This window comes from Coregonus clupeaformis, chromosome 5, assembly GCF_020615455.1.
Source record: "Coregonus clupeaformis isolate EN_2021a chromosome 5, ASM2061545v1, whole genome shotgun sequence".
NCBI classification, from domain to species: domain Eukaryota; kingdom Metazoa; phylum Chordata; class Actinopteri; order Salmoniformes; family Salmonidae; genus Coregonus; species Coregonus clupeaformis.
The window spans coordinates 38,357,574-38,428,352 of record NC_059196.1 but is presented as its reverse complement, the minus strand read 5'-3'; the positions used below and the strand labels follow the sequence as shown (position 1 = coordinate 38,428,352).

The 70,779-nt window shown below is 44.3% G+C and overlaps 1 protein-coding gene and 1 pseudogene across 1 annotated transcript; one reads left to right on the top strand and one right to left on the bottom strand.

Annotated features, from left to right (window-relative positions):
* The window catches only part of LOC123484434, a 4,391-nt pseudogene extending 3,110 nt beyond the window's left edge, over nt 1-1,281 (bottom strand).
* An 11,111-nt stretch (nt 1,282-12,392) lies between these two features.
* LOC121566938 (protein mono-ADP-ribosyltransferase TIPARP) lies at nt 12,393-34,522 on the top strand. The gene is made up of 7 exons (XM_041876877.2): nt 12,393-12,625; nt 13,626-14,662; nt 25,739-25,925; nt 27,375-27,562; nt 31,618-31,902; nt 32,528-32,785; nt 33,705-34,522. The coding sequence occupies exons 2-7, from the start codon at nt 13,659-13,661 to the stop codon at nt 33,892-33,894; spliced, it is 2,112 nt and encodes a 703-aa protein (XP_041732811.1). The 5' UTR covers nt 12,393-12,625; nt 13,626-13,658; the 3' UTR covers nt 33,895-34,522.
* Nucleotides 34,523-70,779: the final 36,257 nt, after the last annotated feature.

Below are 70,779 nucleotides of genomic sequence, written 5' to 3'. Positions count from 1 at the left end.
ACAGGGAGTGCTCCTAATCTCAACTTGTTACCTGTATAAAAGACACCTGTCCACAGAAGCAATCAATCAATCAGATTCCAAACTCTCCACCATGGCCAAGACCAAAGAGCTCTCCAAGGATGTCAGGGACAAGATTGTAGACCTACACAAGGCTGGAATGGGCTACAAGACCATCACCAAGCAGCTTGGTGAGAAGGTGACAACAGTTGGTGCGATTATTCGCAAATGGAAGAAACACAAAATAACTGTCAATCTCCCTCGGCCTGGGGCTCCATGCAAGATCTCACCTCGTGGAGTTGCAATGATCATGAGAACGGTGAGGAATCAGCCCAGAACATCTGAATGATTCAGAGGAGAACTGGGTGAAAGTGTTGTGGTCAGATGAGACCAAAATCAAGGTCTTTGGCATCAACTCAACTCGCCTTGTTTGGAGGAGGAGGAATGCTGCCTATGACCCCAAGAACACCATCCCCACCATCAAACATGGAGGTGGAAACATTATGCTTTGGGGGTTGTTTTTCTGCTAAGGGGACAGGACAACTTCACCGCATCAAAGGGACGATGGACGGGGCCATGTACCATCAAATCTTGGGTGAGAACCTCCTTCCCTCAGCCAGGGCATTGAAAATGGGTCGTGGATGGGTATTCCAGCATGACAATGACCCAAAACACACGGCCAAGGCAAGAAAGAAGTGGCTCAAGAAGAAGCACATTAAGGTCCTGGAGTGGCCTAGCCAGTCTCCAGACCTTAATCCCATAGAAAATCTGTGGAGGGAGCTGAAGGTTCAAGTTGCCAAACGTCAGCCTCGAAACCTTAATGACTTGGAGAAGATCTGCAAAGAGGAGTGGGACAAAATCCCTCCTGAGATGTGTGCAAACCTGGTGGCCAACTACAAGAAACGTCTGACCTCTGTGATTGCCAACAAGGGTTTTGCCACCAAGTACTAAGTAATGTTTTGCAGAGGGGTCAAATACTTATTTCCCTCATTAAAATGCAAATCAATTTATAACATTTTTGACATGCATTTTTTTGGATTTTGTTGTTGTTATTCTGTCTCTCACTGTTCAAATAAACCTACCATTAAAATTATAGACTGATCATGTCTTTGTCAGTGGGCAAACGTACAAAATCAGCAGGGGATCAAATACTTTTTTCCCTCACTGTACCTTGTCCTTGAACCTCAGGAACTTGACCACTATCGGCCTGGGCCTGTCACCTGGGCCAGTGCTGGGTTTTCCAGTCCCGTGGGCGCGCTTCACCTCAATCTTCCTGTGGTCCATCTTCAATTTCTCAAAGACCATTTCCCTCACTTTGTCCTCAGATTCCGTCCAGGTCTCATGAGGAGATTCTGCAATTCCGTCCACAACCATGTTATTCCGCCTTGATTGTCCCTCGAGATAGTCTGATTTATCCGTCATTGTTATCATGGATTCACAGACAGAACTGATGTCCTCTCGCAACCAGTATTTGGACAAAATACTTGAAGGTATTTTCTTGTTGTTGTAACAAGTGCTTGTAGAACTCTTTTTGTTCGTTTTAAAAGATCCTTCACCTGTGATAGAGAGACACCACTGTCCTCAACGGTACTCCCGCCGGCTTTGGTCTTTGTCACGGTAGCTAGCAACGTAGGTTACACTGTTACTCCTCACAGTTACAGACAGGGCAGTTTACAGGGAAGATTGAAAACAACAAACAGCAGGGATCTAGACAGCCACAAACCCGGGACAATCCCCGGTCCCATCCACATTGGCTAACCGGGTCGCGGGCTGCATTCAAACCCTCAAGAAAACCCAGCTAGCTTAATAGACAGCTAGCTTGCAGCTAGGCTAGCTGCTACGCCAAATAGCTCCTCAGACCCGGCCTTGGTCGGCAGGATCACTGGACAGAGAATAGCAGTCCAAGCAACTTATGCCAACTGCGTCGCGGGATCCAAACTAAAAAGTTAGCTAGCTACTAAGAAACTTTCCAATACACTTTCAAAACAACAAACTTTTCAAAACAACAAAACAACAAACCAAGCTCTCCCTCATTCCACGTTCAACAGAAAGTGTTATATGTACAGTACCAGTCAAAAGTTTGGACACACCTACTCATTCAAGGGTTTTTCTTTATTTTTACTATTTTCTACATTGTAGAATAATAGTGAAGACATCAAAACTATGAAATAACATCGTTCTCCACACGGCTCACACACACCGTGTGGTAGTAGCAGGGAAGTTCTGGTGTGGAAATCAGGGGGCTGACGCAGGTGCCAATCCCGATGCCCCCAGCACCACACAGCCCTGCCAGCTCACCAGGGAGAGGAGAGAGAGAGAGGCCTCAGCACGTCATGCTGCACGAGACTGGGACAGAGTGGGACAGACTAGGACAGACTGGGAGGGAGAGTGGGACAGACTGTGTGTGTGTGTGTGTGTGTGTGTGTGTGTGTGTGTGTGTGTGTGTGTGTGTGTGTGTGTGTGTGTGTGTGTTTTAATAGAATAGATCATTGTGGTGGTCTGTATCACAGTGCTTTGAGTCATGGAGAATCATAGGAGACCCATTCAGAGGGGAACGAGAGAAGAACAGAGAGGTATGAAGCATGTGAATGTACAGGAAAGAGAGAAGATGGTGCCCATTAAAGAATCCTCTTGCAATATAAATCCATCAACATGACTGGATTCCAGACCAGTCCCGGAAATTCGTGGGATGACAACTGGGCTGGTGAAATCCAGGACTAGGGGTCTTAACACAGAATGAAGGGAAACGACATGCTAGTGCTCAACTTGAGGCAACCCAGAATTTAAACAAGACACGCAGTCACTCTTGCTCACACACACTCAAAAACTCTCTCTCACAGAACACACACACACACAGCTGTGCTCCAGATAGATGAGTCTCATAATAGTGGGGGAATGTGATCATTACATTTACGTCATTTATCAGACGCTCTTATCCAGAGCGACTTACAGTTACTGAGTGCATACATTTTCATTCTGCCCCCCCCGTGGGAAACGAACCCACAACCCTGGCGTTGCAAGCGCCATGCTCTACCAACTGAGCTACAGGGGACTTATCATTCACGCCAGAGTGTAAATGTTGAACAGTGTCTAACACGGCAGTAGAGCAAAACATTTTTATTACCACCTCCTCAAAGTGGTCTGAAGCTTCCCGCTTGTGTGTGTAGGCTGAGTGTGTGTTAATGTGTAATGTGTGTGTGTGTGTGTGTGTGTGTGTATGTGTGTGTGTGTGGTGTGTGTGTGTGTGCTATGTCTGCTTGTTCTAATAACAGGACAATGTGCAGCATCAGAAGCATTAACTCTGTAGGGAAGGCTAAGGAAAAACTTAGCTGTCTCTGTTGAGCTATGCTCATGTCTACAGATACATGACTGCCTGCTCTTTTCATCACTTGATGACATGATTTAATGACTTCCACATAAACAGTTCCTCTTCTCTTTTCCCTTCCTCTCTACTTTTGTATTTTTATTCCCACAATATGGTGTCACAGTGCCAAGTTACTGTAACTACATTAGACCTCTGTATTCGCTTCACAATGTCATACAGTGCCAGCAGGTGGGGCTATTGTTTGATTTTATGGACTCCTCCTAAAAAGCAAGGGGGAGATACACACTTGGCATTCATTATACATTTCACACCAATCATCCTGTTTCTCCTTGTTCTACTCATCATTATAGGGTTCTGTTTTTCACTCAGTAAATAGAAGGAGTGTTGTCCTTCTTTCTTTTGTCTACCACTCCCGCCCGCCCTCCCTCCTCCCTCCCTCCCTCCCTCCCTCCCTCCCTCCCTCCCTCCCTCCGTCCCTCCTTCCCTCCTTCCCTCCCTCCCTCCCTCCCTCCCTCCTTCCCTCCTTCTCTCCTACCCTCCGTCCCTCCCTCCTCCCTCCTTGAGAGAAATGAGAATAAAGAAACAGAGAGAAACCAAGAAATAGAAAGAGAGAAGAGTCTAACAGGTTGTCAGTCAGATAAATAGATAGATAGAGAGAGAGAGAGAGAGAGAGAGAGAGAGAGAGAGAGAGAGAGAGAGAGAGAGAGAGAGAGAGAGAGAGAGAGAGAGAGAGAGAGAGAGAGAGAGAGAGAGAGAGAAGGTCAGTTTGATGACATGACATGTAAATGCGAATTTCCTTCTCAGAGTGTGCTTCCTGGGAATCTCAATTTCCTGCTCACTAAAGGTCCTAAAACAAGGGCGGAGTCTGTCGCCATAGTGAAGACGTCATCCCGCCCTTCCCTTGGGTCATGGTTAACCCCACGGTGAACAGCCACGTATCTGTAACACACACAGAGGAAGGGTGGCAGCCTGTAGCTCTTTTCCCCATACTTGAATCAAATCCCAGAATGGGCTGTGGTACTGTAATAACCCTCTGACTCCCCTACACAAGTGCTTTTGTAAACATTGCAATGACAGGTTGGATTGAACCAGAGGAGGGTAGAGAGACTTGTCCCCTGATCAGCTGTGAGGTAACAGAGAGAGAGAGAGAGAGAGAGAGAGAGAGAGAGAGAGAGAGAGAGAGAGAGAGAGAGAGAGAGAGAGAGAGAGATAGAATCCCTTTCTTGGGCCCAGCAGAGCAGTCCAGAGAGGAGAAGTGGTATCTATGGCATTCTACTGCTTTCTGAGACCTGCTGGGCTGGTTTCTGAGGGGTCATTAAAATTCCAGCTCCCTTCTGCACCTTCACCTTCACCACAGCTACAGATCACAGCTACAGGTTGGCTCTTGTCCACCAGCCGCCTCTCTCTGCTTCTGTCTCTCTCTCTAAATCTCTCCCTCCCTATCTCAAAGCTCAGCTCACTTTCTCTCTATAGTCTCACGCTCTCACTCTCTTTCTCTCCATAGTCTCACGCTCTCACTCTCTTTCTCTCTATAGTCTCACGCTCTCACTCTCTTTCTCTCTATAGTCTCACGCTCTCACTCTCTTTCTCTCTATAGTCTCACGCTCTCACTCTCTTTCTCTCTATAGTCTCACGCTCTCACTCTCTTTCTCTCTATAGTCTCACGCTCTCACTCTCTTTCTCTCTATAGTCCCATTCTCTCACTCTTTCTCTCTGTAGTCTCACGCTCTCACTCTCTTTCTCTCTATAGTCTCACTCTCTCACTCTCTTTCTCTCAAATTAAATTGAGCTTTCTCCCTTTTTGTCTTTCACTCTCTGTCTCTCCCTTTTCTCTTTGTCTCTCTCTCTTTTCTTTTAGTCTTTTTCATTTCCTGACCCATGTCTCTCTCTGCCTCCCTCTCTCTCTCTCTGTCCTCCAACCACGTCTTTCTCTCTCTCCTTCTTTCTCCCTCTTTTCTCTCTCTCTGCTGAGGCATGCTCTCTGCTCTCTACAGAGTGTCACCTTCATTCAAATCTCTGAGAAGCAAACAAAAAAAGTCAAACCTGCCTGTACTCCTCACGACACCATTTTACTAAACAATAACAACATCCCTCTGCAGGCAGCACTGGCTACCTGATGTCACGCACTTGAGATTCTCTGTAGCTGGTAGAGTGGAGAGGAATGGTTGGTTGGCTTTGAAGAGGTCTTGCATGACCCTTACCCCCTTGAATGACCCTTTGATCAGCACATTCACCCAGTGTGTGTGTGTGTGTGTGTGTGTGTGTGTGTGTGTGTGTGTGTGTGTGTGTGTGTGTGTGTGTGTGTGTGTTTTAGCATTGTTCCTTACTTCCTGGCCTTTTGTTTAGGGTGACCCTCATCCCCCATTTCCCCCTCACTCACCCCTTTAACCTTTCTACCCCTCTCATCCCCCTCTCATCCCCCTCTACCCCCACCTCCCCCTCTCATCCCCCTCTACCCCCACCTCCCCCTCTCATCCCCCTCTACCCCCACCTCCCCCTCTCATCCCCCTCTACCCCCTCATCCCCCTCCCACTCCTCTTTCTATTCTGGTTAGAGCCTGTTTGCGCTGTTCTGTGAAGGGAGTAGTACACAGCGTTGTACGAGATCTTCAGTTTCTTGGCAATTGTTCGCCTGGAATAGCCTTCGTTTCTCAGAACAAGAATAGACTGACGAGTTTCTGAAGAAAGTTATTTGTTTCTAGCCATATTGAGCCTGTAATCGAACCCACAATTGCTGATGCTCCAGATACTCAACTAGTCTCAAGATGGCCAGTTTTATTGCTTCTTTAATCATCACAACAGTTTTCAGCTGTGCTAACATAATTGCATAAGGGTATGTTCTGGCTATCCCTAGAGGTCAGCAGGTCAGTGTCACCTTGGGGTGAAGGTGAGAGAGATCTGGCTGTCCCTAGAGGTCAGCAGGTCAGTGTCACCTTGGGGTGAAGGAGAGAGAGACATGGCTATTTCTAGAGGTCAGCAGGTCAGTGTCACCTTGAGGTGAAGGAGAGAGAGACCTGGCTACCCCTAGAGCTTCAGAGTAGGTCAGTGTCACCTTGGGGTGAAGAACAGAGAGACCTGGCTATCCCTAGAGGTCAGTAGGTCATTGTCAACTTGGGGTGAAGGTGAGAGAGATCTGTGTCACCTTGGGGGGAATGCGAGCGAGACCTGGCTATCCTATACAGGATTAAGATAAAAATGTGTAGCAATATATTTACTGTTGAGATAGTGTGCAGGGGAATTTATCATCACAAATGGAAGATGTCATATTTTATATTTCAGAGCAACACATAATTTCTCTTATGTGTGTGTGTGTGTGTGTGTGTGTGTGTGTGTGTGTGTGTGTGTGTGTGTGTGTGTGTGTGTGTGTGTGTGTGTGTGTGTGTGTGTGTGTGTGTATGTGGGGTTACTGGATGGTTCCCCTATAGCACCTTCTACTATCAATAACAGTCTCAGATGTACCTCTATCCCCCAACACACACACACACTGCCCCTCAACTCACGTTAGGCATGGTGAGCAAGGCCTCATCACGGTTCAAAGGTAAATCTAACTGTCATCTTTGATGTATAGACAGTGACACCATCGCTTTATTGCTCACAACCTGCGTGACAAAGTTTGACTTGGGTAAGATAATGTTTCCACCTGCCGTGACTGTTACTAGTGTAAACACTGTGGAAACAAACAGCAGTTAAAAATATCCACCCTTTTCCTGGGTCGGACTGGGGCACCATGATACATCCACCTAACGACTCATGGACTTTCACATGCAACTCTAGACTTCATTCTCAACTCAAATCAGATTCTTCCATTATAATTAAAATAAAAGGTAGGCTGTGAGGAGGGAAATTGACAGTACATTATAACAAAATAGTTTAATTTTAATGACAGCAAGACTTCCGTGCCAATCCAAAACACATTAACCCAATAAAAGTTTATTAGTTCTGGATAAGAGCGTCTGCTAAATGACTAAAATATACAGTGCCTTCGGAAAGTATTCAGACCCCTTGACTTTTTCCACATTTTGTTAGGTTACAGCCTTATTCTAAAATTGATTGAATTGTTTTTTTCCCTCATCAATCTACACACAATACCCCATAATGAGAAAGCAAAAAAAGGTTTTTAGACATTTTTGCTAATTTATAAACAATACAAAAATCTGAAAAATCACATTTACATAAGTATTCAGACCCTTTACTCAGTACTTTGTTGAAGCACCTTTGGCAATGATTACAGCCTTGAGTCTTCCTGGGTATGACGGTACAAGGTTGGCACACCTGTATTTGGGGAGTTTCTCCCATTCTTCTCTGCAGATCCTCTCAAGCTCCGTCAGGTTGGATGGGGAGCATTGATGCACAGCTATTTTCAGGTCTCTCTGGAGATGTCCGATCGGGTTCAAGTCCGGCCTTTGGCTGGGCCACTCAAGTACATTCAGAGACTTGTCCCGAAGCCACTCCTGCGTTGTCTTGGCTGTGTGCTTAGGGTCGTGGTCCTGTTGGAAGGTGAACCTTCGCCCCAGTCTGAGGTCCTGAGCGCTCTGGAGCAGGTTTTCATCAAGGAGCTCTCTGTACTTTGCTCACCTCCCTGACCAAGACCCTTCTCCTCCGATTGCTCAGTTTGGTCAGACGGCCAGCTCTAGGGAAGAGTCTTGGTGGTTCCAAACTTCTTCCATTTAAGAATGATGGAGGCCACTGTGTTCTTGGGGACCTTCAATGCTGCAGACATTTTTTGGTACCCTACCCCAGATCTGTACCTCGACACAATCCTGTCTCTGAGCTCTACGGACAATTCCTTCGACCTCATGGCTTGGTTTTTGCTCTGACACGCACTGTCAACTGTGGGACCTTATATAGACAGGTGTGTTCCTTTCCCAATCATGTCCAATCAATTGAATTTACCACAGGTGGACTCAAATCAAGATGTAGAAACATCTCAAGGATGATCAATGGAAACAGGATGCACCTGAGCTCAATTTCGAGTCTCATAGCAAAGGGTCTGAATACTTATGTAAATAAGGTATTTCTGTTTTTTATTTTTAATAGATTTGCAAAAATGTCTAAAAACCTGTTTTCACTTTGTAATTATGGAGTTTTGTGTGTAGATTGCTGAGGATTTTTTTAAAAATGGAATCCATTTTAGAATAAGGCTGTAACGTTACCAGTGGCGATTTTAGCATGTAAATCTTGGTGGGGTATAAAAAAAAAGTTTGTGGGATGCATGCCAGCAAAGCCACTACACAACACAACACAACACAACACAACATTAAACAATACATTAATTGCACTATAACGGTGACAAACGGTGCCCACAACCTGTTAGGTCCTACATAAAGCTGTTCCAACAGCAGAGCTTTCATTCAGCACCATGGAGTGAATCCTTACCACTGCTACACCTGGCTATCAGCGCAGCCTTGTCTGGCAGTGAAACAGTTCATTCAGCCTCATTTACTGCCTTTAAAAAAAATACATAGCTGATATGGCTGACTTGCTTAAACAAACGTGGTTTCAACTGACAATTGAGATGTACAAACTATGGTATAAGGGGACGACAAGCGGATAAGAGGCAATCCGTAATTTAGATTAAGAAAATTAATGAGCGAGCTAGGACGGACGTAGTCAATATCACTATTTGTTCAGCACTTTTGAAATGCACAGCGACAGAATTCAGAACATGGGCCGTTCTTACAGTGTTCTCCTTGTACACCAAGTCAGAACCGTAGAATAAATCAAGGGGGCATATAAGCAGACAATGAAAGCTCTTACAATATTCAATGATTACATTTCTCTAAAACAGGTTATAGGCTACATGTGCACCACCAAGCCAGAACAGTAGGCGAAATTAAGAGGGGAAAATATACCAAATTATTAGGGTGAGGCACATGGGCTACTAACAGCTTACTACACAACATACACTAAGTATTACTTTCTTAGCTACAGTATACATATCTCCCTGGCATTTTACATCATTTATGCAGCAGCATACAATAGATTTTTGGACTCACCTTGTTGTGCTGTGCTCACTTGAACAGGAAGGTGGCGCGGCGGTCCTTCGTGGGCAAATTTTGTCATCAAACTTTGTCGTCAAAGTCTGGCATTCTCTGGATTTATGCTGCTTTCAAGACAACTGGGAACTCTGAAAAAACAAGGTAGAATCAGATGACGTCATTGATCTTCAGGTCGTAGCTCTAGAAAGAAACCCGAGTTCCGGATTTACAATTCCAAGTTGGATGACCGTTCAAAACATATTTTCCCAGTTGGAGCTCGTTTTCCCTGAGTTCCCAGTTGTCTTGAACTCACTGAAGTCATATTTCGCAGTTCCGAGTTAACAGTTGTTTTGAGCACGGCACAAATCATGCTTCATTGACAGCATGGCCAATGTTGAATGTTTATCATTTTAAGCTTGGAAAAGAGACCCTTAATCCCAGACTTGGGACCACACAGCCACTCCACTGAATAGCAGGCTAGTGATTGCTTTGCAATGCTTGCAGTTAGCCACTGATTCCTTCCAAACATGGGCACTTCTAATGTAACTCTATGGGAGCACCCAAGGGGCTTGAATTTTCGAGCTCTACCCTTAGACTTGGCGGTGACCTAGTGTCCTCATGAGTGACAGAACACTGAGCCAATCACGGCGCAACTAGAGAACATTACCAACACCTATGCTCTGTATTTTCCGCTGGCTGCCCCACCACAGAAAGCACTGAGCTAGGCTGAAACACCTGCATTTTGGAGCTGCCTTAATCAATAAAGCAAAAAGGAGACCATGTTTATTTTTATTTTTTTACATTGTTTGCAAACTGATATGTGACACGTATTAATGCCAAAATAACATGCAAAACATGTGGTGCTCAAAACAGGTCCTGAATGACGGGTCGCCACTGAACGTAATAAAATGTGGAAAAAGTCAAGGGGTCTGAATACTTTCCGAAGGCACTGTATATGTAAAATGTAAAAATGCAAGTTGTGTGGAGTTAGATGATCCCAGACCTGCCCATGAAAGGGAACACCTGGTATCTCAGATATGTAGGCCGTCTATTTGGAAATCATACTTTCTTTCATAAGCCCCATATAGATACATGTCAGAACACGAACAACAGGACTTTACACATGTTGGTTTGGGTGGAATGCTGGAAACGTGCAGGCCTAGGTGTGTAACCAGCCAATCATGCACTTGCGTCAGCTCCACGCAGTTAAAAGGTGAGACAGAGCTGTAATTTATGTATTATGGAATCTGTTGAAAGCATTGAAGGCATCGTTTGTCTGGACGGTTGTTTTACACGCTCTGTTAATTGTTGCCCTGTTAAGTGCAAGGTCGATGAATTCCAGTCTGAAGTGTGTGTGTGTAGTGTTTTGTGTGTGTGTGTGAGAGAGAGAGAGAGAAAGCGAGAGAGAGAGAGAGAGAGAGAGAGAGAGAGAGAGAGAGAGAGAGAGAAAGAAAGAGAACAAGAGAGAGAGAGAGAGAGAGAGAGAGAGAGAGAGAGAGAGAGAGAGAGAGAGAGAGAGAGAGAGAGAGAGAGAGAGAGAGAGAGAGAGAGAGAGAGAGAGAGAGAGAGAGAGAGAGAGAGAGAGAGAGAGAGAGAGAGAGAGAGAGAGAGAGAGAGAGAAAGAAAGAAAGAAAGAGAACAAGAGAGAGAGAGAGAGGCAGACAGTCAGAGAGAGACAGATAGACAGACAGATGGAGACAGAGTGTGTGTCTGTAGCATGTGTGTGAAAGGGGAGAGGGAGTTAAGCTGTGGCGTGTGTGGTGCCTGGAGTAAACAAGGTTCACGTTAAAAAATCTGTCGCAAGCATCAAAGCCAGGATTGTCCTTTCGACCTTTGTCACTTATGTTTACCAGGACACTGGGGCACAAACGATCACATCCCATCATTACCACTGCACAGCCCAGGAAGTTCAGCCATCAATGGACACGAGACATCCAAATGATAAAACATTGATTGTTTAGATAAAAGGCCTACACACATCTACTTTGCGCCCTGCTTTACTGGCCTATAGGCTTACCTCTGAACGTGTGCTGCATACATAAACAACCAACGTTTTACCCAAAAACATTTGTATTAGGCTACTATTGTATTTCTGTGTAATAGTCCTATAGGTAACCTGTAGGTTTTGGTAGGATCGTGGTGACTCTGTGCAGGGGCGTCATGCACCCCAAAAATCTGAGGGGGCACTAAGTATGTGACTATGGCTCGGGGTCGGTCCAGAGGGGGGGGGGCTAGAATTTTTCATTTTTCAAGCACATGAAACAGCTTTTCCTAGAGTCATAATCATTATCCTTATTTCTATGTCAAAAAAATATGTTTACAGTTCTGCATATCTAAGCATACCTCTTGAGCTGTCTGTATCCTCCTGACTAGTGGTTCTTTTTTTAAATAAACTAATTATGCTTCTCTGCATGTCTGCATGTCTGCTAAAATCTGGGTAAAAGATTGAAAGTAATGTGTCTTATTCAGTACATTTAGTATTTGCTTGCTTTTCTAAAGTCTACCAACCTTGCCAGCAGACATGCCAGCTAAGATAGTTAGACAAGCTAGCTACTCTAACTTGATTAATAGCCTGAAATGGCTTCTTGGTAGCTAATTATGAGATTGGGAGATAGGGAACGTAGCTGGGCTAGCTAAAGCCAACTTCATAAAATTGCTAGGTGGCTAGTAGTATTACAGAAGAAAAAAAAGTATATATATATGTTTTATTTTTTAAACAGGACATATCAGGGGACACGTGCCCCTGTGTTCCCTATGGGCTTGATGCCTCTGACTGTGTCCTGTCACAGGCCTATTTATGGCATGTGTTTGTCCTCCCATAATCCTCCTATAGGCCTACTGGAAACGCTGTTTGAAAACGCAAACAACTAGAAACCGTCCCAGTCAGTCAGTATCTAAAAAACAAGGGGGGGTTGAGACCACCCAGCTCACTGTAAACGCCCTTAGTAGACCTACAGCACAACCTACAACACAACTTCCTGCTTTACCTCCTCCTATGACACACCAAGTTTCGTTTTTTCCTCCTCTCTCTCTCTCTCTCTTCTCCTTTGATGCCAAGTCCCACCCTTCGACCGAGTGAGGAGCGCTGTGAGTGGCTGAGAGGACGGAGCGTTCCCTGCAACAGCTGCGAGCTGCCTCTATCCACCACAGGAGTTGGCGGAATTGAGCCCAGTGGAGAACGACGAACAGCTGCTTTGTCACGCATTGCCCCAGCCCCGGACCAGCATCCTAAACGCAGATCAACATATCGCTACATTCATGACCGGACAGGGATTAAGTGGCGAAGGAAAGAACTTCACAGAAGAGATCGAACGGATTTTACGCAGGTAGGAATATGATATGTGTGTGTCTGGACGCTTTGTATTCTAAACTGGCTCTGTGAAAGCAACGCTATAATAAATCACCCAGCCGGGACGTCTATGCAGCAGTATGTGTTGGAGCTCGACTATATTGTAGGCTAGTCCTTTTGCGCAGCGCACCAGATCTTCATGACTGCTGGAAGGGAATTTTTACATTTTATAAACGATATAGCAGTCTGCTACGTTCTGCAACTCGGGTTTAGTGTTGTTTATCTCAAACATCCACCGTGTTTTCGCGGATAAAACCTGCTGAAATGCGGGTATTTGTGCCTAATAACATCGTAGGCTAGGACCTATAGGATTTATATAGCCGATGTAGGCTTTTTGATGTTCGTAACAACGGGAAATGCAGTGGTAGGATCGAGTCTTTGTGCTGTTCGCCGCAGTCCCCCTTTCCTCTGTGTGTGTCTGTAGGCCTACGTGCAAACTTGCTCGAGCAGCGATTTGTAACTGGCACGTATGGCGTAGACCCCGTGTATCTGCCTCCGGTGATCAAAATACTCTCTCGAGAACGTTTTGTTATCGTGCGACAATGATTGTATCGCGCTGTATTAGTAGCCTGTACGCACTGTAATTGCATCATGACGCTCGTCATTGACAGAAAATAATAAAATAAAACTGTTTCTAAGTTTGGGAGACTTTTCCCCACCTATAGGTTCTATTCAGTCTATTCAATCTTCTAGATTTAAGGGCTATCAATGGTAAACAGGATACTTTCCATTTTATCAGTTTAACATTACCCAGGAAAGTAAACGATTGGTTTCCAAAATTATGCTTATTGTTTTTCACCCAATAAAACGCAATGGTTATTGACTCTGTCAAGGGGTCTGACCAACAGTTTATCAAATGACATGCCCAGGACTTTTGAAACCTATGAGGCATATATTTTAGGTGTGTTATTTCCCGTCTATGGTTATTTCTCTCACACTCTGTCTGTCTCTCTTATCATTTATTTCCTCTCTTTCAGGACTATCAGGTTTTAGGTGTGCCCCTGGCGACCATGGATAAAGCTTTACATATCCTACAGAAACCGACAGACTCAACCGACAAGGTCCTCGACGGTGGAACGGGACTCGCTCTGGATATGAGTATGAGGGACCGGGAATTCACAGAACAATCTATTAGACTTACCGATAAAATCCCGTTAGTGAAGCCCTATTTCAAAAAGAAACACGGACAGAGGAAACTGGACGCAAAATGCCTCCGTGCACTCCAGGACCCAATCCTAACCACATTACTGAGTACGGATGCTCTTGTTACCGGAGACGGGGTGTTTGTCCCCCGGAACCCACCGCCAAGGACAGCGGGGAACCTGTGCACTGCGGCGGTGGTCAAACAGACACAGATTGGTGGGCCTGTGTGCCTGAAAGAATCGTCAGCTACCGGTGTAACGGCTATGATTACCGGCGACACGGAAATGGCGGACGACGCCGCCGAGTTGGAGGAGACAGAGAGGGGGGTAACCAAGGTGCCGGTAGATATCCAGCGCGTGACAATAGACCCTAACGAGCGCAGATTCCAACTCAAACTTCACCCCAGGGCGCGCGATGTGGCGGCAGCACCCCCCACACCAGATACCCCTCTAGTAACCCCTCCACGCCAGGGGGGCAACACGATGAGTGACCTATTTGCTTCTAAAGCCTTGCGGGGGGCAAATTGCCTCACCATTAAAGACAGTAGGAGCACCCCCAGTCTTCAGGCCGACAAAGGCGAGATATTTCAGGATAAAAGCGAAGAGGCCTCCCTGGATCTAGTTTTTGAGCTGCTAACCCAGCTCCAGTACCACACACACCAAGCCGATTCGGTTTCGATCTGCGTGGATTTCCTGCAGGGGTTGTGTGTGTACGGGAGTGACTGTGCTTACCACCATACTGTACTGCCCTACCACTGGCAGATCTGCAGGAGTGATACTCAAAGCTGGCAAAGCATTGCGGATGATTCACAGGATCAGTTGGAGAGGCTTTATTGCAATCCGGACAATGAACAAGTCAGGCTCAAGTTTCAGTAAGTGCTTTTATTTAGTTACAGTGGTTCCTCCTGTTCTATGTTCTGTATGAAAGTAGCCTAATAGAGCTGAGATTGTATTTACAGTATTAAGACAGGAGTGCTTTGATATGAGAAAGGTATGCTCATAAGGTAAGCTCCCGAGTGTTGCAGTGGTCTAAGGCACTGCATCGCAGTACTAGCTGTGCCACTAGAGTTCGAGTCCAGGCTCTGTCCGGGAGACCCATGGGCGGCGCACAATTGGTCCAGCGTCGTCCAAGTGTTTGGCTGGCAGGGATGTGGGTTCGTTTCCCACGTGTGTCAGTATGAGAAAAAAAAAAAACGTATGCATTCACTAACTGTAAGTCGCTCTGGATAAGAGCGTCTGCTAAATGACTAAAATGTAAATGTATGCTGTTTGATATATCTCAGTTTCAGTAGGTGTGTGTGTGTTGTAATGATTAACTGACTGAGTCGTTTTGGTTCCTGGATTCCCCTATCTCAGTTCTTATTTGGGTGTCATTCTTATGGCACTTAGTTCCTGCAATAGAGAGTGTGCTCTTTCTGCTCCCAAACCCAGCCTTCTCATTGGTTGAAACAGCTCAAACCAGGAAGTGCTGTACCCATGGCAGCTTAGAGCTGGGAACTTGCATGACCTACTGCTGCCTGGTGCAGTTACACAAACACGCACACACACACACACACACACACACACACACAAGCACTTGGCAACCGCTAGCAGACAGGCATACAAATTGTGCTCTGGTTCAAGCTATACACCACACATTCACACAATGAAACAGTTAGCTATTTCACCACATTCACACACACACATATCTCACAAGTTATTCGGGGCACTGAGGGACTTGTGACTGTGCGTGTGTGTGTTGTTGATTTAGGTTTTTAAATTGAAACTACATGCAAACCTTCCCACCCACAGGATATGCACCTGTCCATGAGAAGCCAAATGCAGTCAAGCTCTTATTTGAATGTGCAACACACTCACATAGGGCTAGAGAGACTGTAATAGGCTTTGGTGATAGTAACTTAAGTGTATAGTAGTGTCAGTTTCCAAACATTATAAACGACCAGTCTGTATACAGAGCCAAAATACCACAGTAACTACCAGTGTAATAACCTATATAATTACTGTGTAACAGACTAGTAAATACAGTTAAGAAACCTTTTCTTACATTCTCTTAGAAAACCAAAGTAGCCATGGTAACAATCGGTATATAGACTGTAGGACTTTTTATTTAAGTTTAAAATACTTTCCCATTAGTTTACACCTCTATTTAAAGTTTTTTTCCCTATCTTTTCTTTATTGCTTTCTGTTGTGAAGTGTTAGACCATCAAATTCTCCTGGAGAATTTCAAAAGACGGCCTCCAACACACTCCCAGCATGGTCCCGACATGCTCTGAATTTTAATTCCCATTTAAGCAAGTAAAGCAACAGTACTTAATTTTCCAGAGTCGGCCAGATGTAGATTTCCTGAAACCAGTCGCCCCACTCTTCCCACCCCAACAAACACACACACCCTGGGTGATGTTGTGTTGCCATAGTAACTGAATGCAGTTGATAACAGCTGTTATCTGAAGAGCAGCAGAGGACAAAACAAGCCAGGCCGTCAACATGGCAACAGACTTATTTGGCAGCCGCTGCTGTGTGTTTGTGTGAGTGAGAGAGAGTTAGTTAGTTAGTTAGTTAGTTAGTTAGTTAGTTGGCTGGCATGTGTCAGTATTTGTGTGTGAGGAACTAGCTCTCACAGTCTCACGTGAGAGTTAGAGGTTCATCCATGTTTCTCACACGTCACATTTCAAAGTGTTTAAGGTTAAGTTTGGGCATTAACTCCAAATTCTTAAAGTTAGGCATTAACTCTGAATGGTTAAGGTAAGGGTTAAGGTAAGGGTTAAGATTTGGGATAGAGGTAAAAACTAAAATATTAAAAAAAAACTTTCTACCACTGGATTGGAACATACAACCTTTTGAACCAGAGCCATCCGCCATCCCCGTCCACAACACCCTAGCAAAACTGAAACCTACTTGAAGGTAACAGCGCTCATTGTTGCCACTTAGTGGCCGGTTTCCACGTCATCTCCCGACGTCCTCAGACGTGGATGGACTTGTATCACGGGTGACCTGCCTGGTGTGCGAGAGGGCATGCTTTGTGGGTGACTGTGAAAATGGGAGAGCGAGTTGATAATTCCTTCTCTGTGTGTCTGTGTTTACCGTCTCAACATGTTTGGATGTCCTGTACAGTATGTATAGGACATACAAACGTGCAGCTGTCTAAGGCACTGCATCTCAGCGCTCGAGGCGTCACTACAGACCCCCTGGTTCGATTCCAGGCTGTATCACAACCGGCCGTGATTGGGAGTCCCATAGGGCGGCGCGCAATTGGCCCAGCGTCGTCCGGGTTTGGCCGGTGTAGGCCGTCATTGTAAATAAGAATTTTGTTCTTAACTGACTTGCCTAGTTAAATAAAGGTAAAATAAAAAATGATTTGAGTTTGACTGTATGTCAGTCAGTCAGTGCGTGTGATGCAGGGGCAAGAGGTTGTGCTGTAAACTGTCTACTCAGCCCCACTCAGCCCCATTCCTCTCTGGGTAGAAGTGGCCATGTCTCCCCCTCATCCCACCTCCACTCCTCCATTAGGGCTGGGCGATATATCACATTTAATTTGAATTTCATGTTTAGCGCAATGCCTGTATCGTTTTAGTATTTATGGTATTTTTGGTCTCGTCTCCTTCGCTCCTTCTGTGCTGTGTGCACGGTGCACCTTCCCACTCGTACACAGACACCAAACTCCTCCCCCTGCCACTCAACAACAACAAAGACGAAAGATCACTTCTTCCTCTCTGACATCAAGCAGTTTCAACTCGCTATTTGCATTTGAGGTTTGGTCCAACAGAATCGTAATATGGGCACCGAAAACACATTGAAACGTTATTTTACTGTAAAGGGTCAGACACACCGAGAAATCTGCCTGCCGATAGGTACTTAGCACCTCTGCCTAGAGTGTCCGCAGTTAACCTTTTGTCGTTCACATACACAGTTTTACCTCCGATTTGCTTCATTTAAATACTCCAGGCCACAAGGTCGCAGTAGCTTGTTTGGCTTGTGCCTGCTGTAGCTAATATAAGCTAACTGACCTTTTGTAGCTCAGTTGGTAGCGCGTGGAGCTTGTAATGCCAGGGTAGTGGGTTTGATTCCTGGGACCACCCATATGTAAAATGTATGCACACATGACTGTAAGTTGCTTTGGATAAAAGTGTCTGCTGAATGTCACATATAATAATATGTATATGTGTGTGTGTGTATAACTGGCAAGCTGTGCTAATGTTGTTGCTAGCTATAATTTAATTTGTAGTAAGCTCTTGTTGATACTAACCAGATGGCCATAACTAGCGTAGCTAGCAACATTATATTTAAATCACAATGGATTCATTTTTGAATGAAGTAGCTGCCTGTTAGCTGTCGAGAGTCGGTGGAGTAGCTAGTTAGCTATGTTGTACTAAACGGCGATGATAACAGTTTTTAGCTAACGTTAGCTAACAAGCAAACTGACCCTGGCAACACAGAATAATGGAGAGTGAATAGATATATTTCTTCATCTTGCTAGATAGCTAGTTTGGGAAAGCAGTTTTATTGTTTTAGTTAATACAAGTCTGATGAAAAGGGAGTGGATTACACCAGGAAAAGTGCCATCTTTTCATTGTCACTTCTGTCGGCTCCCCAACGTGGAGGTTCGTGCCCTTTTAATTGGCTCGGTCATGTTCTCAGCCATTGACAAGTATTGTGATTCTACATGCAGAAATGTCAGGTTTGTCGGTACACAGCAGGGGCGTCTTTTGTTCTAGCAAGAGAAGGAACGGCCTCGTACTGTGATAGTACCTATCAGCAGTCAGATTTCTGTGTGCGTCTGTAGTATAATAGAAGAGAACTTAAAGGGATACTGCTAAGAATGCTAGTAGCTAGACTTCCAGTCATCACGCTAACGCTAGTTAGGCATTGGCTCATTAAACTACCTTTAATTTCCTTCGTACTGGACACAAAGACATAAAAATGGTATCCAAGAGTTCATCTGACTCTGGGGAAGTAGATAAAGGGCATCATTGCCAAAATTCCGAATATCCTTTTAACCTTTCTAATGATACCCTTTTTTATGTCTCAACTCCTGCAATTTAGAGAAGAGCAGACCCTTCTAAAATGGGACTATCAATGAACACGATTGTGGAAAATTAATGCTCAGTTTCTGTCACACGCAGCATTGCTGTACCACCTACCGCTAGCATTTTAGCCACAGACTGCTAGCTGTCTTGGTCTATGTTTTATAAATGTGCAATGAGCATAAAAATACACATTTTATATAGGGAATTGTGAACTCGTTCTCATTCTGAGAAATAAGCATCTTCTTATCCAGGTAGGCCACTTGATTTCAACATCTAAACAAAGTGACACTGGATAATTTTTATTTATTTATCTGAGTTCGGACATAAACTGCAGGGATGCTTTTGATAGCAAAAATGTCCAGTTGATCTAGCAGAGTTTGAGTGTAAGTGTGGGTATGAGGGGTGGGGAGTTCCATCATGGTTGTATGAGACCGTAGATGAATCCCATCTATATGACACCTTGGAAGGAAGTCCTAATACTGATCCTCTTTTCTCAGGATTCCTCTGGCCAGCTACAGTTACATAGAGAGGAATGGAATACTCATCACTTAACATGATTCACTTTTTACCTACCCTCATCCCCGTGACAGGAATATTTTATGTAATGTGTGTTTGCGTGTGTGTGTGTGTGTGTGTGTGTGTGTGTGTGTGTGTGTGTGTGTGTGTGTGTGTGTGTGTTGTGGGCCTGCCTCCATATCCTTTTGGTGTGTCAATGAAAGCTGTGTTATCTGGTCTGTATTAGGTATTTCCCTGTGATACTCTGCCCTGTGGGGTGTAAACTGTGTGTGTGTGTGTGTGTGTGTGGTAAATGGTTCACATGTCATTAACTGACAGAGTCACTGAGACCAAGGACAGAGGGACCAGACACCAAGGTGTGTGTGATTGCTTCTGTCCATGTGCACAACTGCCAGTGTGTGTGTGTGTGCTGTGTTTGTGTCTTTGTGCCACTGTTTGTCAGAAAATATAATTTCTCAGACAATGTGTAGCCTACCATGGGTGTGATACTTGTGTGTGTGTGTGTGTGTGTGTGTGTGTGAATGTTTCTTTGTGTGTGTGAATGTTTCTTTGTGTGTGTGTGTGTTTCCGTGTGTGTGTGTGAATGTTTCCTTGTGTGTTTGTGTGTGCGTGCGTGCATGTGTGTGTGTGCTACTTGCATATGTGTGTGTGAGGAGATAACATGTCAGACTGCCAATGAAATGATTCACTGGGGCGAGATCTGGGTCGCCCTGCCTTTAATTACTCAGCCTCTACCTTTAACCCTATTCTCTCTCTCTCGCTCTCTCGCTCTCGCTCTCTCCATCTCTCTCTCTCTCTCTCTCTCTCTCTCTGTGGCCTGTGAGTGTTCGTGCCTGCAGGCTTCCGTACGTCTATTCTGAAGCAATTTCTTCTCCTTCTCCTCCCTATCCTCAACCTGCCCCTCCTCTCAAATTCTACCTCTCATCAACCTCTCCCCACTGGCTCCCTGTGTGTGTTGACTGAATAACCTGTCCCCATGCAGAACATTCTAGAAGAACGCTACGTTTATAGGAAGATTATATTAAAACTGGATGATGGAGGGAAGGGAACTAAAGTGTGTGATGATGTGAGTGTGTTGTGTTTTCTTGCCAGTTTCTAAAGCTGGGAAACAGAACCAAAACACGACAACGAACTACATTTACTCTTTCATCTCTATATGAGAAAGTGAGGAATACCCAGTGTGTACACATTGTCCTCCTCACCAAAGTGACGTCTTGTATGTGTGTCGTGGAATAACCTTTGGAACCTGCATCAACCTCCGTAGGGTCGGTTCACTGGCTTATGTGTGTGACTGCATGTGAATTTATCTGGTTCCAGTCAGTGACGCTCTCAGGAGCGTGACTGATGCGGGTGTGTGCTGCCCTAAGTTCTGCTGATGTCTGTGAGTGAGAGAGAGATTGGTGTAGGGCTGGATTTAGAGCCCACCCTCTGTCTCTTTCTCTCCTCCCACTCCCATGTCAGCACTTTTCTCACCCCTCCTCTTTATTTGAAAACACACTCATTACAGCCGTTATTTCAACTGCAGTGTCTGTCTGTGTGTGTGTGTGTGTGTGTGTGTGTGTGTGTGTGTGTGTGTGTGTGTATATCCAAACTTCAGTTGACTGTGCACTCAAGGAGGTCTGTGTATCATGTGTATGGACGTGTGTGTGTGACCTAATCGTTTCACATGACAATAATGCATCACCATCGTTGGCCAGGCGTTGCCCCTGTTGCCATGGTGATCCCAGTACTGCTCTGTGATTGGTTCGTTGGGACATCAAAGGGTGTTGTAACCATCACCTTCCTCCAAGATGACTCCAAACTCCTCCCTTACTCACTCTGTACCTACCTACCTCTATCTCTTTTTCTCACACTCCTCCTTTCCCCTGTTTATGCTCTCCCTTTCTCTCTTACCCTCTCTCTGCACTCCTCTTTTGAACCCCATCTCTCTCACGCTTTCTGTTCTTTTCTCACCCCAGGGCTAAATTACTTTTTGGTCTTCTGAAATGAACAAACAGTTCTCAGCCACTCGCACACTTTTCTCAGGGTATGACCTGAAATTAATTTGAGGTGAACTGTGTGTGTGTGTGTGTGTGTGTGTGTGCGCGTGTGTGTGTGTGTGTGCGTGCGTGACTGTGCAGTAAGGGTGTGTCTTTGCACCCCTGGAAAGCCCAAATTTTAAGCCAGGCTTTGAGTGCTGTCTCTTCCAAAAAGGGGTGTGTCTTTGGACTGTGTCTGGCATTTGATTGGCTCTCTTAATTTACTCCCAGACTCACTCTGTGCACTTAATTTAACCAGTGGAATTTTATTTTTTGAATGAAGCTACATATCTGGCCCGGAGAGAAAGAGAGAGGGGAAGGACTGGAGGGAGACAGAGGAGGCGAGGGAAAGGAGGGGAGACGATTGTCTGGCGTCACTGAAGACCTCATACGAGAAAGGGGAGGAAGTAGATTCTTAAGGACAGTTGAACTATCTTTAACTTGGTTTAATAGCTTATTGTGTGTGTGTATGTATGTATGTGTATATATATATATATATATATAGTATATTGTAATCAACTAGTTATAACCCGTAGTTTTCAGCTTGGTTGCTTGTAGCTACTCTAGGTGTGTTTTATATGATCAGAAGGAGGAGGCAATGTAGTGAAGGGTAGTGTGATGTCTGGAATGAGATGAGTGTTCTAATTGGAGGCCGTGTGTGTTTGTGGTGAGATGGAGTGTAGCGTAATTGGGGAAAATACAGTTTTGTGATCTCTGGCTGGCCGTAGTTCCATTTACACATTCCTCATGACCATGGCACTGTGTCTGTCTGTTTTGGCACACACAGTCTTGTTTTACTAACCTTGTGAGGACACACAATTGATTCCCATAAAAAAAAATATTTGACCTAACTTTAACCCCAAAACCTAACCCTAATTCTAACCCTAACACTAACCCTAAAACCCCTAGAAATAGCTTTTTTTCCTTGTGGGGACCATCAAATTGACTTCTAGTCCCCGTAGTTCAATCAAATCAAATGTTATTTGTCACACAAGCAACAGGTGTAGACTAACATGAAACTTCCCATCAATGCAGGGAGAGAAAATCAAAACACTAGCCTTGGGCGGTATACCGTATATACCGTATACCGGAGTATTTAAAAAAATGTTTTTCAAATCTGTCAAAACTATTTATTTTTTCAATAACTGTGAATATTTGTAGCAACTTTTTAAGTTAATACTTGTAAAATATGTTAGGAGATGAGGCAGATTGCGTTCTTCATTTCACCTGTCACATTATTTTACATTATGAAGCTTACCGTAGTTCCCGAGAACGTTGAGCCAGTCTGTTTGTTTGTAAATAGCACAACGACGGGAGAAAGCGAGATGGTGAGTCCATAGCGTTCTATATACGGCTCACGAGGTCATGAACTTTACACTTGTATGCAATTCACTACTAAATGTTTTGCCATCAGATATCTTATAATGGCTTTCTGCCTGAAGTCAAAGAGCGCTGGAGGAGTTGTCTGTACAGCTGCCATTTCTTCTCTGTGCTTCCTACTAGCGTGTTCTTCTCTCATCCGTTCTTCTCCTCCTCTGCTCCCGGTACACACGCTGCTCTTCCTTCAGAAAAGCATGCATCACAACTTTGTTTTTTTTTTGCACAATTTCTCTCGTTCACTTTCGCTTGTAAATGTCCACACTCACCGAAAATGACATTGGGTAGCTAATAGCTATGCTTGTATAACTTTATGAGCTGGATTTGCCTGTCTTTGCAATTTGTTTATGTTCGTTTTCGCTCGTTAGCATTTAGCGTACAGCGTCTATGTGATTTTGCTATTAGTTTGTGCAAAGTTTGTTAGCATTTCTGATAATAGAGGCCCAATGGGCTTTTCTTGTGTTTTAACGCCCCCTTCTGTGCTATGCCGGTAATACCGTAAATCCCAGGATGAGTGAAGGACGGTATGACGATATGAAAATCTGGATACCGCCACAGAGAGAAGAGAGGAGTGGAATGCACATAGGGAAGACAGAGCGAGAGAACAGAGAGAATGCAGCCTGTTCCTGTTCTCTCTGTATTTTTATTTTCTTCTCTCTACTCTCATCCTTTTTCTGTTCCTTTTCCTCCTGTCTTGATGCCTTCTCTCTCTCATAAGTCCTGTATCATCAAGTATGTCGCTGGCCCAATCAGTTTTTCCCAAAAGACCTGTGACCAAAATTGTTTGTTAACAAAATTGTTTTCTTGCGAAGTGAACAAAACAATTTATTCTTTACCAGAACCTAAAATGACTTTAGCGTGACCGATATGGTATGAATAGATATATGGCAGGACGTTGGACTCAGGCCGGTGGTTGTGGTTGTTTGTTGTGTTTTCCACATGAAGCACGAGAGAGCAGTAGCAGATCCCTATTTCAGTTCCTCACACGGACCGGTGGAATCGTAGTTTTTTTTTTTTTTTTTTTTTTTTTGTCATTTAGTATACGCTCTTATCCAGAACGACTTACGGTTAGTGAGTGCATACATTTTAATACTGGTCCCCCGTGGGTGTCGAACCCACAACCCTGGCGTTGCAAACGCCATGCTCTACCAACTGAGCTACACGGTTAGTTAGTGTAAATGGTAATCAATCTGTGTGTGTAAGAAATGTATTCAAGTCTTTGTAAAACCAATGACTATGTGTTTTCAAGAGCTGTGTGTGTGTGTGTGTGTGTGTGTGTGTGTGTGTGTGTGTGTGTGTGTGTGTGTGTGTGTGTGTGTGTGTGTGTGTGTGTGTGTGTGTGTGTGTGTGTGTGTGTGTGTGTGTGTGTGTGTGTGACCGAAACCTCTTGACGGATTATTTTATTGGGTGGAACTATGACTTGACAATTTTTGGTGTGTGTGTGACAGAAACCTCTGACTGAATATTTTATTGGATGAAACTATGACTTGACACTTTTTGGTGAAGGAAGTTCTATGAGTTTCACTTCTCTCAGCTGTCGTCAGTCAATGAATGCATAGATGTAGTGTGTAGTTGGGCTGGAGCTGGCCATAGGATGGGGTGTTTGCACTCATTTTGACAGATGATTCCTCAGCCTCTATTTGTTTATGATTTAAAACATGAGATTTTGGCTAACGTAGTTAGCTGAGCTGTGAAAGGAAAATGTCTCTTGTAAACTATATCCTAGAGTCTAGTGGGTAGCTGAGCTGTGAAAAGAAAATGTCTCTTGTAAACGACACATGCCACACAGGTCACCAAAACACACACCAAAGGCGGCAGCATGCTTCAGGTCGGCTGGCCCCTAGCAGAACTCGGCTAGACGAACCCAACGAGTGTGCTCGCATAATCCCTTAAAAGACCTTCACTTGAAAAACGAGACAAAGTGGCAATAGTACCGTTTGTCCATTTTGAGACACCATAGCCAGTATACACTTCGTCAAAATAGGCCGAATTAATCTAAGTTTTAACTCAAGAAATCTGTAATCCATTTTGACGTTTTTGCCGAGGAGGTCTTAGTCACGCAATTTTACATCTAACTAAGATGTTTGGTGCAGTATTTCTCAATGGAAAAATGTGCATGAAAACAAAGACTATTGAAGAATCCTTACTGTTGACCAATCACCGACGAAGGGGCTTAGACTTCGGCTTGCCTCCAGAATAAATGTTGTGTGCCCGACCAGCCGAGAAAAACCCTCACCGAAGTCCAAAACGAACAAAAAACGTCACAAAGTGTTGTCATAATATATGCACCAACTCTTCCGAACTGTTTCGGCTGGGAAGGTTGCGGGCGCCTTAACTGTCACACCTCTCTCCCACACAGTTTGTCACACCTTTCTCACACACTAACCTCTGCCCCCTGCGTGTCTCTGCCTGTCCAGACTCCTGCCTTTTAACCTCAAATTCCATTAGACTCCCAGCCACGATCAATCAGCCCATTAACGCAGCCACAGCACAGCTAGCCTGGTGTGTGTGTGTGTGTATGCATGACATATTTATGTGTATGCCTGCATGCATTGCTCATGCATGTGTAAGGGGCATGTCTGACCCAGAAAAGGCCTTGCCAGGGGCCCGAGGGGTGCTAGTGGGTCGGTGGTAGGGGGCGGGGTGGTAGGAGTTGACCCAGACTAGCACAAACAAAGACAGAGGTCTCTCTCTCTCTCTCGCTTTGTCTCTCTCTCTCTCTCTCTCTCTCTCTCTCTCTCTCTCTCTCTCTCTCTCTCTCTCTCTCTCTCTCTCTCTCTCTCTGGTGATCTATCATTATTATTAGCATTACATAAGGCTTATCTTGACCGAGATAGCACATTTGCAGAACTCCAATGACAGTTGACCACAGTGTGTGATATCTGGCGGTTTTGTGTGATGTTGCAAGATTAATGTGTCTGTCAAGTGATATTGACCGTCTGTGTGTGTATTGTACTATCCGTGTGTGGTACTGTGTGTGTGTGGTACTGACCATGTGTTCTCTTCTCTCCAGGGGTCGTGTGTTTTCGTTAGACTTCACTGCCATGCGTGTATGTGACCTGGAGTTCGACCGTGTCAGACGGTTGACCACACCCTCCAGCCCTGCCGCCCCGCCCCCAAACACAATCCCCACCCCTAACTGCCACACAGTGTGGAAATACTACTGCAGAGACAATTTCGGCTGGAGAGAATACTCTGAGGTGAGTGTGAGTGTGTGTGCATGCATGTGGATGAAGGGCGAGTTAGAGGCTATTAAATAACACACACAAACTGACAAAGGAGACACGTTAACCCTGGAGTCACACCGATCACGTTAACCCTGGAGTCACACCGATCACATTATCACATTAACCCTCGAGTCACCAATCACATTATCACATTTCAAGTCACACCAATCAGTTGTCTTCCCACCTTAAGAAGATCAATACATCAATGATACGGTATGCCATGTGGAATGGGTCTCTGTTGCGCGTATGCATGTGTGTTCAGAGTTCTCTCTCTGTGTGTGTTCAGAGCAGGGGTTAGAACCAAAATTATTTTCCAATAGTTTCACTCTGAACAGAACAACTATTTTTTTTCGTTCCGTTCCACTGTTCCAACCAGCAAAATAAAGTTCTGAACCGGTCGATCCCAAAACAATGTACCGGTCTTTATCATTCCTTTCTGTTTCCTCTTTTAACCTGTGAAATCAACCGTTTTTTACATTTATCTCATTCAATGACTTCACCAATCAGTGCGGATAGAGCAACTTGCTATGGAGCGGGCAAGCTAGTTGTTTACATGCGTAATGGACAAACCAGTGTATAGGGCGCGAGATGCAACTTACATTTTGCGGGTGTTGAGAGAGGATTAAGGAGGAGGCTTGGCTTGAAGCGCTGGGCATCTTGTTATGACATGCATTATCTGAATTAGGCCCACAGAATTATGCCTAGGAGCGGTTTCTATGGAAGAACTTTGAATGTCCTTTGAACTTCTGAGAGTTGGACGGACCAGAGCTAGCTAGCTAACAAGCTTATGTGTGCAGAGCGGCAGCAGAAAGAAAAAAAAACACGTCTTACCTTTTTGTAGTTAATCAAATCCAATGCGAAACGTGATAACTATAGAATTCTTAAATCCGTTTTTCTGTAATAAAAAATCTCTTCCTAATTTCTGAATCACGCTTGTGTCGTCAGTACAGTAGTCTTTGCTTCAGGGTAGCCTGCACACACACTGGCAAATATGTTCAGCTGGCAGGCTGACTCTGGAAGACGTTTCTGAGTGACTGAGTGAGGGCTTTGCATAGGCGCTTTGTGTGTGTGTTTATGTGTATATTCCCAGTGCTACAATTCAGTTTAAGATTGTTTATTAGCATGAAATGTGTAAATATTTCTAAAGAAGATTCATTCCAAAAGTGTTAGTTACACAATATTAGGTGGAACAACTTTGAATCAGATTATTCCTGATGAATGAATCACCACAATAAATAATATCTCCAATTAAACCTCGATCCTCTCTCTCTCTCTCTCTCTCTCTCTCTCTCTCTCTCTCTCTCTCTCTCTCTCTCTCTCTCTCTCTCTCTCTCTCTCTCTCTCTCTCTCTCTCTCTCTCTCTCTCTCTCTCTCTCTCTCTCTCTCTCTCTCTCTCTCTCTCTCTCTCTCTCCCCCCTCCAGCCGGTGGTTCGTCTGATAGAGGAGGCTAGTGGTCGTGGTCTGAAGGAGGTCCGTTTCATCACCCTCCAGAACCAGTACATCCTCAACATCAGAGATGGCTTCCAGCAGAACGCCGTGTTCGGCTTCAGACGCCAGATCAAGAAACGACCCCTCTTCCTCTCCTCCATGGTCCTCACTCCACATCTACAGTGAGTACTGGACTGACACTATACTAACTGTACGTTCAGCTTCAGATCTACTGGATTACTACAACACTACACCATATCGCTAATGTAGTCGATTAGCTTTAGCACACAGTCTTATCCAGAGCTCTCCCACTCGAGGGTTGAAAATGTCTGATAAAATTAGATTTTGAGGTGAACTGTCCTGTTAACATTTACATAGCATAGTACACTGGAGCCTGCTGCTACCAAAACAACTTGTCTTGTATGGATGGTACCATACCACAGCACAATGTGGTTGGACATGATGTGCCAGCACAGTGAGCACACCACACACTCTCTTCTCTTACTTAGGTAGTGTCCGTGTGAAACAGTGTTCCATAGAACCAGTCAGTCAGTCCTCCCTGGAAGTAACAGTCAGTCAGTCAGTCCCTATTGTAATGTGACAAATTGATCTAACTACCAGAACACAGTGCTGCCCTGTCCCTGCCAGTCCTATTAGTCCAGTACTACTGCTACTGGGGGAGCTAGACCGTGCTGTTCCAACCAGGCCTGGAACAAACAGATAAAGAGACGGAGAGAGGAGGAAGAGAGACATAAAAGAGAGAGAACAAGGAAGAGGGAGAGACGGAAGACAAAGGAGGAAGAGAGAGGTGTAAATGGCTTCCAGACAGGGGCAGCAGCGTGACTGAATGAGTGTGAAACGTGACTGTGGGGAGTTTGAATGCGAGCAAGGAATTTGTCCCCTGGACTTTTTCATCTGTTTCCTTCTTTCCATCTACGGCTGCTGCTTGACTGTGCTGTTCTCCTCTTCTCTAGTCACCAAGTCATGAGTCTCCTCTTCTCTAGTCACCAAGTCATGAGTCTCCTCTTCTCTAGTCACCAAGTCATGAGTCTCCTCTTCTCTAGTCACCAAGTCATGAGTCTCCTCTTCTCTAGTCACCAAGTCATGAGAGAGAGGAACTTCTGCAGATATCACATATTCTCAAGCAGTCATGCTGGTTGTGTGTGTGTGTGTGTTATCTATAAACAGTGAAACATGATATGATTAAGTACATATGCCTAGAATAACATGCAATCTTACAGTGTTCATTTTGAGTTCAGTGTGCGTGTCTGCGTGTATGCTTGTGTCCTGCTGAGCACAGGGGTGGAAGTCATTATCTTGATTGGCACTGTGGCTCTGTAGCTGCTTGCAACTTAGTTCTCACATGGGCAAACACATCCTTCTCTCTCGCTCGCTATCTCTCACTCACACACACACACACACATACACACACACCCGTACATCTGTTCACCTTGCCTTAAACACATTCACCCTTCTTCAATCTTTTACCTTGCTTTCTATCTTCTCAGAACTCATGGGGAATAAAGCATCTGATTGTGGGGGCAGATTTCAGCGTGACACTCAAACAGAGCGAGACAGAACTGAGATGAGAGACTCAGGAGCAAGAGGGAGAGAAAGAAACTGTTACTGTGCCACAGAGAATCACACACATGCATGCAGACACCGAGATAAGGCTAATACCATTAAGACGTGGAGTCTGAGCCAGAGAGAGAGAACATGACAACGATCCTACTGTTAGTGACTCAAATTAGAACATGACAACGATTCTACTGTTAGTGACTCAAATTAGAACATGACAACGATCCTACTGTTAGTGACTCAAATTAGAACATGACAACGATCCTACTGTTAGTGACTCAAATTAGAACATGACAACGATCCTACTGTTAGTGACTCAAATTAGAACATGACAACGATCCTACTGTTAGTGACTCAAATTAGAACATGACAACGATCCTACTGTTAGTGACTCAAATTAGAACATGACAACGATCCTACTGTTAGTGACTCAAATTAGAACATGACAACGATCCTACTGTTAGTGACTCAAATTAGAACATGACAACGATCCTACTGTTAGTGACTCAAATTAGAACATGACAACGATCCTACTGTTAGTGACTCAAATTAGAACATGACAACGATCTTACTGTTAGTGACTCAAATTAGAACATGACAACGATCCTACTGTTAGTGACTCAAATTAGAACATGACAACGATCTTACTGTTAGTGACTCAAATTAGAACATGACAACGATCCTACTGTTAGTGACTCAAATGCCAGACAGGCCATGGCTTTTCTTTTCTTTCTGTGTGAGTTCTCTGACAGTCTCCTGATATGCCATTGCTTTGTGTTTTCTCATCCTGTGTCTGTGCCTCATTTCTGTGAAGCTCATAGTCTTCTTCTTCGCTGTTGACGCTGCTGCTGCATTAGAGTACCGCCCACTTCTAGCGCTATGACATCGTCATGTTGTTTATTTTGCAGGATGTGGTGGAGATTCAGGTTATTGGTTATTCAACATTAGCATAGGTTATTATGAAATAAAACATAATTGGATGATTTCTGATGTGGTTTATAATTCTAGAAGGGATCCATATACAGCTGCGGAAAAAATTAAGAGACCACTGCAAAATTATCCGTTTCCACTATTTATAGGTATGTTTTGGGGTAAAAATAACATTTTTGTTTTATTCTATAAACTACTGACAACATTTCTCCCAAATTCCAAATAAAAATATTGTCATTTAGAGCATTTATTTGCAGAAAATGACAACTGGTCAAAATAACAAAAAAATGCAGTGTTCAAGTTCATTTTTAAACAACACAATAGGAATGTTTTAACTAAGGAAGAGTTCAGTAATTAATATTTGGTGGAGTAACCCTGATTTTCAATCACAGCTTTCATGCGTCTTGGCATGCTTTCCACCAGTCTTTCACATTGATGTTGGGTGATTTTATGCCACTCCTGGCACAAAATTTCAAGCAGCTCGGCTTTGTTTGATGGCTTGTGACCATCCATCTTCCTCTTGATCACATTCCAGAAGTTTCAATGGGGTTCAGGTCTGGGGATTGGGCTGGCCATGACAGGGTCTTGATCTGGTGGTCCTCCATCCACACCTTGATTGACCTGGCTGTGTGGCATGGTGCATTGTCCTGCTGGAAAAAAACAATCCTCAGAGTTGGGGAACAATGTCAGAGCAAAAGGAAGCAAGTTTTCTTCCCGGACAACCTTGTACGTGGCTTGATTCATGCGTCCTTCACAAAGACAAATCTGCCCGATTCCAGTCTTGCTGAAGCACCCCCAGATCATCACCAATCCTTCACCAAATTTCACAATGGGTGCGAGACACTGTGGCTTGTAGGCCTCTCCAGGTCTCCGTCTAACCATTAGATGACCAGGTGTTGGGCAAAGCTGAAAATTGGACTCATCTGAGAAGATGACCTTACTCCAGTCCTCTACGGTCCAATCCTTATGGTCTTTTGCAAACCTCAGCCTGGCTCTTCTTTGCTTCTCATTGATGAAGGGCTTTTTTCTAGCTTTGCACGACTTCAGCCCTGCCCCTAGGAGCCTGTTTCGAACCGTCCTCGCCGTGCACTTCACCCCAGCTGCCATTTGCCATTCTTTCTGTAGGTCACTTGATGTCATCCTACGGTTGTTGAGTGACATTCGAATGAGTTGGCGGTCATCCCGGTCAGTAAAGAGTCGTTTTCGCCCTCTGCCGGTCTGTAGCTTTGTCCCCAATGTCTGCTGCTTGACCTTGTTCTTATGAACCGCCGTCTTTGACATTTTAAGGATGGAAGCAACCTGACGCTCACTGTATCCCTCTGCCAGTAAAGCCAGAATTGAACCCTTCTTTTCCTCACTCAAAACTTTCATTTTCAACTCTTTTGGCATGGTCAATAGTTATTTTTTGATTAATATTACTTTAGAGGTACTATTAGCACTGTTTTTGCCATCCAGCTGGTCCTATTGCAAGAGGATAGTGATGACCACAGCAGTGGTTTTTATACTTTTCCTCGTTAAATAAGATTTGGTTCAGGGGATCACCTAATCAGTACCTAATTCAGTAGAATGAGGTGTGCCTGTGTTGGAATTCAACAGACACTGGAATGGAATGGCTGTCATACATGTAGAGATGCTGATTTAAGAAAAATTTGCAGTGGTCTCAATTTTTTCCACAGCTGTATATTCCCAGCTATGGTGTGTAACTCTGTTCCCCCCTTCTCTTTTCCAGGACTCTTGGTGGCCTCTCCTCCTCTTTCCCCTTCTCCTCCTCCGCTGTGGATCTGTCCATTTCTCTCCCTCTCTCTCCCAACTTCACCAACCCTCCCAGCGTATTCCCAGAGACCTGGTTACCCATGACAACCAGCCAGGACTTCCTGCAGGTTCCGGTATCCCGTGACGACCGGAGTTACCGGACTGTCTACACCCTCTTCCACAAGACAGTGTCCGAAACCAAGTTCCGCATCCTGAAGATCCTCCGCGTCCAGAACCCCTTCCTCTGGGAGAAATACAAGAGGTGAGTTATCATACCGTTATTACAGTTATTAAATGGGTATGTTATTACACAGGTTCACCTGCGTCCTCGTGGAGGTAAGGAAGTGGTTGACTTAGTAGCTACACAGTTATTAGCAGTTGTTAGTTGGTTATGACTGTCTGAATCAGAGCTCATTAGTTCCTGTGGATAGATGACTGGTGTGCCTTGGCTGCTACACTGGTCCTGCTTTAGACCAGATCTAGGGGAAGACGGATGTCTGTCTGCTGTGGCTCTGAATGTGAATGTGCTGGAATGGGTCTGTTCCAGGCTAAACGGCTCTGATGCCAGAATGCACCAGAATGCTTTCAATTGGGGCCATTGATGTTGTGGATATTGAGAGCACAGGAAGTGGTTCCAGAGTGAGGATGAGTCAGGGGGGTGGTGCTGAGTCACGGGTTGTTGGGTGGTTGGGTGTGTGTGTGGGTGGGTGTTGGGTGGTGTGTGGGTATGAGTATGTAAGTGTTTCCTACTTGGTAGAAGCGGTGAATCAAATAGACTAGACTATAGAGTAAAACCTTAAAGCTGTTTCACTGTATCCTGTTCAAAAGTGTAAACATTCAATTACTAGACTAAAGACATCCCCCTCCCCCTCCTCTCCCCCTAACAGGAAGAAGGAGTACATGTCTCGTCGTCTCTCGGAGATGGACAGGATGCTGAGCGAGCGGCACCTGTTCCACGGCACCTCCCCTGAAGTGGTGGAGGGCATCTGCAAACACAACTTTGACCCGCGTGTTAGTGGCAAACACGCCACCATGTTCGGACAAGGCTCCTACTTCGCCCGCAAGGCCGTCTACTCCCACAACTTCTCCAAGCGCTCGCCTAAAGGGGTCCACTGCATGTTCCTGGCCAAAGTCCTCACTGGCAGGTTAGTAACCTTTATGGGGATTACCATGATGTAGAGCATCATACATCAAACAGCACATAAACACATCAAACAGCACATAAACACATCAAACAACACATAAACACATCAAACAGCACATAAACACATCAAACAACACATAAACACATCAAACAACACATAAACACATCAAACAGCACATAAACACATCAAACAACACATAAACACATCAAACAACACATAAACACATCAAACAACACATAAATACATCAAACAGCACATAAACACATCAAACAGCACATAAACACACCAAACAGCACATAAACACATCAAACAACACAAACACATCAAACAACACATAAACACATCAAACAACACATAAACACATCAAACAACACATCAAACACATCAAACAGCACATAAACACATCAAACAACACATAAACACATCAAACAACACATAAACACATCAAACAGCACATAAACACATCAAACAGCACATAAACACACCAAACAGCACATAAACACATCAAACAACACAAACACATCAAACAACACATAAACACATCAAACAACACATAAACACATCAAACAACACATCAAACACATCAAACAACACATAAACACATCAAACAACACATAAACACATCAAACAGCACATAAACACATCAAACAACACAGAAACACAACACACAGAACAGAAACACATCACACAGAACAGAAACACAACACACAGAACAGAAACACAACACACAGAACAGAAACACAACATCACAGAACAGAAACGCATCACACAGCACAGAAACACGTCACACAACAGAGAAATGTGGTTGAAGAAAATACTTCCTAACCGCAATAGACCACTACTGGTCAGTCATCCATAATAGTTCCATTTAGTGAGCACTGGCAGAGCTTGACGTTGTTCCTCTCTCCTCTGTCTCCAGGTTTACAGTGGGGAACCCCTCCATGCGGCGGCCGCCCCCACTCAGCCCCCGGGACCCCTCCAGTGACCTGTACGACTCGTGTGTAGACAACTGGGTGGACCCCCAGATCTATGTTATCTTCAACGATGACCAGAGCTACCCCTACTTTATCATCCAGTACGAAGAGGTTCCCAGTACTGTGGCTATCTGACACTAGAGCAGACAGAACCAAAACCAGTTCTGTGGCTATCTGAGAACAGAGCAGACAGAACCAAACCAGAGATACCCCATACTTCATCATCAGTATGAGGAGTTAACCAGTACTGTCAATATCTGAGACCTGAGCCCAGGAACAAAACAACCGTGGCCCTGGATATATTTAACGTGGGTTCTCCCAACATCCGTCATCCACAGCAGCTCCCATCTGTATTATGTTGGTTTGAAGCCCTGGCTTATGGGGCAGCCATTCTGTGGCCTCTTAAACTGGACAGTAGATGGAGTTTCATTTGGACCCAATGCTGTGTGAATAGATATTTGCCTTGGCGTCTGCCATTTTGGATTCCCATTTGGAATTGAGCAGTGGACAGTGTCACTGACACTCAGTGCTGGAGTGACAGCATAACGTTTCTGTTTAAAACCAAACCCCCTAAGATCCCCATCTCTCTCTCTAAGACCACTCTCTCTCTCTCTCTCTCTGAGGGCAGACATGTTTGCTGAGACAAGCTGTACATACATTCTCCTTGTTTATATTTGAACTGTGTGCCTTTTGTTCATAAAAACGTTTATTTATGTTAGTTAATGTAACATTGAGTAAATAAAGAATCTAAAAGAGAAAATCATAGCGCTGTCCAGGGTGATTTATTGCCATGTTTTTATATTTCATTGGCAGTTGAGTACACTGTTTCTACAGCCTCAGCAACCTTTATGTAAGACTATAATGTTATTTGGTGTTAGTGATAATGCCAGAGATGCCGGTGTTTTGAGGATACATTCCGTAGAGGGCCGGCAAACCGTGCCAATATATTCTCCAAACACTGGATTCGAGGTCATTATCACTTTTATACAACGGGTTACAAACATATTAAAATAATGATTTACATATTTTCATAAAAAATGTTATATTTTTAATTTATTCATACTATTTCATCCTTCCACAAGATATAGTCCTGACACAAATCTAGGTTTTCTACCCAAGGTGGCTGGTCATTAGTTCTATCGGTTCGGTTGCCGGAGACCTGACCCAGTCATGTTCTATATCTATGGACCCAGACGTTCGTTCTAAATGTTCCTTTGCCATGCTGGCTGGCAACATTCTTATCCCTTGCTTGCTAGCTAGCCAACTACGGCTAACACAGTCACGTCAAACAGTGCAGCCAGAATAACAACAAAGTAGCTGCATTTGCAAAAATGTATTTGCATACATCCGTAACTAATGAAGCGCGATTTCACCTGGCATAAAAAATTTGCTCTCTCGCCAGGACACTGTTCAGAGGCGCTAGCTAACTACACAGCTAACGTTAACACAATCACTTCAAACTGAAGCCGGAAAGACCGCAAACTAGCTGCATTTCGTTTAGTTTTTCTATCTCTTTGTACACAGTATATCCATAAAAATTATGCTGATTCATGATTTCGACTGGCTGAGAAAAGTTATCTTTCTCGTCCTGACGTTAGTCCTCAATGGGACAGTGGAGATCATATTTCAATATTGAAACGATGTTGCAAAGGTCAGAGAGACAGATGACAAGGTTTATACAAATCTCCGCTGTTGAAAACCAAATGCTAGTCTAAAAGAAAGGGAAGATAATGTCTAGATGTTTATACATTGCCTGGTTGGGCTGATGATGAGACAGTGGATTGCGCAGTGAGATGGTACAGTAAAAAAGCATTTCAACATCATAGCCTTAGACGGTGGTAACTTGTGGAATAGACACTGGCTGGAAAGCGGTTTTAACCAATCAGCATCCAGGATAAGACCCACCCGTTGTACAAAATAATATAATGATGCATGATATTTGATACATTATAGCAGAAAACCATGATTATGGTTTCATATTTCTGTCTGGTCATCCTGTTCTCATTTGAAGCATGTGGAGGCAAAATAATTTCCCTACCCAACACCAACCCCCCCTTCTCTCTCTTCCTGTGCTTTCCCTCCTCTGTCCCCTCTCTCTTCCCTCCTCTGTCCCCTCTCTCTTCCCTCCTCTGTCCCCTCTCTCTTCCCTCCTCTGTCCCTCTCTCTTCCCTCCTCTGTCCCCTCTCTCTTCCCTCCTCTGTCCCCTCTCTCTTCCCTCCTCTGTCCCCTCTCTCTTCCCTCCTCTGTCCCCTCTCTCTTCCCTCCTCTGTCCCCTCTCTCTTCCCTCCTCTGTCCCCTCTCTCTTCCCTCCTCTGTCCCCTCTCTCTTCCCTCCTCTGTCCCCTCTCTCTTCCCTCCTCTGTCCCCTCTCTCTTCCCTCCTCTGTCCCCTCTCTCTTCCCTCCTCTTTTGCATCTCTCCCCCATTCCCCAGAGTGCCTGAGCTCTGAGATTAATGGAGTCCAGAACTCCAGAGAGCAGGCTGGCAGAGGAAGCAGCCTTCTCCCAGCCTGGAGGCAGCGTGCTGGGGGAACAACAGCAGGCCTCATCTAACCAAGCTCCTCGGCCAACCTTCCCTTTCAGTGATTTATTTGAACAACAAAAACAAGTCTCAGTAGTGATGTGTTGCACCAGATTGATCTAACAGCTCATTTAAATCTGCAGTCCGTCTCTATTTATCTCACTTTATCTTGTTCTTTACATCTATTTCTCACATTCTCCCCCACCAGCTCTTTCATATCTCACTGCTCATGTTCTGCTCTAGCATCCCCTGTCCCTTAAACACGCTCCTCTATATTCTCATAATCTCTTTCTCTCTCTCTCTCTCTCTCTCTCTCTCTCTCTCTCTCTCTCTCTCTCTCTCTCTCTCTCTCTCTCTCTCTCTCTCTCTCTCTCTCTCTCTCTCTCTCTCTCTCTCTCTCTCTCTCTCTCTCTCTCTCTCTCTCTCTCTCTCTCTCTCTCTCTGTCTCTCTCTCTCTCTCTCTCTCTCTCTCTCTCTCTCTCTCTCTCTCTCTCTCTCTCTCTCTCTCTCTCTCTCTCTCTGTCTCTCTCTCTCTCTCTCTCTCTGTCTCTGCCCTTTTCTCTCTGTCTCTCTCTCTCTCTCTGTCTCTGTCTCTGTCTCTGTCTCTGTCTCTGTCTCTGTCTCTGTCTCTGTCTCTGTCTCTGTCTCTGTCTCTCTCTCTCTCTCTCTCTCTCTGTCTCTCTCTCTCTCTCTCACGTTACTGTGTTGTAAGTCTGTCATGCTGAGCTCTGCTCTTCAGGCTGAAAAAGGGGAGGAGAGAGAGAAAGAAACTAAGGGAGGAGTTATTTTCTCTCTCTTCGTGCCTCCTTAAGCTGCGTGCCTGTCTGCTCTCGTGTCCGTGCAAGATTGTGCAGGTTGCCTTCTTTTCTCTTCTACTCCTCCCTCCCCCCTCCTCCCTACTCCTCCCCCTCCTCCTCTCTCCTCCCCCTCCCTCCCTCTCTCCTCCCCCTCCCTCCCTCCTCCTCTCTCCTCCCCCTCCCTCTCTCCTCCCTCCTCCTCTCTCCTCCCCCTCCCTCCTCTCTCCTCCCCTGCTCTTCCCTTTTTCTTCCTATTCTCCCTCCCCTCCTTAATTTTATATTCTTCAATTCTCTGACACCTCTCTTCCCTCTTTCTTCTTTCCCTTCCTTGTCCCTCCCCCACCCTTCTCTCTATTCCTCTCTCTATCTTTCTTCCCCCACCCTTCTCTCTATTCCTCTCTCTCTCTCTTCCCCCCCTCCCTCTCTCTGCTGTGGAAGTCATGCGGCGGGCACAGGCAGGCTGGGTTTGTTTGCCTGACTGCCCTCCAGGAATTATAGCTGGGACACAGAAACACTCCTTTATAAGCCCACAGGCTGCTGGAGCCACTGCAGAGGGGAGGGGGGGAGGAGAGGGAGGAGAGGGGGAGGGGAGAGGGGGAGACCGAATGAGAGGAGTGATGAGGAGAGATCGAGAGGAGGATTAATCGATTGAGGCCTGCTGAAGTGCGATACTGTACTAAACGTTGATGATTTATTGATCCATCCAGACTGGATTAAAACTTGCTGGATCGTGGATCATTTAGGAAGCCTGTCTTGCGTCTCTCTCTCTCTCGCTCTCTCGGGCATACTAAACACTCTGCATACAGCACTAGATATATGAACTCACACATTGGTTTGCAGACAGTTATGTGAGACTGAAGCTCTGGGTTCAGTAGGTCCGCAGCTAACGTCACACACACTAATTCAATTCAGTGAATAATTCAGAATTTCGTCATTGCTCCAATGAATGGCGTACTTCACCGCTTCTCTCTCTCACACATACAAACACATCATTTCATACTACTTGTGTGTGCACACATAACCAAATTATACTATATGCACGTATACACACACACACGTCACACACACACACCTGGACTAAGTGAAGTTTGCCTACAGCTCATTAAAACGCACAGCCTCAGTAGGTCTGAACAGGTTTTGTCTGGAGGGATAGAAGAAAGATGGAGGGATAGAGGTGAAGATGGAGGTGAAGATGGAGAGATAGAGGTGAAGATGGAGGTGGAGATGGAGGTGAAGATGGAGGGATAGAGGTGGAGATGGAGGGATCGAGGTGAAGATGGAGGGATGGAGGTGGAGATGGAGGGATGGAGGTGTAGATGGAGGTGGAGATGGAGGGATAGAGGTGGAGATGGAGAGGTGGAGATGGAGGGATGGAGGTGAAGATGGAGAGATGGAGGTGGAGATGGAGGGATGGAGGTGTAGATGGAGGTGGAGATGGAGGGATAGAGGTGGAGATGGAGAGGTGGAGATGGAGGGATGGAGGTGAAGATGGAGGGATGGAGTTGAAGATGGAGGGATGGAGTTGAAGATGGAGGGATGGAGGTGTAGATGGAGGGATGGAGGTGTAGATGGAGGTGGAGATGGAGGGATAGAGGTGGAGATGGAGAGGTGGAGATGGAGGGATGGAGGTGAAGATGGAGAGATGGAGGTGGAGATGGAGGGATAAAGGTGAAGATGGAGGGATGGAGTTGAAGATGGAGGGATGGAGGTGTAGATGGAGGGATGGAGGTGTAGATGGAGGTGGAGATGGAGGGATAGAGGTGGAGATGGAGAGGTGAAGATGGAGGGATAGAGGTGGAGATGGAGGGATAGAGGTGGAGATGGAGGGATGGAGGTGGAGATGGAGGGATGGAGGTGGAGATGGAGGGATGGAGGTGAAGATGGAGGGATAGAGGTGGAGATGGAGGTGGAGATGGAGGGATAGAGGTGGAGATGGAGAGGTGGAGATGGAGGGATAGAGGTGGAGATGGAGAGGTGGAGATGGAGGGATAGAGGTGGAGATGGAGGGATAGAGGTGGAGATGGAGAGGTGGAGATGGAGGGATAGAGGTGGAGATGGAGGGATGGAGGTGGAGATGGAGGGATGGAGGTGGAGATGGAGGGATGGAGGTGGAGATGGAGGGATGGAGGTGGAGATGGAGGGATAGAGGTGGAGATGGAGGGATAGAGGTGGAGATGGAGGGATAGAGGTGGAGATGGAGAGGTGGAGATGGAGAGGTGGAGATGGAGGGATAGAGGTGGAGATGGAGAGGTGGAGATGGAGGGATAGAGGTGGAGATGGAGGGATGGAGGTGTAGATGGAGGGATAGAGGTGGAGATGGAGGGATAGAGGTGGAGATGGAGGGATAGAGGTGGAGATGGAGAGGTGGAGATGGAGGGATAGAGGTGGAGATGGAGAGGTGGAGATGGAGGGATAGAGGTGGAGATGGAGGGATGGAGGTGTAGATGGAGGGATAGATGTGAAGATGGAGGTGGAGATGGAGGGATAGAGGTGAAGATGGAGGTGAAGATGGAGAGATAGAGGTGAAGATGGAGGTGGAGATGGAGGTGAAGATGGAGGGATAGAGGTGGAGATGGAGGGATCGAGGTGAAGATGGAGGGATGGAGGTGGAGATGGAGGGATGGAGGTGTAGATGGAGGTGGAGATGGAGGGATAGAGGTGGAGATGGAGAGGTGGAGATGGAGGGATGGAGGTGAAGATGGAGAGATGGAGGTGGAGATGGAGGGATGGAGGTGTAGATGGAGGTGGAGATGGAGGGATAGAGGTGGAGATGGAGAGGTGGAGATGGAGGGATGGAGGTGAAGATGGAGGGATAAAGGTGAAGATGGAGGGATGGAGTTGAAGATGGAGGGATGGAGGTGTAGATGGAGGGATGGAGGTGTAGATGGAGGTGGAGATGGAGGGATAGAGGTGGAGATGGAGAGGTGGAGATGGAGGGATGGAGGTGAAGATGGAGAGATGGAGGTGGAGATGGAGGGATAAAGGTGAAGATGGAGGGATGGAGTTGAAGATGGAGGGATGGAGGTGTAGATGGAGGGATGGAGGTGTAGATGGAGGTGGAGATGGAGGGATAGAGGTGGAGATGGAGAGGTGAAGATGGAGGGATAGAGGTGGAGATGGAGGGATAGAGGTGGAGATGGAGGGATGGAGGTGGAGATGGAGGGATGGAGGTGGAGATGGAGGGATGGAGGTGAAGATGGAGGGATAGAGGTGGAGATGGAGGGATGGAGGTGGAGATGGAGGGATAGATAATAATAATAAATAATATGCCATTTAGCAGACGCTTTTATCCAAAGCGACTTACAGTCATGCGTGCATACATTTTTTGTGTATGGGTGGTCCCGGGGATCGAACCCACTACCTTGGCGTTACAAGCGCCGTGCTCTACCAGCTGAGCTACAGAGGACCACATAGAGGTGGAGATGGAGAGGTGGAGATGGAGGGATAGAGGTGGAGATGGAGAGGTGGAGATGGAGGGATAGAGGTGGAGATGGAGAGGTGGAGATGGAGGGATAGAGGTGGAGATGGAGAGGTGGAGATGGAGGGATAGAGGTGGAGATGGAGGGATGGAGGTGGAGATGGAGGGGTGGAGATGGAGGGATGGAGGTGGAGATGGAGGGATGGAGGTGGAGATGGAGGGATAGAGGTGGAGATGGAGGGATAGAGGTGGAGATGGAGGGATAGAGGTGGAGATGGAGAGGTGGAGATGGAGAGGTGGAGATGGAGGGATAGAGGTGGAGATGGAGAGGTGGAGATGGAGGGATAGAGGTGGAGATGGAGGGATGGAGGTGTAGATGGAGGGATAGAGGTGGAGATGGAGGGATAGAGGTGGAGATGGAGGGATAGAGGTGGAGATGGAGAGGTGGAGATGGAGAGGTGGAGATGGAGGGATAGAGGTGGAGATGGAGAGGTGGAGATGGAGGGATAGAGGTGGAGATGGAGGGATGGAGGTGTAGATGGAGGGATAGATGTGAAGATGGAGGTGGAGATGGAGGGATAGAGGTGGAGATGGAGGGATGGAGGTGGAGATGGAGGGATAGAGGTGGATAACTTGAACCCTAAACCTATATAGAACAAAATGCTAAAAAGTTCTGGCGATATAGGACATTTTGTCCTTTCCAGCATGGCCATCTAGTGACTAGTGTTGTTCAGGGCACATAGAAACCGCTCTGTCCCAGCTCCAAGCTGAAACCCCATTCTGGCTTTAAGCTCCGGTCCACAGTACTCTGTGTCAGTCACTCTCACTCTCACACACATAGACACACAGACACACACACGCATACAGTACATGCAAACACACACTTCCTGCTTTAAGCTCAGGTCCATATTGGTCCAGCGATGCCCAGCTGTAACCAATGAACATTCCAGTTGAGCTTTTTTGTAAGCCTTTAAGAGGGCCAGCGGCCAAAAATGTGCAGGCTTGTGTCCGAACTTTCCTTGACCTTTTATGACGACCCTGTACTCGTGACCTTTTAGGCCCCACACTGAGGAAGGGGTGGGGGGGGGGAGAGGTTAGGCACGGCACAATGCACTGAGGGTGGTCAGACATAGCATGATTGTTCGACCTCCACCTCGCCTCTGGGTGTCTTTCTCTCTGTAACCTCTGAACTGTTAGCAACCTGCTTGCTTACTGTCACGTCTGGCTGTGTAGTCCCTCGAATGTAAGACTGACATTGAACGGCAGCTGGGTGTATCTTATATGACATTTATGTGAGCACTCCTTGAGAAATGACAAGATCTCCCTGAGCTTTGTCCTGTTTATGATGATAATGCTTCTCTCCTTTAGTAATAACTGTCTTACTGGGCATGCTCCGTGGAGCTCCACCTTTGTCTCTTTCATAAACCTTTACGTATCTAGTAAGTATTTAATGATCTCTTTTTAGTTATCTCTCTCACTCTCTCTCTCTCTCTCTCTACATTTTACATGTTTAGTCATTTAGCAGACGCTCTTATCCAGAGCGACTTACAGTTAGTGAGTGCATAAATGTTTCATACTGGCCCCCCGTGGGAAACGAACCCACAACCCTGGCGTTGCAAGCGCCATGCTCTACCAACTGAGCTACAGGGGACTCTATACAGTATACTGTATCTTCTCCCCTATCTGGTAACCCCTATTGGGGTTCAAAAGGCTTAAAGGGGGGGGACTTCTAGAATTAAAGGGGTGGGAGGTAGGAGGGGGAGTACTTCTAGACTTAAAAGGGAGGAGGGGAGGACTTCTAGAAAATTAAAGGGGTTGGAGTGGGACGACTTCTAAACTTAAAGGGGTGGAGGGGGGGGACTTTTAAATTAAAGGGGTGGGAGGTTGGAAGGGGAGGACTTCTAGACTTAAGGGGGGGGTCTTCTAGGAATTGGTCCATTAGGAGTCAAAGCAGGTGGGAACATTCAAACCAAACTGAACTAATCTGTTTAGAGATCTGTTCACTCAGCCTGGTGGATATATCTTTAGTCAGATCTGTTCACTCAGCCTGGTGGATATATCTTTAGCCAGATCTGTTCACTCAGCCTGGTGGATAGATGTTTAGCCAGATCTGTTCACTCAGCCTGGTGGATAGATCTTTAGCCAGATCTGTTCACTCAGCCTGGTGGATAGATATTTAGCCAGATCTGTTCACTCAGCCTCAGCCTGGTGCAGTCCTGTTGATGTGGATCGGAGCATGTTCCTTTGTTTTGCTGAAGTTGAGGGAGAGGTTGTTGTCATGACACCAAAATGCCAGTTCACTTACCTCCTCCCTATAGGCTGACTCGTCGTTGTTGGTTATCAGGCCTACAACCGTGGTGTCGTCAGCAAACTTGATGATGGAGTTGGTGTCGTGCAAAGCCACGCAGTCGTGGCTGAACAGGGAGTACAGCAGAGGACTGAGGACACACCCCTAGGGGCCCCCTGTGGTAAGAGTCAGTGTGGATGAGGTATTGTTGTCATGCCGTGACCTGTCAAACAAAGAGCTGGAGATAGAGGAGGCACATAACAGTCCTGGTGAAAACTAAGAAAATGCACTCTGTTCACGCATGCGAGGGAATCAGTGATATCAGGGATTGGACAGGTGATATGCAGGTTTATTGCCTATTGCTTTCACCAATCCAACCAGAACAGATCAGTGATGAGCTCACAATAAAGAGGAAGGCTGGGTTCAGAAGGGCATGGTGACTGTTCTGTTCTCAGCTGTGTGTCGGGCCACAGCTACATGGCTTCTGCCTTAATAATTAACATGCTTAGTGACATGAGAAGTCAAGATCCCTCATCTCCCTAAAACATGTGAATGGAGCTCACTTTCCTGTTTGTTACAATTGAATAATTAACTGCAGGTTTCTAGTTGTGCCTTAACATGGTGAACCTTTGTACTCTCGGACTGAGGCTGGTTGAGGGTGAACATTCTGGAACCTGAAGAAGAACCCTTTTTGGTCCCAGGTAGAACCCTTTCCCCAAAAGGGTTCTACTTGGAACCAAATAGGGTTCTACATGGACTCAAAAAGGGTTCTCCTATGGGGACAGCCGAAGAACCCGTTTGGAACCCTTTTTCCTAAGAGTGTAGTTGTGGATGAGAACGTTCTGCTGTGAGATCTTAGAACAGAACAACCCCCTCTCTCTGGGTGTTCCATAAGCTTACATCTGGGGATTAGGAAGGGAGGGGTGGATGGATGAAGGGAGGGGTGGATGGATAAAGGGAGGGGTGGATGGATGAATGAAGGGAGGGGTGGATGGATGAAGGGAGGGAGGAAGGAATGGATGGAGGGAGCTAGGGAGGGAAGAAGGGGTGGGAGGACTCATGAAGGGGCATGGTTGGTAGGGGCTCATTCCCAGTGAATACAGGTGGAATTAATGGGAAGCAACAGGAAAGGGCTGAATGTGTGCACCTCCCTAAAGCCGAGAAGATTACAACACACACACACACACACACTCACACACACACTCACTGATTTCTCTCACACATATTATAAACTAAATTCATTGTGACAATGAGAATCTCACTTCAATATGCAAAACTGCTCTTCCATCAGTGGGGCTGGGCTAAGGCCTGGACAGGGCTGTGGTTTATGAATGGGAGAGGCAAACACCGCTATGCGATCCCTCTCTTTCTCCTGAGAGGCCCCAGTCTGCTTCTAACCCCCTGAGACTGAGTCTTTATCACAGAGAAGGGAGGGAGGGAGGGAATGAGGGAGAGAGGTAAGGAGGGAGGACTTCCAAAGCGTATCCCAAAAAATGTGCCCTCCTTCATCGGAACCAATAAGCAGCGAAGCACCCAAAAACTAAAAAAGAAAACGGGAAAAAAAACACAAAAGCCATTATCCTGGAAGGATCTGGGGCCAGAGGGTGACGTGTTGCTTTGCCGGGGGGAGGAGAAAGACCGAAGGAGGGGGGGGGAGGAGGAGAGAGGAAGGGTGGGGAAGAGGAGGAGAGAGAGAGAGTGGCACCCATTTCCTGTTCTAAAGAGCTGGGAGGTGCTTGGATATGATGGGTACCCTGTGGGAAAGGGGGCGACAGGGTTTGTGTGTGAGTGTGCGAGGGCGTACGTGCCACGCGGTGTGAGCTCTCATAGATGTGGAAAGAGAGGAACAGGATGCTCAGCCCTTCAGGAATGCGTACAGCCCAACTATACGTCTGCAAAACTCATCCCTCCCTCGCTCTCTATCTCACTCTCTCCCTCTCTAGGGGGGGAGGGGGGGGGAGAGAGAGAAATAAAGGGAGATGGTGAGAACGAAAGCAAGAGATATATAGGAAAGGAGAGCCAGTGGGACATAATGAAGAACAGACAGACAGACAGGCAGATTTTGAAAGGATATTTGCGGGAAAAAAATACATGATGACACTTTTCTCAATGATATTCAACTCAGTATTGAAAAAAGGCGCAAGTTTAAGTTTGTTCCACCTGACGAGTCTGACCACAAGTAAGAAGACCACTATGATGACACACCAAATGATGACCACCAGTCAGAGACCACTATGATGACCACCAATCAGAGACCACTATGATGACCACCAGTCAGAGACCACTATGATGACCACCAGTCAGAGACCACTATGATGACCACCAGTCAGAGACCACTATGATGACCACCAGTCAGAGACCACTATGATGACCACCAGTCAGAGACCACTATGATGACCACCAGTCAGAGACCACTATGATGACCACCAATCAGAGACCACTATGATGACCACCAACCAGAGACCACTATGATGACCACCAATCAGAGACCACTATGATGACCACCAGTCAGAGACCACTATGATGACCACCAGTCAGAGACCACTATGATGACCACCAGTCAGAGACCACTATGATGACCACCAATCAGAGACCACTATGATGACCACCAGTCAGAGAACACTATGATGACCACCATTCAGAGACCACTATGATGACCACCAATCAGAGACCACTATGATGACCACCAATCAGAGACCACTATGATGACCACCAACCAGAGACCACTATGATGACCACCAATCAGAGACCACTATGATGACCACCAGTCAGAGACCACTATGATGACCACCAGTCAGAGACCACTATATGATGACCACCAATCAGAGACCACTATGATGACCACCAGTCAGAGACCACTATGATGACCACCAATCAGAGACCACTATGATGACCACCAGTCAGAGACCACTATGATGACCACCAATCAGAGACCACTATGATGACCACCAATCAGAGACCACTGTGATGACACACCAAATGCGTTTGATGGATCCTTTTATTCTTGTTCTAATGCCTCTTAAGGGGAAAGTAATCAAAAAGTAACTGAAAGTAATCAGATTACGTTACTGAGTTTGGGGTAATCCAAAAGTGACATTACTGATTAACATTTTGGGCAGGAAACTAGTGACTGTAACAGATTACATTTAGAAAGTAACCTACCCAACCCTGCTAATACGTCACCAGTAAGCTACTCATTCAACCAATGAGTTTCTGAAACATTGATTCTGATTAAGTCTGGTGAGAAAAAGAAATGGAGGCTACCAATGAGTAACCAGTAAGCCAATTAGTCAACCAGTGAATTAGCTGACCAATCAGTCTACCAATTAACTATGTATCCAGTCATCCTATCAGTGAGTTCCCATCAGTCAGTCAGTCAGCTGCATGCTGCTTTTCATCAGGTACTGTTGTTGTTTTTCCTGTATCCATGGCAATAACCCCAGAGGGGGTCATGGTCCCCAATCATCTCATATAGTTTTGTCAGTTATAATGACCCGTCTGATAGGCCTGATGCACATACGCATGGACACACTCACGCAAGCGAGCACACACAGACACACCGTCACCCAATAAACAGGGTTGACGAGGTGCTGGGGGGGGGACAGGATATTGGTCGACTCAGGGCAGCTCTGGAGTGTGTCCTACACAGACCCTAAAAAAAGAGAGAGAGACCTCTAGACCTCTAGACTAGGCGCAGGGTTCTATACAGAGGGTTGTCTGTTCCGAACTTCCAGTACTCAGGATTTCCAGTTCCAACACACCAGCAGATATGTTACACTGTGTTCTCTATGGGGTTTCCATTCACCACGGTCACACTAACTACTAAGTAGAGAAACATGTTTAACAAAAATGACATCTATTTTTTCTCTGCAGATTATGATAGATCTAAATATATTCCAGCGGGTTCACCCTGTTTTTCTAAGAAAGGCATGATCATTCTATTTCTGCTGCAGCCATGTGGTAACAGGTGGGAGTCCCGTGGGTGTCCCTTCAGAGGTGAGGAGAAAAACAAATGATGTCATGTTGTTTCTCTTCTTCTTCTCTCTTTCCTCTCTCCTTTCTGATCGCTGCTGCTGCCTGCGTAGGTGTGATTCTCACAGAGGGTGAATGAAAAAGGGAGATTGTAGGCAGGGTGTTGTCAAGGCAACCGGCGCGAGGGTCACCTCCACACACACACGATCACTGATCATTGCTGTACATGCGTCACCGGAATTCCGTTGTTGGAACCTTTAACGACGGAGGATTATGAGTGGGGAAATAGGACTAGGAAAAACATGTATCCCACTCAGTCAACTCAGTCACCGGGTCACAACATTATGGGTCATAACTTTATGGGTCATGACTTTATGGGTCATAGCTTTATGGGTCATAACATTATGGGTCATAGCTTTATGGGTCATAGCTTTATGGGTCATAACTTTATGGGTCATACCATTATGGGTCATAACATTATGGATCATAGCATTACATAACATTATGGGGCATAACATTAAGGATCATAACATTATGGCTCATAACATTATGGGTCATAATATTATGGGTCATAATATTATGGGTCATACCATTATGGCTCATAACATTATGGGTCATAATATTATGGGTCATAACATTATGGGTCATAATATTATGGGTCATAACTTTATGGGTCATAACATTATGGGTCATAACATTATGGGTCATAACATTATGGGTCATAACATTATGGATCATAACATTATGGATCATACAATTATTGGTCATAATGTTACATAACATTATGGGTCATAATATTATGGGTCATACCATTATGGGTCATAACATTATGGGTCATAACTTTATGGGTCATAACATTACATAACATTATGGGGCATAACATTAAGGATCATAACATTATGGCTCATAACACTATGGGTCATAACATTATGGGTCATAGAATTGTGGGTCATAGCATTGTGGGTCATTCAAGTTCTGCTGAGACTCCCTCTTCTTCTATTGTCTGTTATTGTGGCTTGTCTAATGGCCTCTCAGCACTTCTCCCTGTCCTCCCTCTTTTCCCTCTATTCCTTCCTACAGTATTCCCTCTCTTCTCTGTGACGTCTACCCGGGGTCTGTGTGTCTACAGAGAACCCAGGGATAGTTTTACTGTCTGGGCGTTTCTACTGCTTCACATGCAAATGCAACAGAGATAAAAAAACAAATGCTTAATTACTAGTTGGGAATAGAACTGAGCCAATGTTCAAACAGTCAACAGAAAAACAATTTAGGGAGGGAGCAGAAGATGGTGGTGGGAAGTGGGAGGGAGGGAGGGAGGGAGGGAGGGAGGGAGGGAGGGAGGGAGGGAGGGAGGGAGGGAGGGAGCGGAGGATGGTGGTTGAGTGAGGGAGAGAGGAAGAGAGCATAAAAACGTCAACTTTTTAAGACGTGTTAATATGCACTTTCTCGTGTGAGGTGGTGAGGAAGTATTCAAGGCTCTGGCTTGTTGAGACTGTGTATGTGGAGGGTTGGGTAGGGTATTTCTGAATGTAATCTGTTACAGTTACTAGTTACCTGTCCAAAACTGTTATAAATGACGTAACTTTTGGATTACCCCAAACTCAGTAATTTAATCTGATTACTTTCAGTTACTTTTGGATTACTTTCCCCTTAAGAGGCATTAGAACAAGACAAAAAGGATCCATCAAACTAATTTGGTGTGTCATCACAGTGGTCTCTGATTGGTGGTCATCATAGTGGTCTCTGATTGGTGGTCATCATAGTGGTCTCTGACTGGTGGTCATCATAGTGGTCTCTGATTGGTGGTCATCATAGTGGTCTCTTACTGGTGGTCATCATAGTGGTCTCTGATTGGTGGTCATCATAGTGGTCTCTTACTGGTGGTCATCATAGTGGTCTCTGACTTGTGGTCATCATTTGGTTTGTCATCATAGTGATCTCTGACTGGTGGTCATCATAGTGGTCTCTGACTGGTGGTCGTCGTAGTGGTCTCTGATTGGTGGTCATCATAGTGGTCTCTTACTGGTGGTCATCATAGTGGTCTCTGATTGGTGGTCATCATAGTGGTCTCTTACTGGTGGTCATCATAGTGGTCTCTGACTGGTGGTCATCATTTGGTGTGTCATCATACTGGTCTCTGACTTGTGGTCAGACTCGCTCAGGTGGAACAAACTTAAACGTAAACTTCAATGCTGAATTGAATATCATTGAGAAAACAGAAAAGTGTCATCATGTATTTTTTTCCCGCAAACATCCTTTCTAAATTTTTAAGTAATCCAAGAAGTAATCTAGTTTTTCAAAATATCTGTAATCTGATTATAATACTTTAGCTGTTAACGCACAGTGAGGGAAAAATTTATTTGATCCCCTGCTGATTTTGTACGTTTGCCCACTGACAAAGACATGATCAGTCTATAATTTTAATGGTAGTTTTATTTGAACAGTGAGTGACAGAATAACAACAAACAAATCCAGAAAAACGCATTAAAAAATGTTATAAATTGATTTGCATTTTAATGAGGGAAATAAGTATTTGACCTCCTCTCAATCAGAAAGATTTCTGGCTCCCAGGTCTTTTATACAGGTAATGAGCTGAGATTAGGAGCACACTCTTAAAGGGAGTGCTCCTAATCTCAGCGTGTTACCTGTATAAAAGACACCTGTCCATAGAAGCAATCAATCAATCAGATTCCAAACTCTCCACCATGGCCAAGACCAAAGAGCTCTCCAAGGATGTCAGGGACAAGATTGTAGACCTACACAAGGCTGGAATGGGCTACAAGACCATTGCCAATTAGCTTGGTGAGAAGGTGACAACAGTTGGTGCGATTATTCGCAAATGGAAGAAACACAAAATAACTGTCAATCTCCCTTGGCCTGGGGCTCCATGCAAGATCTCACCTCGTGGAGTTGCAATGATCATGAGAACGGTGAGGAATCAGCCCAGAACTACATGGGATGATCTTGTCAATGATCTCAAGGCAGCTGGGACCATAGTCACCAAGAAAACAATTGGTAACACACTACGCTGTGAAGGACTGAAATCCTGCAGCGCCCGCAAGGTCCCCCTGCTCAAGAAAGCACACATACAGGCCCGTCTGAAGTTTGCCAATGAACATCTGAATGATTCAGAGGAGAACTGGGTGAAAGTGTTGTGGTCAGATGACACAAAAATCGAGCTCTTTGGCATCAACTCAACTCGCCGTGTTTGGAGGAGGAGGAATGCTGCCTATGACCCCAAGAACACCATCCCCACCATCAAACATGGAGGTGGAAACATTATGCTTTGGGGGTGTTTTTCTGCTAAGGGGACAGAACAACTTCACCGCATCAAAGGGACGATGGACGGGGCCATGTACCGTCAAATATTGGGTAAGAACCTCCTTCCCTCAGCCAGGGCATTGAAAATGGGTCGTGGATGGGTATTCCAGCATGACAATGACCCAAAACACACGGCCAAGGGAACAAAGGAGTGGCTCAAGCAGAAGCACATTAAGGTCCTAGAGTGGCCTAGCCAGTCTCCAGACCTTTATCCCATAGAAAATCTGTGGAGGGAGCTGAAGGTTCGAGTTGCCAAACGTCAGCCTCGAAACCTTAATGACTTGGAGAAGATCTGCAAAGAGGAGTGGGACAAAATCCCTCCTGAGATGTGTGCAAACCTGGTGGCCAACTACAAGAAACGTCTAACCTCTGTGATTGCCAACAAGGGTTTTGCCACCAAGTACTAAGTCATGTTTTGCAGAAGGGTCAAATACTTATTTCCCTAATTAAAATGCACATCAATTTATAACATTTTTGACATGCGTTTTTCTGGATTTTTTTGTTGTTATTCTGTCTCTCACTGTTCAAATAAACCTCCCATTAAAATGATAGACTGATCATGTCTTTGTCAGTGGGCAAACGTACAACATCAGCAGGGGATCAAATACTTTTTTCCCTCACTGTAACTGACTACAGTTGCAGTTTTGTTGTAGTCAGTGTAATAATTTACTCCCCAACCCTGGTGTACGTGTGCGTACGTGCGTGCATCAATGCGGCAGGTAGCTTAGTGGGTAAGAGCGTTGTGCCAGTAACCGAAAGGTCGCTGGTTCTAATCCCCGAGCCGACTAGGTGAAAAATCTGTCGATGTGCCCTTGAGCAAGGCACTTAACCCTAATTGCTCCTGTAAGTCGCTCTGGATAAGAGCGTCTGCTAAATGACTAAAATGTAAATGTAAAATGTAATGCACTTGTCAGTGCATGCCTGTGTTTAAGGAACTAGGCCTTTGTGCAACCCTGGCACAGGGCAGAGTTGTTTTGGGCCAAATCAAATGCAAACACTTTGTCTAGCACGTGGCTAACTCATGCCTGGGGATGCAAATCCACACTCAATGCACTCTGGGATTGCCAACAGGTGAGCTCCTATAACTGAGGCCCTATAGACATATAGGAATGTAATGATATGGTTAAAGTGTGGGAGGATTTTTTCTGATGGCCATTGATGAAGGCCGTAACGTCAAGCTTTTAATAGTTTGAATAAAATAATGATTTTTAAATCTTGAGAGAGTGTTGCGCCTTTTACTTGTCAAGGAATTTTGTAAACAACCTCCCAATTCCAAACTGACCCCAAGGTCCTACCGTCTCCAAGGCACTTTAATCTGAAAGGATTAAATAGGAGTCCACTTGAACTTGGTCATCTCTCTGTTGCTTTTTCCATTTGACATGTCTTCCTGTGATGGGAGCAGAGAAAGACAAAACAATGGAGGAGAGGAACTGAGAAACTTTAACATTGTGTAAGCAGGCGGGCAGATCTCCAAGTCCCATTTGTTCAGTGGTAGTTGATTGGGTGGGAGCATGATTAGGTACACAACCCACCAGCATGCCTGACTAGCCCCTTATCCAACCCCTTATCGCTGTACTAGGAAGAGGGGAAGAAACTATCAGCACTGGTATACAGTACAACACAGGGTGGGTCTCTGTTTGGCTGTCCCTCTCAGTGCGGGTCTGTGATTGGCTGGCCCTCTCAGGGTGGGTCTGTGATTGGCTGGCCCTCTCAGGGTGGGTCTGTGATAGAAGAATTTGTATGTTTAAGGTAATGACTAAAGTATTCCACCCCGAAACTGTAGAAATGTGTTAGAATCATAAGACTGTAATCTGATGAGGAGTGTAGCTTAGTTAGAGTTAGAACTAGGACATTGTGTTATTGTGTAGTTGTACCAGCTGGGTGCAACTTCGAGAACAAGAACAAAGAAAGAGGTTTTGAGGCCAGACGTCTCCCCCACAGCGAGGGGGAGTGAGAGGCTTGCAGAATGTTGTGAAACGCGATAACCATGTAGGAGTATAGTGGGAAAATACAGCCTGCCTGAGCAGGCATAGCCTAGACTCAAAACATGTGTGTGTGTATAAAAGGATTGACCCGTCTTGAGAGGGGCAGAGCTCTCATGAATAAAGAAACTGATTCATTGCAGAAATGGGACTTTTTTAAATTCATTATTAACTAGAGCCTTACAACCTCTGGGAATTATTCAAAGCTTGAGAAGTAGTTGACTTCAACCATTGAGATAACAAAATTCTCGTGACAACTTGGTCCTTCGAGCCGGATCTCAACACCTGTTTTCTGTCGTTCCAGGGAACCCCGAAACCGTGCACGGGCGGGTCCAGGATCCGTAAGACAAAGACCTGACCTCTGAAATTGAGGGTCCATTTCAGGCCGGTGGCAAACTGGTACACGACAGAAACGGTGATGAGATCCAACCAAAATTGAAATCCCAGCTGCAAGGATAAGGTCAGTCATTTTTATTCATTATTTTGGGGGGATTGATATCGGGAAACTGCAGTAGCAGTTTAAATCTGCTGTAGTGAGGGTAGTAATCCGTCAATAATCCAAAACGGGATCGTCATCCGGTATACCGTTTTTCAACGTTTATCTAGAGAAAACCCATGCGCCAGTATTCTAGATAAATATAAAACGGGGGGGCCGGGTGTAAGATCAAAAACGGAGTGTGGGTCTGCAATTGACTCCAGGTAGTTGAGGCCATTACCAAAAATAAACTAACTTGTGTTGAGACAGTCTGGGATTGTCAATAGTATGCAAGAATGAAGTAAACCTTTCAATGTGTGAGATAGTCAGGGATTATCTATAAAACAAACGGGGGTGAAACTTCCAAGAAGGAATAATTGTTGACTTGTGAAATAGATATATTAATCAGTCGAGAGTCATAAGAAACGGTGTTAATCTGTATACGTGTGAGACCTAATAATCTATCAACAGTCATGATATAATTATTCAAGGGTCCAAGTAAAGGACAATGGGGGGATTTCTTCTTTTTCCATCATGGGAAGTAAATCCTCAAAGGAGGTCCTGGAATTAACCGGGGATGAGAGGTATATGGAGTTAAGGGACAATGGACCCAAATGGAGAAAGGGCAAGCCCAATCTTGCATTAGGAGGAGGAGAATTAATAGTATGTGGATATTCATTTACTAACGGAGTCATTATCAGGAGGGGTATGAGAAATCATGTTGGAGGAACAGGTCACGTGTACGGGGTGATCATATGACGTCAACACATTGTATTTCGGACAAGCTCTTAGGGGTTATTACATTTGGGAAATTTAGAAGTAATATAGGATTATGGTCAAATTGACCATAGTGAGATATCAAACATGCTATGGTGAACATTCCAAATCTGGGCACTTTTATAGAAAAAAATATTCCTGTAGGGTATACGAATATTAATTGTGTGTTGGGAAATAGCGGTGTGTGAATGTGATATGACAGTCGTGTGAATATGAGAATGAGGTTATCTGAAGTTTGGAGAATAAGCTGTTGATATAATGATATATTGGGGGGTGTACAACACTGCCTGGCATAGAATAGTGTAAGATCAGTGAATAGTGACCAGTCTATAGGATTCTGGGAGGATTCTATGACTGAGGGGAGGGGTCTAGGTAGTAAAGTGATAAGTGCTGGCTTGCGCGCCCAAACACGTAGACGTACGGAGGGGGGGTGGGAGACTTAGTCTCTGATTGGGGATCATACTTAGGCAGCCTATTGGCACTGTTGAGTTGTGCGATCTTGTTCTGTGTAAGGTTTGTTGTGTTGTACCTTTGGACTTCACGTTTCGTTTCCTTTGTTGTTTTGTCGTGTGTTTATCGTTAAATAATAATATAATAATAATATGCCATTTAGCAGACACTTTTATCCAAAGCGACTTACAGTCATGTGTGCATACATTTTTACGTATGGGTGGTCCCGGGGATCGAACCCACTACCCTGGCGTTACAAGCGCCATGCTCTACCAATTGAGCTACAGAGGACCACAGACTGAGAAAAGAGCTGGAACGAACAGTCAGACAAGTGGTAGGAAAGGATTGGGCAGCTGTGAATAAACATGTACGCATATCACGCTGCGCCTTGGTCCGACCCGTCCTTCAACGAGTGTGACAGAAGATCCCACAAACGAGGACCAAGCAGCGTGCCCAGGAGCAGCAGACACCCTGGACACAGGTGGAGGAGCAGAGAGTATGGACTTGGCGGGAGATAAGAGAGGATCTGGCAAGGCAGATGGAGGCCCTGAAAGGGATCAGGGTGGAGAAGGAGAGACAGCCCCAATAATATTTTTTTGGGGGGGCTAAAAGGGTTGTTGGGGAGCGACAGAGAGGAGCCCCGACCACTGCACTCGTGGGGGCTCAAGGAGGAGTCCTCACTGGAGGAGGACGGGGCGCGGAGTGTAAAGGACGGAGACAGTCATAGTCCTCCAGCGTCGATTCCCAGTCCGGTACGCCCCGTACCTGCTCCCCGCACCAAGCCAGTGGTGCGTTTACTCAGTCCTGCCCGGCCTGTTCCTGCTCCTCGCACCAAGCCAGTGGTGCGTGTTCCCAGCCCGGCCTGTTCCTGCTCCTCGCACCAAGCCACTCCACTGGTGCCTGATCCAGCTCCGGTCAGCTGCTCCACTCCGGAGCCAGAGCAGTCCGCTCCACCGGTGTCTAATCCAGCTCCGGTCAGCGGCTCCAGTCCAGACCATGACGTCAGCCCCTCTCCAGGTTCGGGGTCTCCCACACCAGGGTACAGACGGGGCCTGGCGTATCGTGGGAGGAAGGAGAGGGGAAGCAGCGCGCCGAGGTCCAGACCAGACCAGGGGCGAAACAGGGAGGCGGAGAGTAAGAGGTCGTCACGCCCGGAGCCGGATCCGCCTCCGAGGCGGAATGCCCACCTGGCCCCTACCCTGTTATGTTTATGTTGTGCGGTCGGAGTCCGCACCTTTGGGGGGGGGTACTGTCACACCCTGACTCAGGGGACTCGTATATGTTGAGTCAGGGTGTGTATATTCCTTGTTGTGCTTTTTCTATGTGTGGTATTCTAGTATGTATATTTCTATGTTGGCCGGTGTGGTTCCCAATCAGAGGCAGCTGTCGCTCGTTGTCTCTGATTGGGGGTCATACTTAGGCAGCCTATTGGCACTGTTGAGTTGTGGGATCTTGTTCCGTGTAAGGTTTGTTGTGTTGTACCTTTGGACTTCACGTTTCGTTTCCTTTGTTGTTTTGTCGTGTGTTTATCGTTAAATAAACATGTACGCATATCACGCTGCGCCTTGGTCCGACCCGTCCTTCAACGAGTGTGACAGCTTGTGGGATCTTTGTCCTGTAAAGCTATTTTCTGATAAGTGTGGTATGTGCCAGATACTAAAACTACAGACTTGTCATTTCAATAAAGCACAGATTCTGCATTACTGACTAAAATCTAGATTTTCTGATTATAGTTCAACTATGGTTATGGGTTGTGTAAATTGATAAAACAGTCAGTGTTGATTTTGGGATGTAAGACTGGGATGTAGTAGTTTGCGGGGTTCGAATTGAACGACTCACTTTATTCAACAAGAATAGTGGGGGGAGTAAAATAATTATTTTTGTGTTGCCGAATGAGTTGATAGTTTAAAAACTACTGAGAATAGAGTTGTAATGTGGACTATTGAATTGAAATACATGGAGTCTAAGGATAACCTCCATTATGGACTAGGTGGAGGGAGAGGTATGGGTTTGAGGGGCGTCTAGACGTAAACAAACTTGAATCCATGGTAAAACAGATGCACAAGGTATGTAGACAGACTGAGAAAAGAGCTGGAACGAACAGTCAGACAAGTGGTAGGAAAGGATTGGGCAGCTGTGAAGGGAGACTGGACCCCAGGAAGGGGGGACAGAGTTATTTTACCGTGAGCTGTAGACGAAGAGTATCTAATAGCGACTCTCTGGGAAATTGGTCAGCATAATGGGAGCTTTAAGGGAAAGGGACCTAACAGAGAAGGGAAAAAATGGACAGGATCAGACGATAGAAAGTATTTTAATTGTGACAAAACAGGACACATGGCAAGGGAGTGTAAAGCTCCTCCAAGAAATGACAGACAAAGACAGTACCGCGATAGACAGAAAAGACAGAACAAAAATAGAAAGAGAGTGGAAGGTAACAGGAATAGAGGGGAAGTAAGTGAAGGGAACTGAATATTTGATGGCCACATTGGGGAAGTTTGAACCTCAGGAAGGAAGCCACATTTTAATTTATGTGGCTGATATTCTATTGGCTAATCCCACTCAAGAGGGATGTAAGAAAGATACACTCCAATTGTTAACCTTTCTGTCAGAACAGGGACACAAAGTTAGCAAAAGGAAACTTCAACTCTGGCAGAGCGATGTGATTTACTTAGGACATACCATAACTCAGGAGTGGCGAACGTTAAACTCATCCAGGAAAACTGCTATACTTGAAGCACAAAAAAACATTAAACTAGAAACAAATGATTAGCTTTTTGGGAATGATAAACTACTGTAGAGCTTGGGTACCCCATTATGCACTGCATACTGGTAAATAAAGTGATCTTATCTATGGGAAGGCAATGGCAGGCGATGATAAAATAATTTGGAACTCTGAGGTGGAGGAACAATTTATAGAGATAAAAAAGTTGCTCACTTCCCAAACAGTCTTAGCTTTTCCTAGATATGACATGCCTTTTACCCAAATGGTAGACTGTAGGGAGGGAAATATGACATTGGTCCTGACTCAGAAACATGGTGATGAGGGAGATTTTTTAGTGGACTATGAGATAAAACTTGGTTAATCACAAACAGAGAGTTATAATTATTTGTTGCTAGGCAAAGAACTTAATTGGGTCATTTCACTGTGTGTGTGGGTGAAATGGGAATCTGACCTAGGGTCGAATTGCTCGCTCTTACTTAAATCCATGGCTGTCCTACTTAATCAGAGACTGAAACCAGACTGTGGCCTTTTGCCTCTCTCCTCAAACAAAGTGGAAAGAGAGCCGGGGTTGAACAGAGTTTAAACTAAACATGAGTCTTTTTGCAAGATAAGGGATTGATTGATTGTATTACTATTGATTCTGAACTGAATAAAAGTCGAATTTAGCCACCATCATAGACAAAGGAAGTGGGCGGAGTGATAAAGAAGCAAGGGGCAGTCTCAAAAGAAGGGATATGGCATAAGAATAATTTACCAATATTACCTAAGTGATTGTTTAGATATGTGGCAATATTGACACATGGGCAGAGCCATGTGTCAACAGGGGGGATGATGGTAGATGGTAGGATTAAAGATAACTAGATGGAGGAGAGGACTAAATTCTTAAAGAAAAAAAACATTTGGGTACAGTCTAGAAAGAAAATACTAATATGAACGGTACGATTAGAGAGGGGTTAAGGAAAACACACAAGCACTGGTAGAAATAGGTTATAATGCTTACCAATAGTGTTAATGACTATAAGGATAACCCCAGATAAAACATGGACTGTCCCCATTCGAGAAAGTATTTAGAAGACCATACAGAATGCCTGAGTTAGGAGGACCAGAGCAGGCTGGGAGATAGAAACTGAGAGCACCCTAGCCGAACACATGAGAAGGTTGTTTATTAACCACACCCGTATGTCAAAGGTTTTGTGCCCCACAGGTGAACTAAAGGAGAAGGTAACCCACTCTATCCAACCAGGTGACTGGGTGTGGATCCAATCCTTAAAGAAGAAAGACTGGAAGCAGCCCCGTTGGGAAGGCCCCTATCAGGTTCTATTGGTCACCGCCTTTGCCATTAGAATAGCAGAAAGATCAACCTGGGTCCACGTTACCCACTGCAAAAAGGTAGGAACACATACAAGCACCACTGAACAAACGCAGAGTTAGAGAGAAGAACTAGACCAAAAGGGTCTGGGGATCACCTCTGTTACCGAAGATCTCCTACCCCGACCTATCATCACTGTAGTGTGTTCCTAGGGGTTGAGTATGGGGTGGTACCAAGCAGACCGACTAAGGGCAGGAGAGGGGTGGCGGTTCTTGGAAATATGGGGGACCCTGAGCTGCATCATAGTCCTAACAATCTTTTTGATGCATCCAGATCCACCACCGCCCAGCATGAATAACAACAAAACTCTACCATTGGTAAGAACTAAAAGACAGATGACTCAGGATTCCACTGAAAATGAATATTATAACATAGTGGTCAGAGAGGGACAGGATGTGGGTTTCAAAATAACTATTGCCAAACTCTCCAGTGGTTGGGGAGCATGCAATCGAAGGAAAGGTGTTCAGACTTATGCACTGTACCTCTGTACGGGACCCACTTCTAGTTGCCCTTGGGCTAAAGGGTTTAAACATGCTTGGGGAAAATATTCAGACACCTGTATACAGTGGGGAAAAAAAGTATTTAGTCAGCCACCAATTGTGCAAGTTCTCCCACTTAAAAAGATGAGAGAGGCCTGTAATTTTCATCATAGGTACACGTCAACTATGACAGACAAAATGAGGGAAAAAAATCCAGAAAATCACATTGTAGGATTTTTAATGAATTTATTTGCAAATTATGGTGGAAAATAAGTATTTGGTCAATAACAAAAGTTTCTCAATACTTTGTTATATACCCTTTGTTGGCAATGACACAGGTCAAACGTTTTCTGTAAGTCTTCACAAGGTTTTCACACACTGTTGCTGGTATTTTGGCCCATTCCTCCATGCAGATCTCCTCTAGAGCAGTGATGTTTTGGGGCTGTCGCTGGGCAACACGGACTTTCAACTCCCCTCCAAAGATTTTCTATGGGGTTGAGATCTGGAGACTCCAGGACCTTGAAATGCTTCTTACGAAGCCACTCCTTCGTTGCCCGGGCGGTGTGTTTGGGATCATTGTCATGCTGAAAGACCCAGCCACGTTTCATCTTCAATGCCCTTGCTGATGGAAGGAGGTTTTCACTCAAAATCTCACGATACATGGCCCCATTCATTCTTTCCTTTACACGGATCAGTCGTCCTGGTCCCTTTGCAGAAAAACAGCCCCAAAGTATGATGTTTTCACTCCCATGCTTCACAGTAGGTATGGTGTTCTTTGGATGCAACTCAGCATTCTTTGTCCTCCAAACACAACGAGTTGAGTTTTTACCAAAAAGTTATATTTTGGTTTCATCTGACCATATGACATTCTCCCAATCCTCTTCTGGATGCACTCTAGCAAACTTCAGACGGGCCTGGACATGTACTGGCTTAAGCAGGGGGACACGTCTAGCACTGCAGGATTTGAGTCCCTGGCGGCGTAGTGTGTTACTGATGGTAGGCTTTGTACTTTGGTCCCAGCTCTCTGCAGGTCATTCACTAGGTCCCCCCCGTGTGGTTCTGGGATTTTTGCTCACCGTTCTTGTGATCATTTTGACCCCACGGGGTGAGATCTTGCGTGGAGCCCCAGATCGAGGGAGATTATCAGTGGTCTTGTATGTCTTCCATTTCCTAATAATTGCTCCCACAGTTGATTTCTTCAAACCAAGCTGCTTACCTATTGCAGATTCAGTCTTCCCAGCCTGGTGCAGGTCTACACTTTTGTTTCTGGTGTCCTTTGACAGCTCTTTGGTATTGGCCATAGTGGAGTTTGGAGTGTGACTGTTTGAGGTTGTGGACAGGTGTCTTTTATACTGATAACAAGTTCAAACAGGTGCCATTAATACAGGTAACGAGTGGAGGACAGAGGAGCCTCTTAAAGAAGAAGTTACAGGTCTGTGAGAGCCAGAAATCTTGCTTGTTTGTAGGTGACCAAATACTTATTTTCCACCATAATTTGCAAATAAATTCATTAAAAATCCTACAATGTGATTTTCTGGATTTTCTTTTCTCAATTTGTCTGTCATAGTTGACGTGTACCTATGATGAAAATTACAGGCCTCTCTCATCTTTTTAAGTGGGAGAACTTGCACAATTGGTGGCTGACTAAATACTTTTTTGCCCCACTGTACATTTTCAATTAGGTTAACTGTACAGGGATAGGGTTGGCGAGATTGAAAAATGCTGCTAACCCACCTCAATTCACTCTAACTCCTGGGGAGTACCAGTGTTATAGACACAAGAATGGCACCAGGAATTTGGGTGATTTTAATGGATGTAAGTCAGTAGTTAATGTTACTGATCTAAGTTCAGAGGCACAGGAGAAACTACTAAACCTCACAGCCCCTGTAACCGATGTGTGGTGGGCATGTACCAGTAAAGGCCGTATAAGGCAGATATTGCCAAAAGGGTGGGTAGGTACCTGCGCCCCGGTTCTACTGGTTCAGCCAGTTAGAATTAGTCACCAGAAACCAAGGAAAGGGTTAAACAGACGTAGGAGGAGCTTTGACCAGAAGGAGAATAGCCCTATTTGGATGGATGCGATTGGGATACCAAGGGGGGTACCGGATGAATACAAAGCTATGAATCAAGTAGGGGAAGGATTTACTACCACGTTCTTTTGGTGGGTAACAATCAATAAAAATATGGATTGGATTAATTATATATATTACAACCAACAACGATTTGTGAACCAGACTAGAGATGCAGTAAAGGGGATCTCAGATCAATTATCCGCCACCTCGCTCATGACTTGGCAAAATAGGTTGGCTCTAGATATGTTGCTGGCAGAGAAGGGCGGTGTCTGTAGAATGGTGGGGGGCCATTGTTGCACATTTACCCCCAACAACACAGCACCAGACGGTACTGTGACAAGAGCTCTGACGGGGTTAACAGCTCTATGTGAAGAATGGGCTGAGAACTCAGGAGTTAATACATCTTTGATAGGGTGATTTGATTAAATGTTTGGTAAATGGAAAACCATAGCAGCCACCATCTTGGGGGCAGCCAGCGTTTGTATGGGTATTCTTGCATTATGTGGTTGTTGTCTTGTTCCCTGTGTCCGAGGGTTGGTGAGTAAGGCATTGGAGAATGCAGTATCTCAACAGATGTTGAGATATGGACCGACTCCGGACTCTGACCAGTGGAATGTGAAATACGATCTTCCAGGCTTGGTGGATAACGAGGACTTTCACCCTGAAAAAACGCAATTGGATGAAACTTTTCTTAGTTCTAATGTGTGAAGGTTGGGTTGAAAATCTTAACAATGAAGAGCCATGACTGGAAGTAGTAATAGAACTGACCCCAGACATAAAGACATAATAGTAAATACATTTATCCTGTGTGTGTAATATTTAGTCAAAGGGTGGATTGATAGAAGTATTTATATGTTTAAGGTAATGACTAAAGTATTCCACCCCGAAACTGTAGAAATGTGTTAGAATCATAAGACTGTAATCTGATGAGGAGTGTAGTTTAGTTAGAGTTAGAACTAGGACATTGTGTTATTGTGTAGTTGTACCAGCTGGGTGCAACTTCGAGAACAAGAACAAAGAAAGAGGTTTTGAGGCCAGACGTCCCCCCCACAGCGAGGGGGAGTGAGAGGCTTGCAGAATGTTGTGAAACGCGATAACCATGTAGGAGTATAGTGGGAAAATACAGCCTGCCTGAGCAGGCATAGCCTAGACTCAAAACGTGTGTGTGTATAAAAGGATTGACCCATCTTGAGAGGGGCAGAGCTCTCATGAATAAAAAAACTGATTCATTGGAGAAATTGGACTTTGTTTAATTCATTATTAACTAGAGCCTTACAACCTCTGGGAATTATTCAAAGCTTGAGAAGTAGTTGACTTCAACCATTGAGATAACAAAATTCTCGTGACAGTCTGCGATTGGCTGGCCCTTTCAGGGTGGGTCTGTGAATGACTGGCCCTCTCAGGGTGGGTCAGTGATTGGCTGGCCCTCTCAGGGTGGGTCTGTGATTGGCTGGCCCTCTGTAGTCAGTCATCCACCCTAGTCCTGAAGAGCAACATTACCCTAGTCCTGAAGAGCAACATTGGTGAGCAGGGCTTTGTTCCAACCCAGGACAATCACACCTGATTCAGCTACAGTGAAGGAAAAAAGTATTTGATCCCCTGCTGAATTTGTACGTTTGCCCACTGACAAAGAAACAATCAGTCTATAATTTTAATGGTAGTTTTATTTGAACAGTGAGAGACAAAATAACAAAACAAAAATCCAGAAAAACGCATGACAAAAATGTTATAAATTGATTTGCATTTTAATGAGGGAAATAAGTATTTGACCCCCTCTCAATCAGAAAGATTTCTGGCTCCCAGGTGTCTTTTATACAGGTAACGAGCTGAGATTAGGAGCACACTCTTAAAGGGAGTAATCCTAATCTCAGTTTGTTACCTGTATAAAAGACACCGCAGAAGCAATCAATCAATCAGATTCCAAACTCTCCACCATGGCCAAGACCAAAAAGCTCTCCAAGGATGTCAGGGACAAGATAGTAGACCTACACAAGGCTGGAATGGGCTACAAGACCATCGCCAAGCAGCTTCGTGAGAAAGTGACAACAGTTGGTGCGATTAATCGCAAAAGGAAGAAACACAAAATAACTGTCAATCTCCCTCTGCCTGGGGCTCCATGCAAGATCTCACCTCGTGGAGTTGCAATGATCATGAGAACGGTGAGGAATCAGCCCAGAACTACATGGGAGGATCTTGTCAATGATCTCAAGGCAGCTAGGACCATAGTCACCAAGAAAACAATTGGTAACGCACTACGCCGTGAAGGACTGAAATCCTGCAGCGCCCGCAAGGTCCCCCTGCTCAAGAATGCACATATACAGGCGCGTCTGAAGTTTGCCAATGAACATCTGAATGATTCAGAGGAGAACTGGGTGAAAGTGTTGTGGTCAGATGAGACCAAAATGGAGCTCTTTGGCATCAACTTAACTCGCCGTGTTTGGAGGAAGAGGAATGCTGCCTATGACCCCAAGAACACCATCCCCACCGTCAAACATGGAGGTGGAAACATTATGCTTTGGGGGTGTTTTTCTGCTAAGGGGACAGGACAACTTCACCGCATCAAAGGGACGATGGATGGGGCCATGTACCGTCAAATCTTGGGTGAGAACCTCCTTCCCTCAGCCAGGGCATTGAAAATGGGTCGTGGATGAGTATTCCAGCATGACAATGACCCAAAACACACGGCCAAGGCAACAAAGGAGTGGTTCAAGAAGAAGCACATTAAGGTCCTGGAGTGGCCTAGCCAGCCTCCAGACCTTAATCCCATAGAAAATCTGTGGAGGGAGCTGAAAGTTTGAGTTGCCAAACGTCAGCCTCGAAACCTTAATGACTTGGAGAAGATCTGCAAAGAGGAGAGGGACAAAATCCCTCCTGAGATGTGTGCAAACCTGGTGGCCAACTACAAGAAACGTCTGACCTCTGTGATTGCCAACAAGGGTTTTGCCACCAAGTACTAAGTCATGTTTTGCAGAGGGGTCAAATACTTATTTCCCTCATTAAAATGCAAATCAATTTATAACATTTTTGACATGCATCTTTCTGGATTTTTTTGTTGTTATTCTGTCTCTCACTGTTCAAATAAACCTACCATTAAAATTATAGACTGATCATTTCTTTGTCAGTGGGAAAATGTACAAAATCAGCAGAGGATCAAATACTTTTTTCCCTCACTGTAATAACAAGCTCTGTTTAACTGGGGCAGGTGTGTGTGCTGGTCCTGCTAACTTCCAACATATCGCTACCTTTATGGCACAGGTGGTAGTGTTGTAGCAATGGAATTGTCTGCAGGGTTTATGGTTCAAACCCTTCCTTCACTGTTTCCTCTGTTACTACACTATCGATAGTCTCCACTACCACTATTGCAATAGTGGATAAGGTCAGTTGCCCCAATCCAACATTAATCATGATCCACCAGGGAGAGTAAAGGCAAGAAAGCAGGGGAGGGGGAGGTGGGGAGGTTATTGAATTTAAGCCTCGTTGTGGATGGACAGATTTCCTCCCTCTGTTTCAATGGTGGAGAAGAGGAGTGACATTCATTTGTTCCTCTCTTCCCACAGCAGGGTGGTCCTCTAGATAACCCAGCCAGGCACATGTGATACTGATCAGATTGGGATGACTGGCTGGAGCTCTGCCCAGTGAAATACACACAGACACACACACACACACACACACACACACACACAAACACGTACACACACCAGAATGAGAGGGAGGGAAATGGAGAGGCACTGCACCCTTCTCTACAGCTGAAGAGTTGATGAACTTGCTAAAAAGACAAATACATTCAATTCAGATGTTTTCTCCGTTGTGTGTGGGCTTTGTTTTTCAAATGGGACGAGATTAAAGAGAAACACTTTCGAGATTATAATTAATTTTATTATCTCATGGTATTCTTTGAGAGAGAAGCCCGCTGAGTGAGATATTGCATTATGTTTGTGAAGGACTGTGGAAGGACTGTGGAAGGACTGTGGAAGGACTGTGGAAGGACTGTGGAAGGACTGTGGAAGGACTGTGGAAGGACTGTGGAAGGACTGTGGAAGGACTGCCCTTTGCTCCTGTACTATAAGTAAGATGTGTCAAAGGGTCATTACTTGTTCCGGTATAACCCACTGGGCCCCGGGCCCCTCAAAGTAGCTTCCAGGCTACAGTTTATATGTCATGAGGGGAATTCAGAGCTGTATTTGTGCACTACCAGAGGTTAGTCTATTACACACCGTTCTGATGTGGTATCAGACTATTACAAATCATTATGATGTGGTATCAGACTATTACAACTCATTCTGATGTGGTATCAGACTATTACACACCATTCTGATGTGGTATCAGACTATTACAAATCATTCTGATGTGGTATCTGACTATTACAAATCATTCTGATGTGGTATCAGACTATTACAAACCATTCTAGTGTGGTATCAGACTATTACAAACCGTTCTGATGTGGTATCAGACTATTACAAATCATTCTGATGTGGTATCAGACTATTACAAATCATTCTGATGTGGTATCAGACTATTGCAAATCATTCTGATGTGGTATCAGACTATTACAAATAATTCTGATGTGGTATCAGACTATTACAAATCATTCTGATGTGGTATCAGACTATTACAAACCAATCTCATGTGGTATCAGACTATTACAAATCATTCTGATGTGGTATCAGACTATTACAAATCATTCTGATGTGGTATCAGACTATTACAAATCATTCTGATGTGGTATCAGACTATTACAAATCATTCTGATGTGGTATCAGACTATTACAAATCATTCTGATATGGTATCAGAGTATTAAAAATCATTCTGATGTGGTATCAGACTATTACAAACCGTTCAAATATAGTATCAGACTATTACAAATCATTCTGATATGGTATCAGACTATTACAAATCATTCTGATGTGGTATCAGACTATTACAAACCGTTCTGATGTGGTATCAGACTATTACAAATCATTCTGATGTGGTATCAGACTATTACAAACCAATCTCATGTGGTATCAGACTATTACAAATCATTCTGATGTGGTATCAAACTATTACAAACCAATCTCATGTGGTATCAGACTATTACAAATCATTCTGATGTGGTATCAGACAATTACAAATCATTCTGATGTGGTATCAGACTATTACAAACCATTCTGATGTGGTATCAGACTATTACAAACCGTTCTGATGTGGTATCAGACTATTACAAATCATTCTGATGTGGTATCAGACTATTACAAATCATTCTGATGTGGTATCAGACTATTACAAATCATTCTGATGTGGTATCAGACTATTACAAATCATTCTGATGTGGTATCAGACTATTACAAACCGTTCTGATGTGGTATCAGACTATTACAAATCATTCTGATATGGTATCAGACTATAACAAATCATTCTGATGTGGTATCAGACTATTACAAACCGTTCTGATGTGGTATCAGACTATTACAAATCATTCTTATGTGGTATCAGACTATTACAAACCAATCTGATGTGGTATCAGACTATTACAAATCATTCTGATGTGGTATCAGTCTACTACAAATCATTCTGATGTGGTATCAGACTATTACAAATCATTCTGATGTGGTATCGGATTATTACAAATCATTCTGATGTGGTATCAGACTTTTACAAATCATTCTGATGTGGTATCAGACTATTACAAACGTTCTGATGTGGTATCAGACTATTACAAATCATTCTGATATGGTATCAGAGTATTAAAAATCATTCTGATGTGGTATCAGACTATTACAAACCGTTCTGATATAGTATCAGACTATTACAAATCATTCTGATATGGTATCAGACTATTACAAATCATTCTGATGTGGTATCAGACTATTACAAACCGTTCTGATGTGGTATCAGACTATTACAAATCATTCTGATGTGGTATCAGACTATTACAAACCAATCTCATGTGGTATCAGACTATTACAAATCATTCTGATGTGGTATCAGACTATTACAAATCATTCTGATGTGGTATCAGACTATTACAAATCATTCTGATGTGGTATCAGACTATTACAAACCCTTCTGATGTGGTATCAGACTATTACAAACCGTTCTGATGTGGTATCAGACTATTACAAATCATTCTGATGTGGTATCAGACTATTACAAATCATTCTGATGTGGTATCAGACTATTACAAATCATTCCGATGTGGTATCAGACTATTACACTCCGTTCTGATGTGGCATCAGATTATTACACACCGTTCTAATGTGGTATCAGACTATTACAAATAATTCTGATGTGGTATCAGACTATTACAAATCATTCTGATGTGGTATCAGACTATTACACCGTTCTGATGTGGTATCAGATTATTACACACTATTCTGGTGTGTTATCAGACTATTACAAATCATTCTGATGTGGTATCAGACTATTACAAATCATTCTGATGTGGTATCAGACTATTACACACCGTTCTGATGTGGTATCAGATTATTACACACCGTTCTGATGTGGTATCAGACTATTACAAATCATTCTGATGTGGTATCAGACTATTACAAATCATTCTGATGTGGTATCAGACTATTACAAATCATTCTGATGTGGTATTAGACTATTACAAATCATTCTGATGTGGTATCAGACTATTACAAACCGTTCTGATGTGGTATCAGACTATTACAAATCATTCTGATGTGGTATCAGACTATTACAAACCAATCTCATGTGGTATCAGACTATTACAAATCATTCTGATGTGGTATCAGACTATTACAAACCAATCTGATGTGGTATCAGACTATTATAAATCATTCTGATGTGGTATCAGACTATTACAAATCATTCTGATGTGGTATCAGACTATTACAAACCATTCTGATGTGGTATCAGACTATTACAAACCGTTCTGATGTGGTATCAGACTATTACAAATCATTCTGATGTGGTATCAGACTATTACAAATCATTCTGATGTGGTATCAGACTATTACAAATCATTCTGATGTGGTATCAGACTATTACAAATCATTCTGATGTGGTATCAGACTATTACAAATCATTCTGATGTGGTATCAGACTATTACAAACCGTTCTGATGTGGTATCAGACTATTACAAATCATTCTGATATGGTATCAGACTATAACAAATCATTCTGATGTGGTATCAGACTATTACAAACCGTTCTGATGTGGTATCAGACTATTACAAATCATTATTATGTGGTATCAGACTATTACAAACCAATCTGATGTGGTATCAGACTATTACAAATCATTCTGATGTGGTATCAGTCTACTACAAATCATTCTGATGTGGTATCAGACTATTACAAATCATTCTGATGTGGTATCGGACTATTACAAATCATTCTGATGTGGTATCAGACTTTTACAAATAATTCTGATGTGGTATCAGACTATTACAAACGTTCTGATGTGGTATCAGACTATTACAAATCATTCTGATATGGTATCAGAGTATTAAAAATCATTCTGATGTGGTATCAGACTATTACAAACCGTTCTGATATAGTATCAGACTATTACAAATCATTCTGATATGGTATCAGACTATTACAAATCATTCTGATGTGGTATCAGACTATTACAAACCGTTCTGATGTGGTATCAGACTATTACAAATCATTCTGATGTGGTATCAGACTATTACAAACCAATCTCATGTGGTATCAGACTATTACAAATCATTCTGATGTGGTATCAGACTATTACAAATCATTCTGATGTGGTATCAGACTATTACAAATCATTCTGATGTGGTATCAGACTATTACAAATCATTCTGATGTGGTATCAGACTATTACAAACCGTTCTGATGTGGTATCAGACTATTACAAATCATTCTGATATGGTATCAGACTATAACAAATCATTCTGATGTGGTATCAGACTATTACAAACCGTTCTGATGTGGTATCAGACTATTACAAATCATTATTATGTGGTATCAGACTATTACAAACCAATCTGATGTGGTATCAGACTATTACAAATCATTCTGATGTGGTATCAGTCTACTACAAATCATTCTGATGTGGTATCAGACTATTACAAATCATTCTGATGTGGTATCGGACTATTACAAATCATTCTGATGTGGTATCAGACTTTTACAAATAATTCTGATGTGGTATCAGACTATTACAAACGTTCTGATGTGGTATCAGACTATTACAAATCATTCTGATATGGTATCAGAGTATTAAAAATCATTCTGATGTGGTATCAGACTATTACAAACCGTTCTGATATAGTATCAGACTATTACAAATCATTCTGATATGGTATCAGACTATTACAAATCATTCTGATGTGGTATCAGACTATTACAAACCGTTCTGATGTGGTATCAGACTATTACAAATCATTCTGATGTGGTATCAGACTATTACAAACCAATCTCATGTGGTATCAGACTATTACAAATCATTCTGATGTGGTATCAGACTATTACAAATCATTCTGATGTGGTATCAGACTATTACAAATCATTCTGATGTGGTATCAGACTATTACAAATCATTCTGATGTGGTATCAGACTATTACAAACCGTTCTGATGTGGTATCAGACTATTACAAATCATTCTGATATGGTATCAGACTATAACAAATCATTCTGATGTGGTATCAGACTATTACAAACCGTTCTGATGTGGTATCAGACTATTACAAATCATTATTATGTGGTATCAGACTATTACAAACCAATCTGATGTGGTATCAGACTATTACAAATCATTCTGATGTGGTATCAGTCTACTACAAATCATTCTGATGTGGTATCAGACTATTACAAATCATTCTGATGTGGTATCGGACTATTACAAATCATTCTGATGTGGTATCAGACTTTTACAAATAATTCTGATGTGGTATCAGACTATTACAAACGTTCTGATGTGGTATCAGACTATTACAAATCATTCTGATGTGGTATCAGACTATTACAAATCATTCTGATGTGGTATCAGACTATTACACTCCGTTCTGATGTGGTATCAGATTATTACACACCGTTCTAATGTGGTATCAGACTATTACAAATCATTCTGATGTGGTATCAGACTATTACAAATCATTCTGATGTGGTATCAGACTATACAAACATTCTGATGTGGTATCAGACTATTACAAACCGTTCTGATGTGTTATCAGACTATTACAAATCATTCTGATGTGGTATCAGACTATTACAAATCATTCTGATGTGGTATCAGACTATTACACACCGTTCTGATGTGGTATCAGACTATTACACACTCTGATGTGGTTCAGACTATTACAAATCATTCTGATGTGGTATCAGACTATTACAAATCATTCTGATGTGGTATCAGACTATTACAAACCGTTCTGATGTGGTATCAGACTTGTATCTACAAATCATTCTGATGTGGTATCAGACTATTACAAATCATTCTGATGTGGTATCAGACTATTACAACTCATTCTGATGTGGTATCAGACTATTACAAATCATTCTGATGTGGTATCAGACTATTACAAACCGTTCTGATGTGGTATCAGACTATTACAAATCATTCTGATATGGTATCAGACTATAACAAATCATTCTGATGTGGTATCAGACTATTACAAACCGTTCTGATGTGGTATCAGACTATTACAAATCATTATTATGTGGTATCAGACTATTACAAACCAATCTGATGTGGTATCAGACTATTACAAATCATTCTGATGTGGTATCAGTCTACTACAAATCATTCTGATGTGGTATCAGACTATTACAAATCATTCTGATGTGGTATCGGACTATTACAAATCATTCTGATGTGGTATCAGACTATTACAAACCGTTCTGATGTGGTATCAGACTATTACAAACGTTCTGATGTGGTATCAGACTATTACAAATCATTCTGATGTGGTATCAGACTATTACAAATCATTCTGATGTGGTATCAGACTATTACACTCCGTTCTGATGTGGTATCAGATTATTACACACCGTTCTAATGTGGTATCAGACTATTAAAAATAATTCTGATGTGGTATCAGACTATTACAAATCATTCTGATGTGGTATCAGACTATTACACACCGTTCTGATGTGGTATCAGATTATTACACACTATTCTGGTGTGTTATCAGACTATTACAAATCATTCTGATGTGGTATCAGACTATTACAAATCATTCTGATGTGGTATCAGACTATTACACACCGTTCTGATGTGGTATCAGATTATTACACACCGTTCTAATGTGGTATCAGACTATTACAAATCATTCTGATGTGGTATCAGACTATTACAAATCATTCTGATGTGGTATCAGACTATTACACACCGTTCTGATGTGGTATCAGATTATTACACACTATTCTGGTGTGTTATCAGACTATTACAAATCATTCTG

Bases quoted from the DNA above. Each gene is read 5' to 3' on its own strand.
- LOC121566938 (XM_041876877.2), top strand. From the start codon at position 13,659: ATGGATAAAGCTTTACATATCCTACAGAAACCGACAGACTCAACCGAC. The intron at 25,926-27,374 runs GTGAGTGTGAGT...TCCCCCCTCCAG, and splicing joins GCTGGAGAGAATACTCTGAG to CCGGTGGTTCGTCTGATAGA. The intron at 32,786-33,704 runs GTTAGTAACCTT...CTCTGTCTCCAG, and splicing joins GCCAAAGTCCTCACTGGCAG to GTTTACAGTGGGGAACCCCT.